General features: G+C 35.5%; 5 protein-coding genes and 1 pseudogene across 5 annotated transcripts in view; 2 read left to right on the top strand and 4 right to left on the bottom strand.

The window, feature by feature from the left end:
• LOC145075610 (uncharacterized) overlaps window positions 1–730 on the bottom strand; it is a 918-nt gene extending 188 nt beyond the window's left edge. The window contains exons 1-2 of the mRNA XM_079021798.1: window positions 454–730; window positions 1–309 (exon numbers count right to left, since the gene is read on the bottom strand). The exon at window positions 1–309 is cut by the window's left edge and continues 188 nt beyond it. Of these exons, the coding sequence (XP_078877924.1) occupies window positions 1–309; window positions 454–730 (586 nt within the window). The remainder of the gene's footprint in view (window positions 310–453) is intronic.
• Window positions 731–18,429: 17,699 nt separating this feature from the next.
• LOC145075609 (glutamine synthetase leaf isozyme, chloroplastic-like) lies at window positions 18,430–18,969 on the bottom strand (the record flags this gene model as incomplete). Its single annotated transcript, XM_079021797.1, has 3 exons — window positions 18,430–18,548; window positions 18,683–18,743; window positions 18,835–18,969. Coding segments are annotated over 3 exons (315 nt in total), but the record flags the coding sequence as incomplete, so codon positions are not given.
• A 2,327-nt stretch (window positions 18,970–21,296) lies between these two features.
• LOC145073642 (heat shock 70 kDa protein 1-like) lies at window positions 21,297–24,324 on the top strand. Its single transcript, XM_079020168.1, has 2 exons — window positions 21,297–21,513; window positions 22,633–24,324. The coding sequence occupies exons 1-2, from the start codon at window positions 21,297–21,299 to the stop codon at window positions 24,207–24,209; spliced, it is 1,794 nt and encodes a 597-aa protein (XP_078876294.1). The 3' UTR covers window positions 24,210–24,324.
• A 4,674-nt stretch (window positions 24,325–28,998) lies between these two features.
• Window positions 28,999–29,657, top strand: LOC145075608 (uncharacterized). The gene is made up of 2 exons (XM_079021796.1): window positions 28,999–29,173; window positions 29,344–29,657. Exons 1-2 carry the CDS (start codon window positions 28,999–29,001, stop codon window positions 29,655–29,657), a joined length of 489 nt encoding a protein of 162 aa, XP_078877922.1.
• Window positions 29,658–35,054: 5,397 nt separating this feature from the next.
• On the bottom strand, window positions 35,055–37,347 carry LOC145075607 (heat shock 70 kDa protein 1-like; annotated as a pseudogene).
• Window positions 37,348–54,141: 16,794 nt separating this feature from the next.
• LOC145076811 (heat shock 70 kDa protein 18-like) lies at window positions 54,142–56,748 on the bottom strand. Its single transcript, XM_079022612.1, has 2 exons — window positions 56,494–56,748; window positions 54,142–56,104 (listed from the first exon to the last, which is right to left on the bottom strand). Exons 1-2 carry the CDS (start codon window positions 56,708–56,710, stop codon window positions 54,414–54,416), a joined length of 1,908 nt encoding a protein of 635 aa, XP_078878738.1. The 5' UTR covers window positions 56,711–56,748; the 3' UTR covers window positions 54,142–54,413.
• Window positions 56,749–72,089: the final 15,341 nt, after the last annotated feature.

The raw sequence follows: 72,089 nt of genomic DNA, 5'->3' as shown, positions 1-72,089 counted from the left end.
CACGTTTGCCCAATGCAATAACCTGTAGCCTTGTTCCATTGCACAATCCGGATTTTTGATCAATATTTCTTAATAACTTAACTGGAACACCGACTTTTAATACCAACTTATGAATTGGCATACCTAAAGGTCTAAGGCCATTTAGAACATCAGTGGAGTATAAAGTTTCATCAATGTTATTATGAACAAAATATGCATATGAAAGACTATCTGAACTTAAATATTCCTGTTGGGCTTCCGGAAATAATTTTAACAAACGCTCGTTAATCTCTTGAATGACTTCATTCTTCAGTGCAAGGATTGCTCTTTCTTGAAAATAAATCGGATTCTTGGCATTTTCAATGATAGAAGGATAGACAAATTCAATTAATGAACCAATAGTATCAGTATAATCAACAATGAGAAGATCATCAGAATATCAATAATTGTCTCTCCATCATTTAAACCACCAACCTTTCCTTCTCCTATATCCAAAATCCATTTTGAAAAAGTTGTCGTTTCTTGAATATTGGATGCGAGAACAATTAACCTCATGTTTTTTTGTCAATGTTAACACTTTGCAATTTGACCAAATGTAAGAGGAACATAAAGAAGCATTAACAATCTCTTGCCTGCTTTCGTTAGGAATAACAGGTAGAATTTGTCTAAAATCTCCTCCAAAAACAATTGTTTTTCCTCCAAACGGCAACTTTGAGTTGGTATGAAGATCACAAGTGAATATATCTTTCATAGAACGATCCAAGGCTTCAAATGATGCTTATGAATCATAGGTGCCCCGTCCCATATAATCAATGATGTTTTTTTTAACAATTCGATCGGCTACATCACTCTCTTTCCCAAAAGAACAAAAAGAATCCTTTGTAAGATTTAGAGGAATTATAAAGCGTGAGTGTGTTGTTCTACCTCCGGTTAGTAACAACGAAGCAATACCACTTGAAGCAACATTTAGGACGATATCACCTTTAGACCTTAAAGATGCAGATAAAGTCTTCCAAAGGAAAGTTTTATCGGTACCTCCATAGCCATAAACAAAAAACACTCATCCTTTTTTCTGTTTAACAGCTGTCATGATTTCATCAAAAATTGAGCATTGTTCAACTGTTTTTATAGAATCGTTATATCAAAATCTAACTCCTCGATAATTAAACGATTGTTTGTAGAAGATAGCGAATCATGATCAGGGTAAGGCATTCCAACAAAATCTCTTAGGCTTGAACTATTTTGGAGTAGAATTTTTTGAATCTCGTATAGCGTCAAGTTTTTAATCTGATTTTTAAGTGATAAACTTGTACAATAGTAAAGTTAATTTAAAAATAATTATATAATTATTCATGTGAAAAATATATAAATAATGTGTCTAATGTAAATAATGGAAAAAATAATAATACCTGGAGTCTTTAATCTTATTCATTTATTGTAGAGAATTCGATCAGATAAGTATTGCCAAGTATTTTCCCAGACATAATATGGTCTAGACAAACTATTAGACTTTAGCATAGTTGAAAATAGAAACCGTAAATAATAACCAGATCTTGAGTGACTTGCTTCCTCGATGGCATCAATATATTCTCTATCATCTTCTAAAAATCCAAGCGCATAACATGCATCTCTAAAAGTAGGACAAACTTGTCCATTAACCTTGCGAATATCTTCAAATGATGTCGGCCCTTTGACTTTATTTAAAAGAATTCTCAAAAAATATGTTTCACCTAGATTAGGCGAGACTATGTGAATTCTTCCAATAGAAAACCCTTGTTTTCTTGGCTCCCAACAACGATGTTCCTGTTTCCATACAAATTTTGTAGGAAACTCAACATAACAAAGTTTCCGTGCATCAGCATTATGTTCATTACAGCTCATCCAAGATAAGAACATCGAAGAAGAAACATATTGTTTGTTGAGGACATCTTTAATAACAACGTCTGCTCCATATACAACATTTTGTTTCCCAGGAAGATGGAATGGAAGCCTTAAAACAGAAGGATATATGTAATGAACATCAAATGCAAATATACACCATGAAGCTTCACATTCAAACAAATACCTACAATCATAGTAGTTTTGTATTTCATCAACGGAAACATCATCATTATCATCTCCGTTGTTTTGTACAACTGCAACAGTAGCCAGATCAGGACCCTTGTTAATATATTTAAACAAATATTTTATGGAAGTCACTTGATTGCACCACTCAACATTAATGTGAGCCTGATATGTTTTCAAAAGGGCTTAGTGATATGGAACGACAAATCTGTTGTCTAACCTAACACCAGACTTTTCAACAAAAGATCCATCATTACGTCTCCTATATATAGGATAACCATCTAAATCGACTGGGGTATTTTCTAAGAATGACTTTGGGAGTTTTTTTGAACACTTGTTGTCACTCATGCATGGGCATTTAGGATTATCAGAACCACATGGACCATGCATCATAAACTCACTAACAAGTGAATACAATTTTGAATCATTTTCTTTGTTTGGAATTTCAGCCGAAATAACTCGATCAATATGTTCAACAGTTGGGAGTTTGTAATCAGAATGCATGAATAAACATATATGTGCATGAGGCAGACTGCACTTTTGCAACTCCACAGTATAAACAACTGTAAATTATTAAAATAAATATAATATTATAATATAATATAATAAAAAACATAATGATAAAAAGTATTATTGTATTATAAGGTACCTGCTTGGACCCGACCCAATAACACGTTTTTCTTTAAGTCTTTAATCAAAGAATTCAACTTGATTTTGAATAATCTGGAAAGGATATCGGGCCTATCTTCGGGATTAAGTGTGGTGTCAGCAAGAAACCTTTTAATTTAAGGCCACTTTGGATTGCATGTTACGGTTATGAGAAAATATGGGTATCCAAACCACTTACAAAGCGACATGACATCTGAATAGTTTTGCATCATGTAGCGTGCACCATCCGTAAATGAAGAAGACAAGATAACACATTTTCCGATGTTGGAAATATCAGTACCACCATCACTTTGTACGTTTCGTAATGTTTCATACTATTCACATCTAAGAACTTTTTGCTGATTACGTATGAAGAAGGCAAGATAACACGTTCTCCGATGTTGGAAATATCAGTACCACCAAAATTTTAAGAATATAAATATTACAAATTAGTATCATGGTAAATACGTACGTCGGATATTCTTGAACTTATCAAGTTGAATAATCATTAGGAAATGACCATGATGCTTTGAAACATATGCAACAATTTCATCTGCATAACGTCCCTATAGAGTAACAAAAACTTCATGTCCTCTGTAAAAAGAAATAAAATTAAAAAACAAAGCATCATTAGAATAATAAAAATATGTATAAAGAATGAAACTCACTCTAAATCCTCCATTTTAGTGTGATTTTCTGCTCCTGTTTGTCTTTTGGAGGTTCCAATGGAAAACATTGGAAAACGTTTCCTATAATATCTATATTATAGAAAACGAAAAGTGTAAAGATGTATTTGTTATGGTGTAAAAAAATTAAATTTAGATAAGTTAATCCATTAGCAAAGGGATTTTAGAGAATACAATAACCAAATGACACATTGGCTTGGATCGAATTAGAATGAAGTTGTTTGAAGTCAATGAAAGCAAAGGAATTCCGGGGCCCACAAAAGTCTTTGCATTTAATAACCTTAGTGCTATACTGGAAATAAAGTTTATGTGGACCATCAACAAACTTTATAGCACCATTATTTAACCCTATTGTGGGTTTTTGAATGTAGTAATCACCATATTTTCCAAAGTTTTTCCTTGTAGGGATGCAAATGGTTTATCTACATTACATTCAATTTTGGCGCCCTATAAATAGATGAAAAAAATATAATAATAAGTTATACTACACATAAAAATAATTATAACTTAACATTTACAAATAAATAATATTAAAAATAATAAACTAAAAAAAATCCAAAATACCCTTTCGTCCATCAATATCATTCCAATCATACGAATCTGTTTCCACAGACGAATGATTCGAACCTTGATCATGTAGTTATCTTTTGCAAGTGCCAAGTCACTGATCATGGTAACATTGATGTTTTCCATTAAGTTGTAAACCAAATGTAGTAACGAAGATTAGTTGTTATATAACAGAAAAGTATTATAAATAAATGACAAAAATAATTTTCAAAAGCATGATGACGAAACATAAATAGTACACATATAAGAGAGTAAATATATGCATTTTCACTCTTTACAAATATATAAATAAGTAAAATGGAAACGATAAATTTAAAAAATTTGTTTGGTTTGTAAGTTGTGCATTTGCTTTTGTAAATTGCATTATTGAACATCATGTGGTAGAAATTGTTTCCAAAAATAGAAATCGTAAACAACCCATGTATTGTTAGACTGGGGAGTTATTGATGATTAATTGACATGGAATTTGGATCTTGAAATATCTTACTGCTCACACCTTTTTTTTGTAACTTGTGCCTTTCCCTGTGTTACAATATGTAATCATTGTAAACAAAGTTATTCAACCTTCAAACTTCCTTTATGTATAGAAATAGAAATCAAGGCATTTAAGGAAATACATGGTGAAATGTCTAAAATACCCTTATGTCCAAAATTACATTTGAATTTCATTGGGGTATTTGTTGGGAGTATCAGTATATCAATATTATCATCTAAATAACTCTAAATAATCATGTTTCGAAATAGATTTGAACTTTTTACATGCAGATAAACTATAAAAAGAAATTAGCAGCATTTAAAGAAAGCCATTATACAGGTTCAGAGATTAGTTAATACACTAACAATACTAAAAAAAATAGAAATTCCTAAATCGTTGTATTCCCATATCCTTGTGTTACAATATGTAATCATTGTAAACAAAGTTATTCAACTTTAAAATTCCTTTATGTACAGAAATATAAATCAGGGGCATTTAAGGAAATACATGGCGAAATGTCCAAAATACCCTTATGTGCAACTACCAGCAATATATGTAAAACCAAACAGAGAAAAAAAAATAATTTGATATATTTTTATGTCAACCAAAGGCATTAAAGATATTTTGTTATTGAAATTCTAATTCTTTGTAATTCAAATTCCTTAAAACCAACCACCTGCTTACTCTATTTTGAAGAATTGTTTATACATTGGTTGTGTTATCCAATGAAATTTAATCCTTTATATGCATGTGATCAATTTTAATTCAAAAGTATTTAAGATATTTTGATATGCAGGAGAAAAGACAATCACAGTCATATATTTAGTCCAAAAGAATGTTGGATTTTTAGAAATCCATCGATGAGAAATAATATGTGTTTTGGGTGTTTGTACATTGAGAAACATAAAAATATAATGCGGTTGAAAAGGCATAAGACACATATATTTCTGTCACCAATTTATTCCAAACCATTATGCACAACCTGTTTAGTACAAGTGCATCACGGGAAACAGTTTGAATGTTGTTTAGCAATATTAAATTTGGAAAGGAAAAATTCCTTTCACTTAAACGGTAGCATATGGTTTTGTTTAACTCAGAGTAAAAGTGCAAAACATGACAATCACAGTTATTGCAGCAGAGTGTGTGACAGGGAAAAAAATGTCTTTGAGGCATTTAATCGAACATCTTATATGCAGTAAAACATGTGTAATTAATTGGTATATAAATTTGTATACAAATCGACCATATCATGGAAAGGAGAAGAGGAAAACATGAAATGTTCAAATAAAAAAGAATCAAATCATTTTGGTGATTCTGTAAAGTAGATGTATCGATCATTACATATGCTAACCTGATGTAGTAGATATTGTTGATAATGGAGTTTGATGATGAACGTGGTGATGTTATAAATCTTCAATCTCTCAATAAAAGGCGACATATGAATAAGATTGTAGCTGTATATATTTTTCAAAATTGAATTTGGAAAGGATATGAAGAATAGATGTGAATGAATTGATTTGATAAGTTTCTGCAAATAAGAGTCAATATGAGTGGTGATTACCGAGAATTTTGTATGTAATTTAGGAAGATATATTCGGAGTAAATGTATTCATTGACAAAAATCGGAAGGATATTGCCGTTTCCTTTATTTGTATAATGCAGTAAATTTTTGACAATTTTTAATTTGAAAAAAAACCCAACAAATTCATAATTTGCCAAGTGGAATAAAATTTAATTGAAAAAAGTATAAAAATGCCATGTGTCATATTGAATGAGGAGGTGACATGTGGCAAAAAACCTTCATTTATTAAGGGAGATATTAATATATCGATTCTTGACAAACAAGATATTATTTCAATTACAAAGGTTTTTATGGTATCAGAGCCATATACCTAGCAGCCGCAAATACCCTTCATCTTGTCCTTTGTCTTTGTCGTTCTCCATGGCCGGCGATTCTTCATCCAGTGACGCATCAGCTACAACCAAACCTATCACTCTTCATCCTGTATACATGCACGGTTGCAAATATCCAAAACAACAAGGTTCGTGTGCTTGATGGTACAAAAGTAACCTATTCAACATGGGTAAAGCTCTTCACGCTTCATGCAAAGGGCTACAAAGTTCTCCATCACATTGATGGAACTGCTACTCCTAAGGAAGACGACTCGGCTTACAGAGACTTGGGTTGAAATCGATTCCATTGTGTTGCAATGGATCTATGGAACTCTTGCAGACAATATTCACACTCGTGTTGTTGAAACAAATGCCACGGCTAGGAATACGTGGATGAAAATTCATGAAATATTTTTGAATAACAAAGGTTTTAGAGCAGCGGCTCTAGAACAACAGTTCAAAAATCCAACTCTCTCATCTTGCTCATCTCTTGATGAGTATTGCAAAAATTAAAGGATCTTGCAAAACAACTCAGTGATGTCGAGCATGAGGTGACCAAGTCACGACTCGTCACCCAACTAGTTAGAGGCTTGCCTCCGGAATATGACATATGACATCACTGCATCGTTGATTAATCAAAAATCACCAGGATGGGACATTTCAAAAACTATGCTTGATCTGGAACCTCAAAGACTTGAGGCTAGGCAACAATCTTCCACAAGCAACAAGTTTCTCACGGCAGCTACTGGTGCAAACTCTCAAAGGACAGCAACAAATGGTTCTCAACCACCTGGAAACCATACTAGCCAGCTGACCTACTACACTCGCCTCGAAGGACAGCAACAATTTTATAGGGGAAGAAGCTGTGGTTGCGGATATCGTGGTCGAAATTCTCGGGAAGACACTTTCAACCTCAGACTCACGGCCCATATCAGCAACCACAATAGACCTGGAATGGTCAACAGTGGATCCCACCCCCATGTCCTTATCCATCACAACCCTCATGGAATCATCAAAACTCTTGGCAGAATCCAAATGATCAATGGAGCACTAAAATTCCCACAACCCAACAAAGATTTACGAGCCCCAATCCCACAACCAACATTGCTTTTCAACTGACCCAAGTTTCAAGCCCACAATGTCCATCCAATGCTAATATTGGGTCTGTTAATGCATTATGTCCATCTGAATTGGGAGAAGCCCTTCAACAGGTTCATCTTACTGTTCCAAATCAGTCATGGTACATAGACTCTGGCGCCTTATCTCATATCACTGCCAACCCTGGTATGATTCACTCTCCCTTATCTTTTTCTCCTTCTAACACTATATTTGTTGGAAATGGTCAATGCTTGCCTATACGCGGGTCTTGTAACGGTTTTCACAAACTTCCCAACAAAACCTACATTCTAAAAGACATTCATTACTCACCTAATATTATCAAAAACTTGTTGTCGGTTCGCAAATTTACCTGTGATAACCTCGTTTCCATGGAATTTGACCCGTTTGTTTTTTCTTTAAAGGACCTCAAGACTGGAAAAACTCTTTCCTGCCACAATAGTTCTGGTGATATTTATAAGTTCAGTTCCCCTCAACAAGTTCACACCGCTTTCGTTTCTGACTCTGTCACTCCACGATGGCATAGCCGTCTTGGACACCCGGGAGCTCAAGTTTTAGATTTTTTTGAGACTTAATTTTATTATTCCATGTAATAAACATCAAACTTTGTCCATTTTTCATTCTTGTCAGAATGCTAATAGCCAGCATTTGCATTTTTATGATTCACCATCTTATACATGTGCACCATTTAATATTATACATTACGACTTATGGACGTATCCGTTACTTAGTAACACCGATTACAAATATTACATGGTGTTAATTGATAATTACTCATAATATGTTTGGGTATATCCGTTAAAATACAAATATGACACTTTTCCTAAATTCGTCAAATTCCATCAGTTAATCTTTACCCAATTTAAACGAAAAATTAAAACATTCCAGCGTGATCTTTCACAATAGTAACTTTCACAATTTTCCCAAAACCCACGGGTTGGTCTTTCGGTTTTCTTGTCCTCACACATCCCCTCAAAATAGCAAAGTTGAGCGTATGATACAACACAATCTCTCCTTTTTCATGATCACCTTCCTCCAAAATATTGGGTCGAAGCTCTTCATACAAGTGCCTATCTTCACAACATCTTACCAGTTAAAAGACTTCAGTTTAAGACACCAACATTTGCTGTATATAATTGCGAACCGACAAATGACCATTTACGAGTTTTTTGTTGTGTTTGTGAAATATCTTACTGCTAACACCTTTTTTGTAACTTGTGCCTTTCCCTGTGTTACAATATGTAATCATTGTAAAAAAAGTTATTCAACCTTCAAACTTCCTTTATGTACAGAAATAGAAATCAGGGGCATTTAAGGAAATACATGGTGAAACGTCCAAAATACCCTTATGTCCAAAATTACATTTGAATTTCATTGGGGTATTTGTTGGGAGTATCAGTATATCAATATTATCATCTAAATAACTCTAAATAATCATATTTCAAAATAGATTTGAACTTTTTACATGTAGATAAACTATAAAAAGAAATTAGTGGCATTTAAAGAAAGCCCCTATACAGGTTCAGAGATTAGTTAATAAACTAACAATACTAAAAAGAATAGAAATTCCTAAACTTTTGGGGACACCGATGCCTTGATCAACGTTCCACTAAGTGTGTTTTCCTTGGCTACCCACCAAACTTTTGGGGACACCGATGTCTTGATCTTGCCACAGGAAAAGTAATTATATCACTATACGTAACCTTTGACGAAGAGGTTTTCCCATTTGAAAGCCCTATACCATCCCACACGTATACATTCTTGGATGATGAAACAATTCTCATACCACATATATATACCCAATCTCCCCCACCATCTACCACTAATACTCCTACCTACAATTCTCATACCACATATATATATACCCAATCGCCCCCACCATCTACCACTAATATTCCTACCTCATCAGCCCCAATATCGCTCATAAGCCCACAACCCTTGGATGATGACACAATACACACGCATGGTCATGAACCTATCCCTATGCAACATCATACCATTCCTACACAACCAATTCCCTCATTGATACAACCTTCACCACCCCTTCCCCCCACGCATCCCATGAACACCCGATCACAATCAGGGATTACTAAACCTGTTACCCGCTTAAATCTCCATGCCACCACTACTGAGCATATATCACCAATACCAACCTCTTACTAGAAAGCATTATCAGATCCCCATTGGCAACATGCTATGAAAAATGAATATAGTGCTTTGCAGGAAAATGATACATGGGAACTTGTTCCGAGACCCATCAACCACCCGGTTATCCAATGTATGTGGTTGTTTCGTCACAAATTCAAATCTGATGGGTAATTGGAGCGCTACAAAGCGCGTTTGGTGGTTAACGGGAAATCACAGACGGTGGGTATAGATTGCATGGAGACTTTTAGCCCCGTGGTCAAACCAGCTACTATACGAACCGTCCTTTCACTCGGCGTATCTCAATGTTGGGAAATTCATCAACTTGATATAAAGAATGCCTTTATTCATGGAGACATTCAGGAGACTGTTTATATGCACCAGCGACTTGGGTTCGTTCACTCAAAATACCCAGATTTTGTGTGCAAATTGAAACGCCCGTTATATGGCTTGAACTAGGCTCCACGTGCATGGTATAATAGATTTTCATAATTTATTATTTCTAAGGGTTTCCGAAGTAGCACTTGTGACAACTCCTTATTTGTCTATAAGCATGGTTCCAATATGGCCTATCTTTTATTATACGTGGATGATATCATCATTACTGCTTCCAGTGATACTTTCTTGCGGTCCATCATTGCGACACTCTCAAGCAATGTCCGACCTTGGCCCTTTACATCATTTCTTGGGGATCTCAGCTTCACGTGATAAACATGAGATTTTCCTAAACCAATCAACTTATGCTCGGGAAATACTTCAGCGCGCATCAATGTCTAATTTCAAACCTTGCACTACTCCAGTTGACATGTCAGCGAAGTTGAGTGCTTCAGATGGTGTTCTTTTGTTTGATAGTACCCTATATCGGAGTTTGACATGGTGCTCTCTAGTATTTGAATTTTACTCATCCAGACATTTCTTATGTAGTTCAGCAGGTTTGCCTATTCATGCATGCCCCATGGGAACCTCATTTTCAATTAATGAAGCAAATTCTTCGCCATGTTAGAACGACTTTATAATATGGTCTATGACTCACAGTCTCCCCTAACTCACCTCTTAAGGCTTACTTTGACGCCAATTGGGGAGGATGTCCTAACTCACGACGGTCAACTTCCGGTTATTGCGTTTATCTTGGTGACAATCTTATTTCATGGTCATCTAAGAGGCAGTCTACTATTTCTCGCTCGAGTGTCGAAGCAGAATATAGGGGCGTTGCTAATTCCATTGCCGAAACAATGTGGCTCCGAAATTTACTCTTAGAACTTCATGTTCCGATCAACCGAGCCACAACGGTGTACTGTGATAATGCATATGTAGTTTATTTAACAGAAAACCTAGTTCAACACCAAAGGACTAAACACGTGGAGATTGATATTCATTTTGTCCGTGAGAAGGTCCAACTCGGCCATGTTCTTGTCCTTCATGTTCCTTCCTCCATGCAGTATGCTGATATTTTTACTAAAGGTCTGTCACGTCCGTTGTTCCAATCTTTTCGCACCAGCTTGAGCATCTGTCAACCGCCCGCTTAAACTGAGGGGGGCTATTAGCGAATATATCTTTTGTTTAAGAGGTTGAGGGTTATATATATATATATATATATATATATATATATATATATATATATATATATATATATATATATATATATAGTTGTACATTGTTTCTTGACAAACAAGATATTATTTCGATAACAAAGGTTTTTAATAACTATTGATTATGTTGATTGATTTATTTAAACTGTATTATATCAAGTTGGTTATCTGAACATAAATGATCAAATAACCTTTAATTAGGATAATTTTGCTGAAATATTTTAAATTGATTGTTGACTTCAAACCATAACTACATGAGTCGGTCTTTTGCATGGCTTTGTTTCCTTGGGAGTTGGGTAATTTTCTTTGCATGGTTTAGTCCCTTTTTAGTGACAAAAGTAGCATGCAAGAGAAGTAGAGAGGCTAGAAAGCAAAGATAAATCGAGATAGGACTCCACAACACTCATACACTGAGAAATTCCTTGATAGTGAGTTTTGATTTACTTTGATAACGAAGACGTTCTTTGATCATATGGATCCAACCTAGTCCAGATGTAAAATGTAAATACAATCTTTTAGCGGTCATGAACATAACTTACTCATATATATTGCTTGACTGACATATCTAGATGCAAACAAATTGGTCGAACAACCTCAAGTGGGAAATTGTTGAGTTGTGGACTGATCTTGTCTTTGAATTATGTACATCACGGCTGGTCCAAACATATATGAGACTTTATACAAAAATAAAAAAGAGGAACCTTTATAATAATAATAATAATAATAATAATAATAATAATAATAATAAATTTATTGTAATTAATAAATAATTTCTCTTGGAAAATAGCATACAAAAGGGAATCAAACCTAGGCGGTTTGGTTAGAGGTAGAAGATATGAGGCATCCTTAAACCAATTGAACTACATGAATATTGTACCAAAATTTGAATGACTTATTATTTATAATTATATAAATTCTATGTATATAATACCGCTAATTAAAACTCAGGCCCTATATCGCATACCCTGCAAGCCAACACTAATAGCAGCTAAGCTGAATAAGCATTGGGTCTCGCTCCCAAAAGAGTATTGTAAACGGATAACTTAGATAACTTAGAAATAGGATTATGAATCAAATGTTTGTTGTAACTATATGATCCTTGTATTCAGGATCTCATTCCTATCTCTGTAATTTTACTGTATATAAATACACTTAGATACCCTATTGGGTTTTCACGGCTAATACCCTTTTTAACTTGGTATCAGAGCTTGATTCTAGGGCTCCGAAACTCTTCTCTTTCTCTGCTATTCCAGCTACTAGTTTCTCTATCCGGTTCTCACTATGTCTACCTCTGCTTCTCAAATCAACTCTGCCAAGATTGCCACTGCAATCTTGTGCAAACTCACTCGCACAAACTTTCTCGTATGGAAATCCCAAGTAGTTCCTATATTGCGAGGAGTTCAATTGTTTGGATACCTTGATGGCACCATACCCAAACCTAATGCCAAAATCGCAACTGGAATAGGTGCAGATGTTAGAGAAATCGATAACCCCCAATATGCTCCCTGGTTTGTTCAAGATCAAGCAATTGTCGGCGCTCTTTTGTCCTCCATGACAGAAGAAGTACTTGCTCAAGTCACAAGGTGTGCAAACATGTCCAATGAACTCTAGACTTCACTGCAGACTATGTTCTCAGCTCAACATCGAGGTAACTCCATCCAAATACGAACTCAACTCTCCACAACCAAGAAGGGAGATATGACTGCATCAGAATTCTATCACAAGATGACCAGCCTTGCCGATACCATGGCCAACATAGGCCATCCAATGACAGATGAAGAAGTTATTAGATACATTCTTGTTGGGCTTGGCCCAGGTCATGGCGATCTGGTCACTCCTATCACAGTAATGAGCAACCAGAATTCGGTAACTCTACCTGATTTTTATTCATATTTAATTGCTCATGAGGCACAAGCTAGTATTATGAATAGTACGCCCGGCTTTACTACCTCTGCCAACACTGTTACTTGTCAAGATCAAAATCCTTCACGTCGTAACAACAACAACAACAATTCCTTCAATAACAGAGGCAATTATCGTGGACGTGGACGTGGACGAGGCAGGGGTAGAGGCAATGGTGGTCTAAGATGTCAAGTATGTGGTATTCCTGGTCATGGTGCCTTAACATGTCGCAACAGGTTCAACCACACCTATCAGAATGAAGAATATCGTGGGGGGAAACAGTGCTACTACTGGAATCTACAACAATGATCCTCACTGGTACATTGATTGTGGAGCAACCGATCACTTGACAAGTGATTTGGATCGTCTCACTGTCCAAGATCATTATCAAGGAAAAGATCAAGTTCAAGTTGCCAATGGCACAGGTTTGAACATCTCTCATATTGGTCATTCAAAAATTTATGGTCTAGGAAAAACTCTTGTCCTTAAAAACATCCTTAGAGTCCCTCAAATTTCAAAGCATCTGCTTTCTGCCCATAAACTTGTTTCGGATAATAATGTTTTTATTGAATTTCACAATCATGCTTTCTTTGTTAAGGACAAGGCAACGAAGAGAATCCTCCTGGCCGGTAAAACCAAAGGAGGCTTGTACCCTGTGCCACTTCGTCATTCATCTATTCGATCACCTCATCAGACGTTTTCAAGTTCTCGAGTGACCAAGTCTCAATGGCATCAACGGTTAGGGCATCCAAGTTCAGCGGTAGTTAGTTCAATTCTGAAGTCAAATAAATTAGGAGTGTCTTTTGATATTAATAAACACTTGATCTGTGACGCTTGTCAACGATCCAAGAGTCATCAATTACCATACAAAAACTCTTTGCATGTTTCTTCTTTTCCACTTGAGCTCGTCCACACGGATGTTTGGGGACCAGCTCAAGTATCTAGTGGTGGTTATAAATATTATGTCAGTTTTGTTGATGATTTCAGTCGTTTTACCTGGATATATCTTATTAAACACAAATCTGATGTTGAACAAATATTTTACAACTTCCAACATCACGCTGAGTGCCTATTGAATACCAAAATTCGTATGATCCAATCTGACTGGGGAGGTGAATATCACAAACTCAACAAATATTTTCAAACAAAAGGCATTTCACACCTTGTTTCTTGTCCACATACCTCACAACAAAATGGTATTGCAGAACGCAAGCACTGCCATATAGTTGAAACAGGGCTAGCTTTACTTGCTCACTCCTCCCTTCCACTCCGATTTTGGGATGAAGCTTTCCTCACCGCTTGTTACCTCATTAATCGCATGCCTAGTTCCACCACATACAATACTGCTCCCATCACTCGATTGCTTCATCTCACACCTGATTACACCTTTCTGAGAACTTTTGGGTGTGCGTGTTGGCCAAGCCTACGAAAATACAACTCTCACAAACTAGATTTTCGGTCCAAAATGTGTTTTTTCATTGGATATAGTTCCATGCACAAAGGGTACAAATGCCTTGATCGAAGCACTGGTAAAATCTATATATCCCGTGATGTTATTTTTGACGAATCCAGATTTCCCTTTGCATCCTTATTCAACTGTCCAATGACGTGCACATCTCCTGATCTGGTCTCTTTTCCTCAACTAGAACCAGAAATTACTAATGATCATCTGAGTAGATACAATCTTTATTTGTTATCTCACAATATTCATGCAGCTGCAGGTACACCTTTCTCGCAGGGGCTCCCAAACGTGAGCATCTCTCCACCATTGTCACCATCTACTATAGAACCTACAGTAGAACCACCATTCATACCTGTCCCAGACGAGTCCATAAGTGAACAGCCCACTCCTTCTCCTCCAGTCATACCTGATCTACCAGTCATACCTGTCCCTACTGCTACGTCTCCCACAGTAAGTGAACAGCCCACTCCTTCTCCTCCGGGAGTCACTACTCGCAGCCAAGCTGGTGTCACACGTCCACGCAAATTCACCGATGGTATTGTTCTTTATGATGTCAACAAATGAGCATTTATGGCTGTTCCTATCATCCATCGCAAAGCTTATGCTGACCCAGCATGGCGCCTTGCTATGGAAGACGAATTCTTGGCACTCCAGCAAAATAAAACGTGGACCCTTGTTCCTCGACCACCAGGTGTTAACATCGTTAGTTGCAAGTGGATTTTTAAAGTTAAAACACACCCAGATGGGTCTCTTGATAAACGAAAAGCTCGTCTCGTCGCTAGGGGTTTTACTCAGCAACATGGAGTGGATTTCCATGACACCTTCAGTCCAGTGGTTAAAGCAGCCACCGTCCGATTAATTCTATCATTGGTTGTCTCTAGGCAATGGCATCTTCGACACGTGGATGTAAGTAATGCCTTTCTCCATGGATTTCTAAATGATGATGTTTATATGCAACAACCGCCAGGGTTTGAGGATTCCACTAACCCCCGTTATGTTTGCAAACTTCATAAATCAATATATGGCCTCAAGCAATCCCCCAGAGCTTGGCTTGCTCGTTTAAGTGATAAGTTATATCAGTTGGGTTTCACTTCTTCTTCTAAGGCAGACACCTCCTTGTTCATCTTTCATCATGGAGGTATTCTCATTTATATGCTCGTCTATGTCGATGACATTGTTATTACTGGTTCCTCCAAGTCTGCCATCGAAAAACTTGTCCAAGCTCTCGCATGTTCCTTTCCTATTAAAGACCTTGGCAGACTTAGTTACTTCCTTGGCCTTGAGGTAATTCACAATTCAGGGGGGATAGCACTTCTACAACACAAATATGCTATCGATTTACTACACCAATGTCAGTAACAGATAAGTTGTCTCTCAATCATGGCAAGCCGCTATCTGAGGAAGATGTGTTCAAATATCGAAGCATGGTTGGAGGACTACAGTACCTCACTCTAACACGCCCTGATATTTCCTTTGCAGTTAACAAAGTATGCCAATTCTTGTCGAAACCCACTGATATTCATTGGGAAGCTGTCAAACGAATTTTAAAATATGTTAAGGGAACGGTGAATACTGGATTACGCTTCACACGCTCCACATCAACACTTTTAAGTGTATTTACTGATGCAGATTGGGCAAGATGTACAGATTATCGACGATCCACAGGTGGTTTTGCAATATTTCTTGGTCCAAACCTAATATCGTGGAGTTCTCGCAAGCAACCAACTGTGGCTCGATCCAGCACTGAAGCTGAGTACAAGGCACTTGCAAACGGTACTGCAGAAGCTACATGAATACAGACCTTATTAAAAGAATTAGGAGTACATCAGCCAAGGCCTCCTGTATTGTGGTGTGATAATCTTGGAGCAACGTATCTAACAGCAAATCCTATATTTCATGCACGAACGAAGCATATAGAGGTGGATTTTCATTTTGTAAGGGAAAAGGTGGCCATGGGAGCACTTGATGTCAGGTTCATCTCTTCTGGTGATCAATTAGCTGATGGACTTACAAAGCCGATGACCAAACAAATGTTACAGCATCTAAGACACAATATTAACCTTGTATCGGTTAAGATTGAGGGGGAATGTAAACGGATAACTTAGATAGCTTAGAGATAGGATTATGAATCAAATGTTTGTTGTAACTATATGATCCTTGTATTCAGGATCTCATTCCTATCTCTGTAATTTTACTGTATATAAATACACTTAGATACCCAATTGGGTTTTCACGGCTAATACCCTTTTTAACTAGTATGTGCGGGTCAAGTGGAGCCGCTTCTTACGGGAGCCCAGGGTAGCTTTTTATGTCAACCTCCTCTAGTCTTATAAATAGTTTCCTCCTTTGATCTCTTAGGTGTACAGGAAAAAAACAACAAGGTAGTTTTAGTGTTTTGTAGGTGTACTAGGTTTTTACGATTAGTTAAATCCTCTCTCCCGTTTCCATGTGGATTAGCGATCATTCTGATTATGTGAACTATATTAAATATTGTGTTCTTGTCTTCTACTTGCATTATTACTCTGTGTGAAATCGTTTAATGTTTTCAAAGTACTTAAAACCCTAACATTATCATATGAGAAAAGCTAGAATTGTAGTAATAGTTGTTACTTGCCACTCTGCAGGGGCTAAATTTCAAGAATGAAGATCCATTCACATCTACAAAACAAAAAATAAAACTTTCTTTTCTGGTAGAGGATCGACTACTATTTCTTCATTTCCTCGTGAAGGTTGGCTTACTTCAATTAGGGCTTTATGAGATTTCTCTTATGAGTTCCGAAATCAATTTGAAATTCGATGAGTTTATTATTTCCCGTATCAAGTTATTGCCCCTTCCAAAAACTTGTGTCTTAATGTATTCTTTCCAACTGAATTATGTCAACTTATACAATGTATACAAATTTTCGGCCAATATTTTTTATTGGCTAATTGTCTGGATGGGTTTATTTGGGTTGCAGTTGATTTAGTTTGAGACCAAATATGTCGATTATAGATGAACTTTATTCATGTTTAAGTAATCAGAGCATTAGCCTTGCTAGATATGTTGAGAAAGTAACAAGAAACAACATTTTAAGATTCTGGGATTAAAAGGTGACAATCTAGCCGGAGAAAACAAAGGTGGTGGAGAGGGGATAAGAGGTAATGACATAAGTGGGGTGGGTGAGATCCATTACTAGAAACATGGGTTTTTGCGATGGATGAATCCGTCACTATTCCATCACTTAAGGTCTTTTGCGACGGATTTGTGACAGAGTTACTCCATAGCCAAATAGAATGTGGCTAATGACTTAGCTAGAGATTTAGGGACGGACAAGTTTTTCCTAGCGATGACTTTAGCAACGGAATATCCATTGCAAATTGGTCCCATAATACCGTTATTTAGGACATCAACAACAAAAATATTATGTCGCTAATCCCTTGCAAACCTCTAAATCTGTCTTTTTATATTCCGTCGCTGATCACTAGCAAATTTCAGATGTGATATTTTTTGTTTCCGTCGCTGATCCCTCGCAAATGTATAATATTAATTTTTTTATTACAAAAATACTATAAACATTAAATAATTATACAATCCCAAACTAAACAATAACAAATTAATTCCAAAGGATCAAATAATTATACAATCCAAAACCAAACACTAATATTAAAATGCCAATATCAAATATCAAAGTTTAACAAAACATCCAAAAACATCAAATATCAATGTTTACCATAATCTCAATTTTGTCTCTGCATTTCCACATACATATTCTCAATTACTTCATATCTTGCATTGCATCCGAAAGAAGGAACATAATTGAATTGGATTCCGATTCCCATGGAATTAAGCGAACTAAATACAGGACAAGAATGGAATTGAATTCCGATTTCGACCAAAAAAATATATAAAAAAACAAGGTATATCTAAGCAGCAAGTGCTTCAGCCTCAAGAGTAGGCTCCCACAGGAGAGTAGTTTCTGCAAGTAATCCAGTCACTATGTATGGATCCATGTTTGATGTTGGTAGCCTGTCTTCCAAATAACCTACACACAACAAACCATGAAAAACATTCATTAAGTAGTTCTCAATTTAGTAAGCTATATATAGATGTGTTTCTTTTTTACTTAATATAAAAAGAACAACTTAATAAAGAAGATTAAGTAAAATTATATTTTACCTTTGCCTGCCTTCTCAGTGTCACACCCCACACAGATTGAGCAACCACGGTTAGCAACACCCTGTAAGATGAATGATATTTAAAAACATGAATTTTTATTGGTTTTATATATTTTGAATTTGGTATAAATTTTTTTTTATGGTTTTAGATACCCATGAAAATGTGTTGATGCTGGCAGTTTCATCTTTTCCTATCAATCTTCTTTCATTTCCTTCACCATAAGCACTGATGTGGTCTGAGTGGCGAAGGGAAAGGTTGAGAATCGTCTTTTTGTTTAATGTGCTGTAAAAATTAAAAGGAAAATGGAAGTGAATTTTAATGTAAGAAAAATGGTAGTGTTTGGTATATGATGGAATCCGGGAAGGAATGGAATGGAATGGAAAGGTCTATTCCATTCCATCTAACCAAAAATAAAATAAAAAAACAAGTACCTGTAGTTAGTGTGGCATCCCGTTCCATTCCAGTCTCCCTGTCAACATAAAAAAAAATGTAAATTACAATATCTGATAAAAAAGTCAATACACAAAAACTCGATTACTGATTACCTCAATTGGCTTAGGGTCAAGTGTCAAAACAACACCAGCTTGTTCAATAATTCTCTGTTTTTTAAAAAAAAAGAATATTCAAAAAACTACTCTCCTGTGAAAGAAGCCTAAAACTTATACTATATTAACAGGGAAACATTAAAAATTTCTGCAAAGGGCATTCCATTATTTTAATTATCATATTTAAAGACAATAATCATCACAGTCAAGCCTATAATTTGACTACTTTATTGTGTCTTTTTTTATTTCTATTCTGCATACTTACTTTTTGTATGTATTGAACAGAAAGTTGATATGGAATGCTAACAAATTACTCCCTTTGAGAATGAGATTTGTATGCATACATGGAACTTTTAGATAGCAGGAGGACTGAAAATGTAAGGATACAAATGAAGAGCTTCAATTTGCATTGAATGATTTTAAAATGTGCCATAGAACAGATAAGGTTAATAAAAGGTACTCCCAAATATACAAGATTATGCACGTGAACTACATATTTGAAATTAAAAGATGAAAGAAAGCTATGCTAATATAGAGCATAACATAATAAATTCAAAAGTCCAATAATCCCAAAATTAAAAGCAGATAACTTTATGAAACTAAAAAATTCAATAATTATTGAAAGAAAACAACCACTCAACATATTGAGCACACTGGAAACCATAATAATCATAAAAATATTTGTATAACTAATTGCATGAAGTTACTGATGATCCTAAGAATACTAAATAGCATTTAGCTTACCTTTCCGAGTATAATTCCAAGAAAATGGAAAAACTGAAGATGTTCATGTATCATTCCTTATCCAGGATTAGGATCTGTAGGTGGTCAATCCTCTCCTAGTTATATCAAAAAAACAAAAAACATCAGACTATTAGTACTAAAGCATAAAGAATCCCAAAAAGGGTAAACTATGAAAAACTAAAAGTTAATGAATACGAATTTTACAATCTTTAATGGAATTACCAGCAATTGCAAAAGTATTGAAACTAATTCCACAATGCCCTTTGGTACTTGGATCCTAAAGAAATAAAATATTAAGTTCCTATAAAACAAATTAACAGAAGAAAATATAAAAAATTATGTACCTTGGGCATGTACAGATCCGTAATTTCACCAAATTTATCAAAATGGCTGGAAAAAAACAAACATTTTGTAAGCAAAAGAAAACCATAGAGTGTATAAAATGATTAAATCTATCTTCTAAATTCATCTTCTGTAATTGAGGGAGGAATTCTAGCAACAAATATCTTGGTGACTTTTTTTTGAAGGTGCTCTCATTTCCTCCAAAAGAAGAAAAAAACAGCAAATTTGATTAAAATTATGAACATTTCAGAAGTAATATATGATAAAGTGTTGGATAAAAAACCTTTGGTGTTGCTATTTTTACTTCAAGTGCTCTATTCCTTGGGAAGTGTTCACTCGCAAATGCAGCCTATAAAAATTATCATCATAAAATGATTTAAATTAACAAGTATGAAGATCTATCAATCTTGTATATAATAAGAAAGTTTAAATAAAGTAATAAACAATAACTTGTCTTGGCATCTTCAACTGTTGCAAAGGTTACATATCCAAAACCATGAGATCGACCACTTGAGCGCTCCTGGAATTATAAAATCCAGTTTAAACATCAAAATTGAATTTGTCCATAGAAATTCAGGATGTTAACTCTTGACATATCACAGAACATGAGCAAATCTCTAACTCAAGAGCAATATCTGTGACCGAAAAGTCAAACATGGATCCTACAAAGAAGATAAGCATAGAGAAAAGAAGAGTACTATGACAATAATAATAATAAAAGCTAAAAATAATTTAAATAACAACAAAAATAGTTATTTTGTGTGTATTAGGGGCAAAATGTGCAACAACATGAAAACCATTAAGACCATCATACTAAAAAAAACTTAAAAAGGGACTAAACCTTCAAACTATCTCATAACACAGGGACGATTGTGTAGTTTACTCAAAAATCAACGTTTTAAGACTTGGAACTTCGTTCTTTAAATATATGTTAGGGTAAAAAGTGAAAAGAAAGAACGACGTTGTTTTGAATTTTGACTGCAATGGACGGAAGAGGAGAAGACGCACAGGCTATCGGCATCGACCTCGGAACAACCTACTCGTGTGTCGCCGTTTGGAAGCATGATCGCGTCAAAATCATTCCCAATGATCGAGGCAACAGAACCACGCCGTCTTGTGTGGCTTTTGTCGATTCAGAACGTTTCATCGGAGATGACGCCAAGTCCCAAGGGGCCATGAAACCTGCTAACACAATATATGGTAAGCATTTGTTTCTTAGTTTTTACTGAACGTAGTTAATTTAATATGATCAAGCTTAAGAAAATTCCATATTTAGCTGAAGGAATCGTAAGAAACAGTTCAGTAGATTCGAATCGTCAAAAACCAGAGTCCCATCGAAGAGTATTGTTCTGAATGAATATTATGCATAATGAATTGCATTTAAATTTACCGAAGTATTTGATCCCTGTTAAACATGAAGCAAGGTTACCCAAAAGCTCCATTTTAGGGTTTTAGAGCTTTTGTGGTTTGGGTGGAAAAACTAGACTAACTGGCATGGCAACAATCTCGATTACATTACATGAGCAGGTGTTGTTTCATTTTTTATCTCAATGGACTTAATGAGCTGATTGAGCTCAACACTTAATACGTACAGCTATAACTAGCTATTTTTTTTACTTAATCTATAAAAATTATCTTAATTGGTTACGTGAGATAGTGTATGGTGTATGGGTTAAGAGTTCAGACATCCATTTTGCAAGATTTTCCACTTTATTTGCTTTCTTCCCAAAGGCCCTAGTTAATTTTTTGCTTCCATCTTCATACACCGGCTATTCTTTATCATCGAACAATTATTAAAATGTTCAAAATTTCTTTAATTTAAAGTGTTATACTGTTATGTGAATTGAAGGTTTTTGGTCTAATTGTCAATAACAATAAATATTGCGAAAATTGTGCTTCATTGATTCAAAGGGTAAAATTGTCATATAGTGTCGTTATATATCCCTCTTAAATTGCAGGAAATCCCTAAATGACAGTTTTGGTCCCTGCAGTTTTTAATTTGCATCATATACATTTTTGGTCTCTGTAGCCTTTTTCATAAAAACAAATTATAAAATGGTCCCAAAGTATGACACACTTATAGACATGGTCGCTGTCTAATTATTTAATGGTCCTTAAGTATAAAAAATTACAGAAATACTCCCTGAGTAAAAATAACTATCTAACGGTCCTCAATTATTATGAAAATTACATAAAAAGTCCCTGAGTAAAAATAATTATGTAACGGTCCTCATATTACTTTGCTTTATCGATTCAAAATGTTTACTAACGTAGTTGTTTTTCACTTGCTTATTGGCTTAATTAACTGTGGATATTCAGATACTAAGAGGTTGATTGGAAGAAGATTCAGCGATTCCAAAGTGCAGGATGCCATGAAGTTGTGGCCTTTCAAGGTCATACAAGGGCCTGCCGACACACCAAAGATTGTTGTCTCCTATAAAGGCAAACAGAAGGAGTTTTTGGCTGAAGAAATTTCATCTATGATTCTTGTCAAGATGAAAGAAACTGCAGAGTCATACCTTGGAAAACCTGTGAAAAATGCTGTGATAACAGTTCCAGCTTACTTTAACGATTCACAACGTCAAGCAACAAAAGATGCTGGAGCCATTGCTGGACTTAATGTCATCCGCATCATCAATGAACCTACAGCAGCTGCAATTGCTTATGGTCTTGACAATAAGTCTGACATTAATGGCAAGATCAACGTGCTTGTCTTTGATCTTGGTGGTGGCACTTTTGATGTCTCTATATTGACCATTACTAAAGGGGATACCTTTCAGGTAAAAGCCGTTGGTGGTGACACTCATTTGGGAGGTGAGGATTTTGATAACCGCATGGTGGAACACTGTGTTTGGGAATTCAACAAAAGATGGAATAAGGACATAACTGGGAACAAAAGAGCATTGGTGAGATTGAGATGTGCTTGTGAGAAAGCCAAAAGGATTCTCTCATGCAATACTCAGACTTCAATCGACTTAGATTGCTTGCATGAGGGGATTGATTTCTGTATGAAGTTCAGTCGAGCTAAATTTGAAGAGCTTAACATGGGTTCCTTCAACAAGTGCATTGAGACTGTGGAGGCATGTTTACGTGATGCAAAGATGAAAAAATCATGTGTGCACGAGGTGATTCTTGTAGGTGGCTCGAGTAGAATACCAAAGATCCAATCTATGTTGCAACAACTTTTTGACATGAAGGTTTTATCGAAGAGCACAAACCCTGATGAGGCTGTTGCATATGGTGCTGCTATTATGGCTGATAAACTCAGTAGCAACAGCAACAAGTCTTTTAAAGATTTGTTGTTATTGGATGTCAATCCTTTATCCCTTGGTGTGGAAATTAAAGGAGAATTGTTTAGTGTTGTGATCCCACGTAACACTCCAATACCTACAAAGAAATCAAAAACTTATGTTACATGTAATGACAACCAATCTGCAGCATGTGTCAAGGTGTATCAAGGTGAAAGAGCCAAATCTACTGATAACCATTTTTTGGGGAAGTTCACAATTTCTGGAATACCACCAGCTCCAAAAGAAGCTATAGAAATCACCGAGTGCTTTGAAATAGATGCCAATGGTATCCTCACAGTGACATCACAGATATTATCGACAGGTAAGACGGAGAAACTGACAGTTGTCAATGAAAATGGAAGACTCTCCAAGGAAGAGATTGAGAAAATGATAGAAGATGCTGACAAGTATAAACAGGAGGATCAAGAATACAAGAAGAAAGCAGATGCGTTTAATGCATTGGAGGATTGCATATACAACATGAAGAAAATGGAGCATGTTATTGCTGATGCCACTAAGTGGATTGAGGACAATCAAAATGCAACTGTTGATGAGATTGAGCGAATGAAGGAACACCTTGAGTCTATGTGCATGCCAAAGTTTTAGTTCTCATATCATGATCGTTAAACGCAAGGTATCTTCTAAGGTCGTTTTTCTTTTCATTTGATGATGTTAAATAGTAAACATACAACTTTTTGAAACCTAACCAATTCAAAACATTTAACCAAAAACTTTATTGTATCACTTTGATCAGATCAAATGATCAATTGATGTGGTTAATTACTATTTAGCTGGCTAATGCAAGGTGTATGATTTTGGTACATTATGGAGTATATGCCATTTTTGATATTTTATATTTGTTTGTTGACAACCTTTTGTTTGTATTTGTGTTTCACAAGTGATTATTTGATATCGAATAACTAAAATAAAATAAAAATCATATGTATTCAAACATGGAGTGACTTTCTATATGATTATGTTGCTCCAAGTTGTATTTATCACGGTCGATGTTGATTGTTTGGCAAATTTCGATTATATATGTAAGTAACAGAAAAAAATAACCAAAAAGAAACAGAGGCAACTTAATAACTTTTTTTTTTCTTTTTTGCAAAGTTTGAAGTTTTATGTCGACTAACATCCTTTATATCCAAATTTTCTTAGGTTTTTGCTTGGTGGGCTTTTTCCCATTTTCTTTGCAAGTTTTAGGGTTATGACTTACTAATGGGGTAATGAGAATACAAAAAAAAAAAAAAAAAAAAAAAAAAAAAAAAAAAAAAAACAAACAAACAAACGTTTAGTGCCATATTGAATATACAAACAAGCATGTTGGGTGTATTCAGATGATTGAAATACCCATGGGTACACAGCCATCGGGTTGGATTACCCCCGGCTCAATCAGTCATCGGACTGGAATGCCTTGGTCCACTTAGTCATCGGACTGGATTACCCCCGATCTATTGGCTCACACACATAGTAGTAGAGCCTCAACTGAAAACCATAATATGTCAACATATACATAACAAATAACTAGTTAACAGGCAAACAAGTAGATCTACAAATCATAACAACATCAAATCCTTATACTAGGATACATAACCTAGTGGACCGGAATTGGTGCCTTTAACCTATAAGTACAGTGAGGAAAATTCACATGAATTGAAGAACTCTGAAACACTGCAATATGATCCCTTTTTTTGCACTGCTTGCGCCAGCGAATCCACTAACACTAGAACCAGATAAAATCTTAATCAATAGCCGAAAACTTCAAATTTGACCCAAGGTCAAACTTAGTTAAAAGTCAACGGTCAATGAAAGTCAAAGTCCAAGATTGCCTGCGTACGCCCAACATATGCAATTCAAGTCCAGTACGCCAAGATTACTCCCAGGAATGCCCAACATACGTTGATTGATCCCAACATTTCATTAAACACTTAATCTCTTAAGACCTTTTGTCTAAAGCTTAGATCTAGACTTAAGTCATAAAGTTTCCACATTTATGACTTTCCATTGCTAGAAAAGGTCCAAAAGCCAAATGCTAACTTATTAATCCATTAAGACATCATAATCTTGCATGGAAGGGATAGAAGGACCAATATCACAATTTTATGATTCCTAATAACTCCATAATGGATAAAGTTTCCAACTTTATCCATTAGAATGATCAAAACAACAAAGATCTAGTCTTTAAGTCTTCCAAGGGACCAAAGTGAATCTTTTTCAACTTCATCTGTTAAGTCCAAGTCTCCAACCTTCATACATGAATTAATATGATGTTTGGATGGATAAAGTACCAACTTTATCCATGACAAGGTCACAAACTTTCAAGATCTAAACTTTATGCACTTAAAGTGACCAAAAAGCTCATAACATCCAAAAGTAGCTAAATCTAACAAATGTCTTCTGAAGATTCAAACTTTATACGTACAAAAAAAAGATCAAGGTGAACAATGAGCTCCTTATTCTCCAAGATGCACCAAGAACACCCCAAAGGAAGCTGAGAATGGAAAGGGTTTGGAAAAGTTAAGGAGCTTAAATAGGGCTTAAAACCCTCAAATTAGGGGTTGGCATCTGATCGTGTATGCCTAACATACCAAATGGTACGCCTAACGTACGCTCTTAAATCCACATCTTGATCGGCTAGTACGCCCAACATACTACTACCTCCAGCACCAGATTCAAACTGCTATAACTTATTCGTTGCAACTCCGTTTTCGACAATATTTAATATACACATAAAGGTGTCGAAGAGCCCAAAATATTATCTAAATATCTTGGACTAAAACTTCTCGAACAAAAATCCATATTTAATGCAAGAACCCGGCCTATGACTTTTCCGTTTCGACCCTTCGGCTCAAAACACAATTCAAATGTTAAATCTCTTAACTATCATTATATCCTTCTACAAAGACTAAACTTTTCTTCATTAAGGCCCAAAGCCTTACACAATCGATTTCCGGCCCATGACCCAGAAATAACAGGAAACCAGGATGTTACAAAATAGGATGTTATTTTCCTAATGTAATTTTATATGGAGTGATACCTTGAAATAGAACCAAGTAATTGTTTTTTGATGTGGTTCTAAATGGAATGATGCCTTACAATTGGTTGGAGTTTATGTAAATATTGAGATTATTGAAATGATACATTATCATCTCTTTGAATTAGCTTGTATGATACTTATAACATATGGAGTGATGACTTAAAATGGACCAAGGAATACTAGTACTCATGAGCTCATTTATGATTACATTGATGTTAATTTTCTCATTGTAGGTTTGGATCTTACTAATTTTCTCATTGCAAGTTTAGATCTTATGCAACCATTGTAATGACACTACATAAGTTCTTATAAATACTCGCACCATTGCACCTCCCGTTCTTCCTCAAGAATGATTGTATCCCTCATCAACTTATTCTTCCTCTAGAATGATTATAGCCATCATCAACTTCTTCATTTGTTTGTTGTGCTATTTCTTGACAAAAACATTCACCATAATTGATGTAACTCTTTTCCAATTGTGTGTGTGGATTGACTTAAAATTAAAGTTCCAATTAAAAGAATGGTTTAGTGTACATACAGTTGGTTTAAAAAATGTTTTGTGTATGTTGGTTTGAAATAGGCTTCCATGTTGTATGATTTTAATATATATGGTTGTCCGATTTAAAATTTCAATGTTATAAAACCAAAATTATTTAAATTTCCAAGTTGAATATTTTAAGTTTAAAAATCCGGTTTGTTAACATTTCAGGTTATTTTACCTGCCCACAGACGTTAAAAAACAAACAATAATCTGTTTGCAGAATGTAGACGTTTGGTCTACTTCTTCTACTATAGATGTTTGCAGATATAATCCGCAGACTGTAAATATTTTGCCTCTAAAAAATAAGCATCACCTTAATTTTTAGTGCCTTACACTTATTACACATTGAAAATATGTAGTCCATAACACTCAAAATTCATTTCGGAATATATAGAACATGTTCACAATGCAATGAACTACTCCAGCATATGAAGAACAAATCCAGAATGTTTCACACAGTGTATTCTGGACGGTTACATTCCAGAAATATTTTGAAATTATTATTATTTATTTATTTATTTATTGTGTAAAATAATAATGTTTTTTATGCTTTTCTTACAATACTTTGCTAACATGCAATTGCTGCAAAAATGATATGATACCGTTTATTTTCAAAAACCATATAAAACCAAAAATAAACAGACAAGAAATGACCAAATGCCACTCTGAAATGTTAATTCGGGATTCCGGAACACATTGTTCTAGATAAAGTGATAATTTTTCAAAAAACATATAAAATTGATTATTTTTGTAAAAAAAATCATTTATATTAGTTAGATTATTCAATTTCCCTTGCATACTTTAAGTCATTAAAAGTTAAAGTACTTTTTTTAGTGAAATAAAAATATAAATCCTTTTTCCACACTTACTCCCCAAAAACGAACAATTGTGATATACAATTAGAAAACTATTATATAACCTATACACCTAGAAGAAGAAACGACACAAAAGGGAAAAAATGCAATTACTTAGCCGTTAACTAAACTAAGTCCCCCATAACCAAAGTTGTTGTACGGTGGTACCAATCCTTGTTTTAGTTGAGCTTTAGACGTAGTATAGGCACCAAAACGTTGTTATGGCTGACGTGGAGGGGCCTTAACGGTGTCATAACGAGATGAACAACCCCCCCCCCCCCCCCTCTTCTCGTTGTAGCTCGTCGCAGGTGCATCTCGTTGTCGTCTTGACCGGAGGAAACGAGCTAATTTCCACCATTTCGACCAATTGAACCGCCGGTCAAATTTAATAAAAAAAATAATTATTTTTTACCTATAAATGCCTAGTATCTATTTACATTTTTTTTTTTCACACAATTCCTCTCTTTCTCTCTACAATTTCAAATATCTTTAAAAAAATATGGATCATTTCGACTCATCCAATGATGACGGTGACGATATATTCTCCGGTATGATATACCATTAATCCACCAATGAGATGCTACAACAAGACCCAACCTTGCCATTAACAAGACGTGCGCTGTTAAATAGAAATCGCGAGGAAGGACACGAACATCTATATCGCGATTACTTTGCGGATAATTATTTATATGGGTCGAAGGACTTCTAAAGAAGACTTCGCCTGAGTAGGAATGTGTTCATACGGATCGCCAACGCCTTTGAAAGCCGATATCATTTCTTTATACTTAAATACAAATGTACTACATGCTTCTTTATTTTTAATACAAATGTAGTATATTTTTAAACCATAGTTAATATATGTTTGGGTATACATTTTTTCAACTGAGACATGATGCTAGAGGTAGGAGAGGATGATTTACAACGTTGCAGAAATGTGTTGTGACCATTTGTTTGATAACTATGGGGGTGTCACCAGACACCATAGACAACTATATGAGAATGTCCGAAAAAGCTACACGAGAAACTTTGTATAGATTGTCAAATGGTGTTGTTGAAACATTTGGGGACGTATATTTGTGGAAACCTTCGTTGCATGATACCAAGAGCTTTATGCAACACATGAAAAAAGACATGGGTTTCCCAGAATGATTTGAAGCATTGATTGCACACATTGAAAATGAAAAAATTGCCCAGTAGCATTGAAAGGGCAGTATACAAGAGGTCATCATGGATCGTCTTCGTTGGTTTTAGTGGTTGTTGCTTCCCAAGATTTATAGATTTGGCATGCATTTTTTGGGGTTGCAGGTTCCAACGATGACAACAATGTTCTTGATCAATCACCAATATTCAATGATCTTTTGAATGGAAAGGCTCCGGATGTTCCTTTTACAGTGAATGTAAACAAATACAAATTTGGGTATTACCTTACAGATGGAATATATTCTTCGTATTCGACATTCGTGAAGGCATTCCAACACTCAATTCAAGAAAGAGATAATTTATTCAAGAGAAGACAAGAAGAAGCATGTAAGGATGTGGAACGTGCTTTCGGAGTGCTAAAGGCGAAACAACACAGAGTTGAACATGTGGCACGGCCATCAGACTTAGAAACTCTATGATATATCATGTATGCATGTATTATAATGCATAACATGGTAGTAGAAGATAAATGACAGAATATTGCACACTCATATGAGGGGTTTGAAATGCCCAAAAGCAACTCTTCCCTTTCTTTCCCCTTTCCCTATCTCTCTATCTCTCAAAAACCCCAATCTGTTCACCACCGTCGTTTCATATCTATCTTTGTAGCACCCGAGAGTAGTTCTGCCCTTATCCGGTGGTGTCGTTAACTCTTCTTCAAGTTCTTCTGCTCATAACACTGAAGGTAAAATTCTAGATATACACTTGTGTTTCGAGTTTTAAATTTTTGATTTATTAGTGCTTAATTTCGAAGCAAGCCCATCAGTTTTGAAGAATGCAATCATGCTTTGAATGCTCTAATTTTTAGTTATGTATGTATCTGATCTCCTCTTTAATGATTTGATTCATCTGTTTTATTTCCCCAATTTGTATGATTTTTTTATGAATACATATCCAAAACTTGTATGCTTTCTAACTGAATTTGTGTGTGCTTTTTTTTCGATTTGCAGGTAGGTATTAACAGATGAACGGTTAATTGATTGCAAATAGGTTTTCTCATACTGGATTTAGATTAATTATGCTGACATCTGATATTTTTAACTTAATTGTGAAGCACTAACAATAATTACCTGTTTGAGTGTTTCAAGATTGGCTTTAGTTTGACTATGCCCATGTCTAACGGGAATGAATTTTTTCAGGATATACAATAACCAAGAAAAAAAAGATTATGAGACAGTCAGTCGACCATCACATACCACCACCTACTCTCTTTCTCTCCTCAAATTTCATGTATTTTTGCAATTGTTGATTAAAAGGTTAAAGGAATTTATAGGTAGACATGGTTGAGATTTAGTGATTATGAAGCTAATTTAGTGTTGCATTAGAGGTGTTCTCTTGTAGGTATGAATCTTGGAGAAGCTTTACAACATGTTGAAGACCCAAACACTAACAAACCATCAATCACAATAACTGATGTTGGGGTTTCTCAGCCAATTGTAAAAGAAATGGTGGTTCTAATGTGTGAAATGGTGTTAGCACCAAAGAGTTGGCTTCGTTTAGGTACATATTTTTGGAGGTTTAGTTTGCTACTTTTGTTTTTTGAGTTTTATTGAGGATGTAAGTATGTCTTTCTATATTATAACAGGTTGTGTGAGTTTAAAAATCTTGAAAAGCGTATTCTTAAACTTGTGGAGAGAGAAACAGAAGGATTTTTAGGAATATTATTCACGATCCAGTTTTTTTACAAGAGTAAATTTGGAAGATGTTGGAAGTAAGAACTTGTGCCATAATTGTGGGCACAAGGGTCTTAATAAGAAAATATATAAAAAAATGTCGATTGCCAAAGCCGAAAACTTGGTTTTATTTTCTATGAATAGCAAAAGTCAAATGTTCAGAATATTGTTTTCCAAAAATATATATTTAAGATTTTAAATGGTCTTTGTTTGATTAGGGATGGTTTTGAAAGGAAGAGGCAATTTGGTCATAACATAAATTTTTTGGAATAATAGTCTTAAAAAATCAGTATTATCTTGATAGTTTGTAGTTGTATGGACAAAGTTTGGATATTTCTTTTATATGTGTGATTATAGCATTCTAATGTATAGCTATTTTTCAAACTTAATCTTTGTATAACCAAGTTTCTTTATAGTAACCTTCATTAGATATAAGAAGCCTTTTAGACTTTCTGCCCAATTGGATGTCATTACACGACTCAAATCCACTAACTAGGAGACTAACTTTGTCATTCTAAAAAAACCTTTTTAGACTTTATATTCCATTTTTTGTTCATTCAAAGTCAATTTAAACATTGGTTTGAGTGCAAGAAGGTAGAGGTTAAGTGTCTTCCTTACAATTATTCATTTTTCAGGCAAAAGGTAGCTTCATAACCATTAGTGGTCAATTGAACATCGAAGTTGAAGCATGTACAAAAGTATGCTCTTATGCCATTGTAATAACCTTTTAGTGTTTTGAAACTTCATCCCTAACCATAAATTACACCATTTTTGTATTTTATAGGAAAGAGGTGGTTAACATATGCCAAATATAACAATCGTGATGTGTAAAATGTATGTATTGTATCTAATGTAATTATTTTTTCCCTTTTCTAATCTCATTTTTTGTCAAATAACACATTGATTTGTACTGATATTAAGATCATCAATCTACATTACTATTTGCTTATAAAATTACTAAAAAATTATTAAAAATGTACGACATGTGAATTTAGCTTCCTCTGACCTACACAATAGTTGTAATGTTTTTTTGATTTTATGCTGACAATATGAATATATAACTGGATTTAAAAACAAAATATAAAATGGAGGATTGAAGTTGTACTTTTTTGAAAATTAATAAGAGATGGAAGGTCCTTATGCTTTATAAAACTTGATAATAATTTGGAAAATTATTTTATATATGTCGAAAAGGTAAACCGTTTGTGGTTAGAAACGAATTTCAATGTATAAAGTTTGTTAATAATACTTAATATGAATGGCTTTCATTTATTTGTATTAACTTTGATTGTATTTAAATTAGATTTTGTGTAATGCAAACAAACACAATAATTTGTTTGTAGAGAGGAAAAAGGATGATGTCGTTTTCTTTGAATGGTTACAAAATTTTGAGACTTTTTACAATTAAAAAACATCATTTTGTAGAGTAAATCATATTTGATATTTACTTAGATACTATAAGTAAAAACATGTGTGAATCAAGAATAATCCACACAATTTGTTTAATTGTACTCATTGCTTCTATTAATAATGAAATTAGGATGACTTATCAAATATATATAGAATATGAAAAATAATATTGACTACTACAAAAATGTATTTTTTAACTCTTAGATAAAAGATAGTCAAATATTTAGTTATCCATGTGAAATGGTGATTAAATGCAAATGACAATTTAAATTTATATCAACTTATGCATATTTATAACAAATGTTAATGATGACAATTGGCAATTATTGGTTTATAATGTCAAATGTAAATAATATAACTATTATTAATTGTAAATTGAAATTCTAGGAAATAATTTGATATTAACTTTAACAATTAAACATAAACAATCTTTTACAATATATTTAATTTCGGTTTTTTGGTTAACCGTCTACAGCCCAGAGGCTATTCGCCATCCATTCAAAAGGAAACAATTCACAAAACCAAATTATATGCTGCCCTCCAAATAGAACATTCAGAAGCTATTAGGCGCAATGAAATTATTCGTCGCTGCCGCTTTGCGCGGATAAACGACTAGTATATATATATATATATATATATATATATATATATATATATATATATATATATATATATATGGGAGGGTTCAATTGAGAAAAAAAAAGGTTGAGAATGGGGGAATCATTCTCAGCCAATCATTTATTTTTGCCGCAAAAGCCTCCAACGTACCAGCGGAAATGGGAAACGAATGCACATGTGTTTTCCAACATAACATATTTCCTTAAACTATGCTAATCATTACCTTAATATATACAAAAACATAGTTTTTTTTTCGTTTTTTTTTTAATTTTTATAAGTTATTTTTATCAAAAAATGATTTTAAATATACCAAAATTCATAATTTTTTATTTTCTACAAATAGACATCCATATTGATATAGTTTTAAGATAAAATAAAAAATTTATTTTTTTTATATTTTCAGCTATCGTTATTCATAAATGAATAACAATGTATCATGTTTTATTACAGTACATTCGTTATTCACTTATGAATAAAAAGTATGATTTTTTTTTAACAATTTAAGTATCATTCATATATGAATATAGCATATAATAAACATAGTATATTCATATTTTAATATTGGACGATGAATTCACTTGTGAATATTAACATAGTATATTCACTTGTGAATATTAGATGATATATTCACTTATGGATATTAAATAATATTTTATATGTGAATATTACATAGTAATACATGGTATATCACATGTGAATATTACAAAGTCTATTCACTTGTGAATATTAGATGATATATTCACTTATGAATATTACACAGTATATTCACATATGAATATTACAAGGTATATTCACTTATGAATATTGAAGGTATTTTGACAAATATATATAATTTTTATATGTTATTCACATATGAATAACATACACACTTGCATATTTGCTTTGTGTTTTTAATAATCATATACTGATTCAGGTGAGAAAAAACATATTCATATGTGAATATAACGTAATAATTTAGTTTATGCATTTCATCAAACAGTTGAAGTGCAAACAAATTAACTATTTTAAAAATGTTAAAAACATTAAGTTATCAATTCCAAATCATCATATACTTCCGATTTCGACTTCAGATGCGACATCCTATCTCTGATCGATTTCTCAATTTGATTTTGATTTCCGAAAATCCGATTGGGAACCTGTGATTACCGATTCTAAGTCCCTCAATGTCGATTGTGACTGCGAGTCCAGAACTCCGATTCCAATTTCATGAACAACGAAGAAATTCCGGTTTAGTTGAAGAAATCTAGATGATTATTGAAGGTTGGAAGAAAAATTTTGATGATGAACGCACAGTTATCGAATTCTCTATAGTTACGTATTTGAGATTGAAGGTTATTACGATATTTACAAGTTTGCCAACGTGTCTTTTATGTTAGATTAAATGAGTGGCTGAAAATGATTCCCCCATTCTCAACCTTTTTTATTTTCTCAATTGAACCGACCTATATATATATATATATATATATATATATATATATATATATATATATATATATATATATATATATATATATATATATGCAAAGTTGTTTAGATAGATTTATAAGACTAAGGGAATGGTGACACAAAAGTTAGGCACCACTTCACCCTTTACCACAAAACTGTGGTAAAATACCACACTCAAAAAGAAGTGTAACACATGGGATATTTTTTTGTTTTGTTTTAATAAATAAAAAGGACCCATTAAGGGACCGACCGTAAGAAAAAGAGACCAATCACATTGCTTAATGGAGTGCACCCTTAGAGTGCGGTAGTGCAATCTCCGCCGCACCTCTACCTCACCCGGGGCAGTGTTTCGTCCTATGTGGCACCCAACTGCAGCCATTGCCGCAGCCCACTCCCTCCGGTTTAATGTACCAAAACCATATATAAAATAGCACCATATATAAAATAGCTTTAAAAATGAAACCAACGATGTGAACTAACCCCATTAAATGATCATGTTCATGTTTTTGTTACAACTAATAAAAATGATAAAAAGTGGATCATGGTTTAACATTTTGGACTGGCTCAGTTTAAAGAAGTTGCAGGTTACTGTTTATCATCATCTTATTAAACAAAAAAGGCTTTAGAAGATGAGTGGGTCCAACAATCATGATTTGAAAGCTGAAACTCTCACATGCATATGGACTCGATATATTCCCTCATGCGCTGAAGCTCATCAGCAGATGCAGCTTGGTTCTGCTGGAGCCACTTGGTTGTGTCAGCAACTACATGCTCCATTTTAAGCAACCTCTCACCATTTTCTATGTTTTTCATCTTATGCTTCATGTTGTATAAGCAGTCCTCTAATGCATTGAATGCAATTGCTTTCTTCTTGTATTCTTGATCATCCTGTTTGTATTTGTCAGCATCTTTTACCATTTTCTCAATTTCATCAGTGGAGAGTCTTCCATTTTGGTTTGTAATTGTGAGTTTCTCAGTCGCACCGGTTGACACTATCTCCGATGTGACTGTGAGGATCCCATTAGCATCCATTTCAAAGCAGTCGTTGATTTGTGGGACACATTTTCGAGCCAGAGGTATTCCAGAAAGTGTGAACATCCCCAACAAATGGTTATCTACAGATCTGGCTCTTTCACCTTGATAGACTTTGATGCAAACCTCAGATTGGTTGTCATAACATGTAGTATGAAATTTGGATTTCTTTGTAGGAATTGGGGTGTTACGTGGGATCAAAACATCAAATACTTCTCCTTTTACTTCTATACCAAGGGACAAAGGAGTTACATCCAATAACAACAGATCTTGAAAACACTTATCCGTGTTACCACTTAGCTTTGCAGCCATAACAGCTGCACCATAAGCAACTGCCTCATCAGGGTTTACGCTCTTACATAGTTCTTTTCTCTCAAAAAATTCCTGCAACATACACTGGACTTTTGGTATTCTTGTTGAGCCGCCTACAAGGATCACCTGATTCACACATGATTTATCCATTTTTGCATCATTCAAACATGCCTCTAATGTCTCAATGCATTTAACGAAAGAACCAATGTTGAGCTCTTCAAATTTAGCTCGACTGAATTTCATAGAAAAATCAATCCCCTCATGCAAGCCGTCTATTTCAATTGAAGTCAAAATATCGCATGAAAGAATCCGTTTTGCTTTCTCACAAGCACATTTCAACCTCCCCAAGGCTCTTTTGTTGCCCGTTAAGTCCTTTTTCCATTTCCTCTTGAATTCCTGAGCACAGTGATCCACCATACGACTATCAAAATCTTCACCTCCCAAATGAGTGTCACCTGCAACGGCTTTCACCTCAAGGGTACCACCACCTTCCGCCATTGTTAATAGAGAGACATCAAAAGTGCCACCACCCAAATCAAACACAAGCACATTGATCTTGGAAGTAATATCCGACTTATTGTCTAAACCATAAGCAATCGCAGCTGCTGTTGGCTCATTGATGATTCGCATGACATTAAGTCCAGCAATAGCTCCAGCATCCTTTGTTGCTTGTCGTTGTGAATCATTAAAGTAAGCTGGGACCGTTATCACAGCCTTTTCCACAATTTTTCCAAGGTATGCCTGGGCAGTGTCTTTCATCTTCCCAAGCTTCAGCCAAAAATTCCTTCTCTTCACCTCTATAGGAGACAACAATCTTCGGTGTGTATGAAGGCCCTTGTATGACCCTAAAGGGCCACAACTTCATGTCGTCCTGCACTTTGGAATCACTGAATCTCCTTCCAATCAACCTTTTAGCATCTAAAAATACACAGTAAAAAATTAAGCCTAAAGCCAAGTAAGTTGGAAAAAAACAGCGTATCAACAATAATTATAATTCTCTACAGGAGCTCTAGAAGTAGATTTCATGACCAACTCTTTCAAGGACCAATAAAGTAATATGGAACCAAATATGCAAATAAACATTAATAACAATATCCCACTCCACGAGCAATGAGAGATATATACCTTGTTAATTGTTTAAATGATGAGTTTTTGTAGCACGGGTTTTATTGCATCCGTATTTTATTATGGTGCATTGTATTGTACTAACCTTTTTCCAGTAGTGGCATTTGAATCTAATTCACATTGCAAATATTTCAAGAACAATTTTCATAATATCATAATACTTTTTTGAAGATTCAAACTGTTCCATAAAATTCATTCAAATAAGTATGGTATTTTTATGTTTAATCATAATAACATCAAGCGAACTAAAAGAAAATAAAAAAAGAAAAAAGCCTACCAAATATGGTGTTAGCAGGATTCATGGCCACTTGGTTCTTGGCGCCATCACCAATGAGACGTTCTCCATTAACGAAAGCAACACAAGAAGGTGTGGTTCTGTTGCCTTGATCATTAGGAATGATTTGGATGTGCCCATGTTTCCAAACAGCAACACATGAGTAGGTTGTTCCAAGGTGATGCCGATCGCTGGTGTGTCGTTTCCTGTTCCGTCCATTATAGTTAAAACTTAAAGTAAAGTAATTGTGTATTTTCGCTATTCAAGGCAACTTATCTTTAAATAATAACGATAGAGCAGATGAACCGATGAAAACTGTGCCTCGTTTCCTCTTCCGTCGCTTGGTTGACGAAATGATGAAAACCGTCGTCATTGAAGTCCAAAGCTTGAGTGTGGCCATACCTTTTTAATTTGAGGCCTCCTTTATTATTTTCTATCTCCGGCTCAAAGTTTTAGGCAATAGATCCAAAAATCCAAAGGCAAATTTTTCCGAAATTTTGGATATTTGAAATTTGGATATCACTTTTTTCGGATGGGGACTGTTATGCGTACCCCTGATTTCATGTACGTACGCCCTTAATCATTACTTTATTGATTGGTGCAGATTGATCTATTATTTACTTTTTTGCAGCTTTTTTATTAATTTAATCAATAAATAAAAATTGTTAGTTTCAGTTTGTATTTCAAGAACCAAAAAGCTGGCCAATAATAATAATAATAATAATAATAATAATAAATTGAATACAGTAATCGCAATTAAAAGTTACGTATCCAAGTTATTTTTTAGAAGTATATTTGTCTTCATGTTATATTTTAACTACTTCCTCCGTCCCAAATTAATAGTTCATTTTTGACTTTTTAAGTCTTTTTTCTTTAACTTTGACCTTAAATATTTTTATTTGTGTTATATATTACTTGATAAAACTTATAACAATGAAAAAACATTTAAAATACAATCCATTCATATATTTTGCATCAAATATTATCTATCAAAAACAAAAATATTTAACGTTAAAGTTGAAGAAAAAAGACTTTAAAATTCAAAAGTGGACTATCAATTTGGCACGGAGGTAGTATTTCTCTTCAGTTTTTTTTGGCCCATGTATGGAAAAATATTTACCTTTTTTGGTTGGTGTATGATGTATCTTTTATAACAATCATATTTTATTTATGAATAATCAAGGCCTAAAAGGACTTTTTTTTATTCGTATACTAGTGTAAGACCGTGCATTATACGAGTTTATTAAAAATAAAAATTTAATATTAATATTTAAACATAAAATATTTTATAAAGTAAAAAACGGACACAATATTCAACTTTTTGCGAACTTAATATAATGGTAACTTGTTATCACCGGTAAAAGGGTAAAACCGAACAAAAAATGTTAGGGTAAAAACGGACACAAAATTCAACTTTGGGCAAAACCGACAAAACTCTGAAAACTTGAGGGTTTTTATGACATTAGCCCACATCAAAAAGATTAAAAAAAATTTAAACCATAGAAACAAAAATAAATTAAATAAATAAATAAAAACCAATAATATATAATAAGATTTAAAAAAAAAGTAATCTATAATAAAATGAAAGAAAAACCATAAATTAATTAAATAAATAAAAACCAATAATATATAATAAGATTTAAAAAAAAGTAATCTATAATAAAATGAAAGAAAAAACCTAGTGATTATAGTTTTAATGTGAATAATAATTAGTTATATGTAATTATGGTATAATGATAATAGTTATTTAAAGAAAATAAATAAATATTAATCTTTAAGGTAATCATTAAGGGTATGGTTAAGTAAGAAGAGGGTAGCGATAAAGAGAACCTTTTCGGATTTGGATAATAAATTGTGATTTTTTTTTTGAATAATTTGGATATCCAAAAATTTGAAATATTTACTTTTTTATATTCATTTTTTTTTTAATGTATTATGATTTAAGTTATTGCATTTTGCCATTTTGTGTTCGCTTGCAACCAATTTAAACACATGATGTTAATTACTTTACGTTTTGGCATGTATATTTCTATTTGTAACACATTGTTCTGAATCGTTTGTAATTCGGGGTTGTGGCCCGAAGATCGGTTATCATAAGGCTTAGGGCATTTGGGATAGAGAGATCTAGACCCATGTCTCGACGTGTAGTTTATCCCAAAACACAGAGACATGTAGTTTACTAAAAAAAATCAATGTTTTAAGCCAATTTCTTCTTCGAATATATATGTTAGGGTAAAAAGTGAAAGGGGAGAACGACTTTGTTTTAAATTTTGATTGCAATGGACGGAAGAGGAAATGATGCACCGGCTATCGGCATCGACCTGGGAACAACCTACTCATGTGTCGCCTTTTGGAAGCATGATCGCGTCAAAATCATTCCCAATGATCGATGCAACAGAACCACACCGTCTTGTGTTGCCTTTGTCGATTCAAAACGTTTCATTGACGATGGCGCCAAGACCCAAGGGGCCATGAAACCTGCTAAATCATATATGGCAAGCATTTTTTCTTAGTTTTTAGTGAATGTAGTTAATTTTTTATGATTAAGCATAAGAAAATTCCATATTGAGTTGAAGGAACCGTAAGAAACAGTCCAGTAGATTCTAATCGTCAAAAACTAGAGTCCCATTTTCGAATATTGTTTTGAATGAATTTTATCATAATGAATTGCATTTATATTTACTGAATTATTTGATACCTGTTAAACATGAAGCAATGTTACCCAATTGCTCCACTTTAGGGGTTTAAGGGTTTAGAGCTTTTGTTGCTTATGTGGAGAAACTAGACTATCCGGCCACAATCTAGATTACATTGTATGAGCAGGTGTTGTTTCATTTTTGACCCAGTGGACTTAATGAGCTCAACATTTAATACGTACATCTATAAATAGTTGTTTTTTACTTAATCTATAAAACTATCTTCATGGGTTAAGTGAGATAGTGTATGGTTTATAGGTTAAGAGTTAAGACATCCACTTTGCAAGATTATCCTCTTTATTTGCCTTCTTTCCAAAGGCCCTAGTTAATTTTTTGCTTCCATCTTCATACACAGGCTACTCTTTTATCATCGGATAATTATTAAAATGTTCAAATTTTCTTTAATTTAATGTGGACAAAACTTCAAAAATGGTCCTTGTTGTTTCCGAAAATCTGAAGTTTGGTCCCTAATTTACAAAAACCTCACGAATTGTCCTTGTGGTTTCAAAGCTTTTAACATTTGGTCCATCCGGCTCACTCCGTTAGCATTTCACCGTTAACTCATTTTTCAATATTATATTGCAGGGGTAATGTGGTCATTTTAGTTGTAACCTTCTCTCTTTAATATGAAATGATTACATATTGTTTGCACATCAACTCACTACCCGTCCCTCTCCCAAGAAGATAACCAGTTAAATTTGTAATCATTGGGTTTATTCCCATCGTAAAAGCAAGAACAGAAATTGGGATTTAGGGTTTAAGATGAAGGAATTACAATGGTGCTATAAATATGGTGTTTTCGAGAAAAATTTGCAACCGTGCAGGACTTAGGAAAATGATACGGTACGATACCACAACAAAACTTGTTTTTTCTTGGTCGATTGTGTTTAGGTAGAGAAATCATTGACTTTACTCTTTCTTTTTTTGTGTTTGCAGAAGGATATGACAACTATTTCACGTTGAAGATACACTATAGTGGTGTCTTCACCAAAGCACCTGGAAGGAAATGTGTTGATGTTGTTGTAACATATGTAGATGATGTTGACACTGATTTATTTTCAGTTCATGAGCTTGATGACATGGTCCGAGAACTAGGGTACAAAAGTGAGCAAACCCTCTAATACCATTTTTGTATCCCTGAATACCCTTTAGACTATGGCTTAATGCCTTTAGGCAATGACCAAGATGTACTTAAAATGGTATCATATGTCCCTAAACACAGACTTATAAGGGTGTATATTGAAACTGGTCAGACAAGGGTAGCTAGTTATTACAAGTCTCCTTTTAGAGTTGTTATTGAAGAGTTGGAGCATGATAGTGTGTCACCTTAAATGAATAGAAAGAAACCTTGTAGGAGAGAAGCAGGATCATGTAGTAGAAAGTTGGATCTAAACAAGTCTATGAACCCTGATTATGAGCAGTCACAAGTATTAGATGTTGATGAAGGGCATGATTACTCAAAGAGTATTCTGCCATTTATAAGGTCACAAGCTAGCAAAGAAAGTCATGTCACTCAAGAGGAAGTGGTCAATCATGAAATTGAAATCTCAAGAAGAAGTAATCACTAGTGCAATTGAAACTAAAGAGCCAGTGGGAACTTACCATGTATAGGAACCAAGCTGCCAAGCTGATGATGTAGCTAATACTGCAATAGTTGATGACTTTGAACCATTTGTAGAAGATTATTCACTTTATGTTGATTATGATGTTGCGTTTAATGTTCAAACTTCGTGTGAAAAAAAACCAGAAGTGGATTGTCTAGAGGGTATGGTGAGTGATGATAGTGTAGAGGCTTTATATTTTGAGAGTGGCCATGGTTCTGAGGGTAGTGGAGATGATTCTGATGACAGTTGTCACAGCTAGGAATTTTGTGTCTTGTAATCACTACACTCAAGTAAAATGTAGAATCAAAAACTTAAGAGGATGTATGATGCTTACTCTATGACAACAAAATTTCAATCCAATACACCATACAAGTACTACAAATAGTCAACAAGCAATTGGAAACCCTAGAAGTTCTTGTTTAGGTCCATTTTGGACTAGGACTTCCTTATTGGACTCAATGGACCAATAAGCTTCCAATTTGACTATCATGGGCTTAGAACCTTTAAATGTGCTCTAATTGGACCCACTTTCATTTATTTCAAAATTTTGGGCCATATTGGGCCTAGAATGACATAAATTAAATATTATGAACCATAATTAACCTAAACTAGCCCAACAAAGTATAAAAATCACACTTATATTTTATAGGGCCAACAATCATTCAACTTAACTCTAGTATGGGCTTAGGGGCAATAAAGCCCAAAAATCTTTTTCTTCTCTTCAAATTTCGGCCCAAGCCCATGAAAAAGGAAGAGTTGACTTTCATAGCCACCTCATTTTTGCATGTTGGTTCTCTATGCAACCTATCTCATACTTCCATGCACATGTCACCTCAAAGATCTACTTCTTTCTCTCCCTCTTGCTCTCGGCCGAACACAACACACACACACTCACAAAAATTCACTCCATTCTCTCTAAGTCTTGAAGAACATCCCCTCACTCTTTCTTCAAAAATTTCGAGATCTAAGGAGCTTTCAAGAAAATATCTCCACAAATTCTCCACTTAAGGTAAGATCAAGTTAAGATCTATGATTTTGGTACTTTGTTTTATCAAAATCTTCTTCTAATCCATGTAAAAATATTGATCACTCTCCTAGAAACTCTCTAAATTCGAGATCTTCCAAGGAAAGGTTGCTTAGGCCGAAAGTCATCTCATTTTCTTCCATCTCTTCTCCAAAACCGAAACCACACCCCAAGGTGAGCTTCATACCCCCTATTTTTCGGTTTTTATAAGTTTTGTGGGGGGGGGGGATACAAGCAAATGTGTAGATCTATGAGTATATGTATGCTTTGTATGATTTCTATGTTTATTTACATGTTCTTATGTGATTATGGTGTTGAAACTAGTCAAAAAGTCCTCAAAATCGAGATTTGCATTAGGATGTATGAATCAAGTATTAAACATATTATTACATACAAATCATTTCTAGAAAAATAACCAAGTTGGTTAATATGAACTCCTTGGGCTAAAAATCCCATTTTTGGACTCAAAATGTTAAAAATATAAGGTTAAAGGGCCCAAAATGACAAAATACAAATTCTTATGGATGAAATGAGTCAAAACAGTTTCAACAATGTATTTTTCTGGAAATATTCTCTTTGAAGGATTAAATGTGAAAATTTTAAGCATAATGGGCCAAAAATGATTTTTTCGGCCCAATAAAGCCCAATTTGCGAGAATTTCAAATTAGAGGGGCTGAAACTGTATTTTTCTGTAAAACAGGGGACTACTAGTGCTCCAAGTCCATTTCAAGGGTTAAAAATGCTTTTCATATTTAAAAGGGACCAAAGATGCAAAAATTTTATACTTTGGGCCAAAAGTGTAAAAATTGTGAAAATAAAGGTTTCAGCCGAGAAAAATTTCATTTGAGGGACTAAAACTGTTTTTCAAATAACTTTGAGCTTAAAAATACCTTTTCTACAAGTTTTGATGCTAAAGTGTCAAGAAAAATGGTTTAAGGACTAAAATAGAAATTCTTTTATACAAAGGGCCAAAAGTGTAAATTATCCAAAAGAAAGGGGCTGCAAAAAATGAAATATTCTAATGTTTTAAACAATAAATCCGACATGATGAAATACTAGCACCTCGACTATCGGCGAATTATAATACACCTTCAACACCAAAAATCGTTATCAAACGAATTGATTCGGTCTCGAATCAATAATGAATCCGAAATTACTAACACGACGAAACTTCAATACACACGCAGAAATTTCGGGAAGTCAATACACACGTGGGAATACACCAAACGTCGATACACCGTCTTTGGGCCCGAAAGTTTCAAATTGTGTTTGTTGGGCCTAGCTAGCCCAATGACATGATCTTTAGGCCCGAAGGAAACTCGCTCACATGTAGTTGGGTCTTATATGACCTAATTTCGTGTAAAAGGACTTTTACAGGCTTTGTGCTGTTAGACCCCAAGGGCCCTCTAGTGCTGCTAGTAAAGTCGAGAATTCACCAAATGCGAGTCGGGCTAAGGACCCTTCGCATTCACGATAGCCTTGAACGACTTACGGAAAATATCGGGGCTTCGCACCCTCTTTTCCTCCTCGGTTGTGGGGCTATGTGAAGTTCGGGTGAGTGGATTAAGTGAATAGTGCGAGCGACGCCTAAGGGATCGTTTGTATAGTTGTAAACTAGTCATTTTCATTAATGTGTGTTTATAACAATTCACAATCCATAATTAATCCAACGTCACCGGGACTCAACGAATACACCCGTCGTAACGAAATAACAAGATATAAATCATTTGATGCAAAGTATTAGGAAAACATCGGGTTTTCCTAGGGTTTTCAATTAATACACCTACGAGTTACATACCGAGTTTTACAAATCGTACTTTTACATTTATAGAAACAAACAAGCATACTTACGGATCTTCACACTTTTTATACTATGCTCTTTTCAGAAAATATCGAATTTTCTGGTGATTTTCAAAACAATACAAACCACTATATTTCAAACATTACTTATGAACTCACCAACATTTCATATGTTGACGTTTTTCAAAATACTTGTATTCTCAGGTAACAGGTAAATCGAAAAGGAAAAATGTATTCAGTAACGTCTTGCTGTTGTTTTAAATAGTATCGAACAATGTACTTTTGGGTATGTAATATTATGGACCAATGTATTGAATGTAAACGCTACCAGTTGTAACATTTCAATGCTTGGTAATGTATGATGTTATGTTTCATGTATATTCATTGTGATGGTATTCAATTGAGTCACAATAGCCCTCGGACGTTCCCGCCGTCTGGTTCGGGGGTGTGACAACAGTGAATACAATGTGGATGAGTCTAACATCCAATTTGATGTATATGTACACATGAGTGAATTCCATAATGTTGTTGATGTAGAAGAACATGGAATCTTAAACACTCATTCAAAAGATGAAAGGAATGACATGGTTGATGATGAGTTGGCAATTATTGCGACTGATGATTATCAATTTACGGGATTTCATGAAGATGATAGGAAGAGACTGGTAAAAGAGCTGAGTAACTCAAGTACATGCTCACATGGAGAGGTTCATGTAAAACCATTTCAGATTGGCCAGGTCTTCAAAACCATGTGTGATGTTAAAAACTACATGAAATCACATGTTGTAGCAACAAGGAGGTCTTTATACCTAGCAAAAAATGACAAAATCCAGATTAGGGTGAAATGTAAAAGTTTGTAAGTAAACCATCTAAAGCAGTTGATGGTAGTGGGCCCTCAACTAGAAGTAGGGAAAAGTGCAAGGGTAAAGATGTAATTGCCAATAAGGGTACATGTCCATGGGCAGTCCAAATATCGAGGACTAATGAAAATCAAGATTTGTTGGTGAAAACAGTACAAGATGAACATAAATGTTTGCAAACAAGGGCGTTTAAAGCTTTCACTTCTAGATATGTAGAAAACTTAATTGTTCAACAAATCCAATGTAACCCTAGAATTCAAGTGAAAGCTTTACACGAAGAGTTGTGCAAGAAACTAGAGCTAGGAATGTCAGTGCAAAAAGGTTGCTACGGCAAAGACATTAGTTGAACGTATCATTAATGGGGACTACGAAGTACAATATTGATTTTTGAGGGATTATGTCTTGGAGATACTAAACGCTAATCCTGGTATAACAGTTCGGATTGATGTGTATCCAGAAACCTTCCTGTCTATTACCACAAATTTTTTTAAAAGAATGTATGTCTGTCTGGGTGCATTGAAGTTGGGATTCAAAGCTGGGTTAAGAGATTTTCTAGGCCTGTATGGTACTTTCATGAAGGGCCCTTACCCTGGGCAAGTGTTAACTGTTGTAGGGTTGGACTCAAACAATGACATATACCCTGTACCATATGTTGTGGTATAGACAGAATCAACAAGTAGTTGGACCTGGTTCTTGGAACTGTTAGGAGAAGATTTGGATCTGGGAGCAAATTCAAACTTTACATTCATTTCTAATAGAAAAAAAATATGTATCACCTAACTTTTTTTCTTAGTACTATTTCTAGATAAATTTGGGTAACTGATGTTTGATACATTGACTTTTGTTTAGGGAATAATACCAGCAATTGAGAAGGTATCCCCTAGTGCAGAACATAGGTTCTCTTTGAGGCATATCTGTAACGCCTGTTTAGGGAATAAAAAGTGAAATTTACGTTAGAGCGATATTTAGGCTTAGTGATCTAAACGAATGTCGTAGAGTTCGTTAAACCGAGAGCGTGCATAAAGAGAATGCCTAAATCTGACTTCTTATGAGGAAGTTATGATTTTCTGAAGTTTCGACTTAGCAGTATGCAACCTGAATACTCGATTCGAGATCGAGTGATTGTTGGTCTAAAAAATCTAAACGAGAATTGAAGATCTCGTTGATAGTAGTGCATTGGTGAAAAGAAAGACGAAAACGGACGTCGGATGAAGAAGTTATGAATTTATAACGGAGTTTTCTTGTCCTGGCCTTCTAAAAATAAATAATAAAAATAAATTCAAAATTAGTCGACGGAGTCTAAACAAAAGTTGTAGAGCGTAGTCTCACCTACGCGTGGATATAAAGAACGTCAAAAACGAAGTTCGTATGAGGAAGATATGAATTTTTGAAGTTTATTAAATAATTAAAATATAAATTTAATTATTAAATCTGATATTATCCGAAGGGGAGTCACCGGACTTATCCGGGTTACGCCCAGCGTAGGGTTGTACACCTTGCATACAGCGAAGCATGACGCGCCTCGCACTCGAGTTCTTCGGATACGTAACCAGTGACGATTTGGGAGGAGTACGCCCCACGTAGAGCATTACGCCCAGCGTATGTAATGCGAGGCCTCAACCTCCTATAAAAGGGCATGCGAGGGCAGCCTTATTCTTTTGCCAAATTATTCCTTTCTCTCTAATTTTTGCCTCGATTTGCATGCCATTTATACCCCGAAGCCCCGGTATTATTCCCGAGCCCCGAAGCAAGTCTCGAAGCCCCGAAGATCTCGAGAAGTAAGATTCCCGAGCCGAAGCTCTGCCCGCGAGAAGCCAATTTTTGTGAAGATCTTCCAGATCTACCGAAGAATACTACTTCTGCAAGTCGTAGTGCTGTCCGATCATCTTCTGATCAAGTGAGTGTGTAGTTACTTTCTTCTAACGCATAACTATGAAGTATTTTATACGAAATACGTGTTATGTGTATATTTTGTTGTTATATGTGTGAATGTATATTCACTTTCTTGTATCTCATAGGTATGATTTATTCTCTATGAAATACGTGTTATGTGTGTGTGTGCCTCATCTGTTATGTGGAATATGTATAGAATGAGAATGCTATACAGGTTTTAAACTATGTATAAAATATATATTTTTATCTACTAATATGTTGGGTAGAACATGGGTAGATAGTGATGTGTGATAAACAGATGAGAGGCCTCGATGTTGTTGTTGTTGATCTAGTTATTCAGCGGAGTATGGATAACGACCACAGACTCTTTCTAGACAGTCATGTGGAACGCTAGCAGGTTCATAACATGTAGGTGTTGTGAACGATGTGTTCACCGGTGTACTCTATCCCTCTCATGTTTGCCTTTAGGATATCTATTGTTGAGGAAACCCCTTAGCAGTAATGTCCGTCCCGATGAAAATCCTAGATTAGGTCCCTTGAGATAGATGTTGTTTTAGGGACATAAAGTGAGGATAACGGGAATGGGTAATCGGGTTATTGTTGGTTGGTGAAATTAAATATAATTATTTATTGTGGGTTGAAAACTCTATATGCTCACCAAGCTCCCAAGCCTGACCCACTCAGTTATTTCGTATTACAGGTAGTGACGCGAGGGCATAAGATGGATGAATGATCAAGTTGTTTTGTTTACAAGTCTGTATATGTATATATTTGTTGAATGACTTGTAATGTTATCGTTTATGCTTTATGGTCTGTATCGGAACATGACATCCCGAGTTTTGATTATAATGAAAAGGCATCTCTTGATGAAATGCTTTGATAAATATTATTTTATCATATTTTGTTTTGGGAAAAAAATTCCGCAACTCTTTTAAATCAAAAGGATTTACTCTGAAATTATTTTAAAAAGCATAAATGAAATCGGTCTTTTCTGGCCGTGATTTTGGGGATGTCACAATATCCACGAAAACATGAAAAAACAATGGAAATGAAAAGACTTAAGTGACCATCTTTGGGAGTGTCGAAGAGCAACAACAGTCAATCATTTTAACAAAGCAATGGATGAGTTGAAGAAGATCAATGAAGAGGCTCATGCTTGGGTGTGTAAGATCCCGAAAAACACTTGGGCTAAATCTCACTTTAGTGGTACGTTTGTAGAAATTTATTGATAAATATTAATCTTCCTTGTTGTATGTTTACTATATGTGTAATTGTCTTCTCTTAATATCTATTATTTTGGAAGGGCACACACTTATTGATTGTTAAATAACCTTTGTGAGGTATTCAATTCTAAGCTAGATGAAGGTAGGGATAAACCTATTATCACTTGCTTAGAGTATATTAGAGAGTATCTCATGAAGAGTTTATGTGTGGTACAAAAGGAAAAAGATAAGTGTGAACGACTTCTAACCCCTACTGCAACTATAGTGTTTGAAAAGATTAAGACTGATGCAGCTAAGTATGTGGCTAAATACAATGGGGCAGGAAAGTACCAAGTGGCAAGGACATGGCAAGATCAGTATACGGTAAACTTGAATGACCAAAGTTGCAGTTGTAGGTTTTAGGAGATTACAGGTTTCCCATGTAGACATGTTGTTTGTGATATATAGGACAAAATTGAAAATGGTGAAAATGCCCTACATGTTGATGAATGAGTCCATCCTTACTATAGGTTATCAACATGGAAAGCCATGTATTTCAAAAAAAAAATGATCCATTGAATGGACGTTCAATGTGGCCTAAAAGTGACTGCCCATTCACTTTACTTCCACAAAACATAAAACATTGGTTTGTATTTCAAGTAGACCAAATATATAGTATACATGTGAACATGGAATGAATTCAATTTTAACTATAGTATATCGATATGTGTAGGTTGGGATGCCTAAGAAGAAGAGAAGGATGGGTGTTGATGAGCCAAACAGCCAAGCTGGTAAATTGAGCAGGAAATATCTGGTAGTCACTTGTTCAAAGTGTCATAATAAAGGGCACAATTCAAGAACATGTAAAGGGCAGGGAAGCAGTGGTGTCGGAGGGGGCTGAAAACTATTTTTAGTAATTATTAGGATGCTTGTGTTGTAGGTCTTTTGAAACTTAAGTCATGTGTACTTGTTTAAAGATGTGTTAAGAACTTGAAAACTTTGCATGTAATGCATGTGTTGTAGGTCTTTTGAAACTTAAGTCATACTTGTGTTGTAGGTCTTTATTTGTTTTGAAACTTAGCATGATGGTTGTGTTAAGAACTTTAAAACTTTGCATGTAATGGTGTGTATGCACATTTTGGTAATGAATTAATCTATTTTGTGTACTACCCTTCACAGATCAATTAATAACATTATACATTCCAATTGCAAATGAAAACCATCTTAAAGATGCATTTACAATACACTTAACAATCGCATTTCAAAAACATTCAAGAAATTGAACAATCAACTATAACAAACTACATTCCATTACCATTACCATTACCACCTCATTACACATTAAACCGATACATAAACCAAATACAACAACACCAATTCCAAAACCCCCTACATAAACTGAAAGCAAGAAAAACCCTATTCGATTAAAATAAAAATAAAAACCCTGCAACCGTTACAAACCAAAAACCAAAACTCCATTACCATCCAAACTTTCACAAGATACTTAGAGATTAAAATAAAACCAAAAAAAGAACACCCATGAATAAAACAACATCAACCGGTAGTTACACAATTCTTCACTCATAATGGCAACCATCTCTTCCAATCGGTTCATTGATCTTATCAAACCTGTAATCACCACCAATGCCCTAGAGCACATAGGAGGATTAGACCGTCGAAGGAACCTACATCTTGTACAGTTCCAAAATTGTCTTCCAGGGTTATGATCCATCCATGAAGTGATCTTCATTTCTTGATTCCCACATCTGCAAGTCACCATCTTTGAATCAGAAGCGATTGAGTGTCGTAAAGGGTGCAACGGTCGAGTAATAGTGGAAGGGAGAATAGAGGTGAAGATTGTAGATAAAGGTAAAGGGTTTGCCCAAAAATCATACATGCAATTTCTTTTAAAGAGAAAGGGTTACAACTGAAATGACGAAATTACCCCTGCAATATAATATTGAAAAACAAGTTAACGGTGAAATGCTAAAGGAGTGAGCCGGAATGACCAAATGTTAACAGTTTTGAAACCACAGGGACGACCCGTGAGGTTTTTTTAAATTAGGGACCAAACTTCAGATTTTTGGAAACTACAGGACCATTTTTGAAGTTTTGTCTTTAAAGTGTTATATTGTTATGTGAGTTGAAGGTTTTGGTCTAATTGTTAGTAACAGTAAATATTTTGAAAATTATGTTGCAGTCAAAGGGTAAAATTGCCATGTAGTCTCATCATATATCCCTCTTAAATTGCAGGAAATGCCTAATTGACAGTTTTGGTCCCTGCAGTTTTTAATTTGCATGACATACATTTTTGGTCCGGAATGGTCCATATGTAAAAACAAATTATACAATGGTCCTAAATTATGACACACTTATAGAAATGGTCCATGTCTAATTATTTAATGGACCTTAAGTATAAAAAATTACAGAAATACTCCCTGAGTAAAAATAATTATGTAAAGGTCCTTAATAATTATGAAAATTACATAAAAAGTCCCTTTTTATGAAAATTTTAGAAATGGTCCATGTCTACATATAAAAAGCCCTACACCGACCTAAATAAGAAAATGACCAAACTACTCCACTAACACTCCAGTACATACGAATAAATCTAAAACTTATGTTACATGTAATGACAACCAATCTGCAACATGTATCAAGGTGAAAGAGCCAGATCTACTGATAACCATTTTTTGGGGAATTTCACAATATCTGGAATACCACCAGCTCCAAAAGGAGCTATAAAATTAAATGAGTGGTTGAAATTGATGTGAATGACATCTTCACAATGACATCAAATATATTATCAATAGGTAAGACGGAGAAACTGACAGTTGTCAATGAAAATGAAAGACTCTCCAAGGAAGAGATTGAGAAAATGATAGAAGATGCTGACAAGTATAAACAGGAGGATCAAGAATACAAGAAGAAAGCAGATATGTTTAATGCATTAGAGGATTGCATATACAACATGAAGAAAATGGAGCATGTTATTGTTGATGCTACGACGTGGATTGAGGACAATCAAGATGCAATAGTTGATGAGATTGAACGAATGAAGGAACAACTTGAATCTATGTGCATGCCAAAGTTTTAGTTCTCATATCATGATCGTTAAACACAAGTTATCTTCTTTGGGCGTTGTCTTTTCATTTGATGATGTTAAATAGTATCACTTTGATAAGATCAAATGATCAATTGATGTGGTTAATTACTATTTCAGCTGGCTAATGCAAGGTATATGATTTTGGTACATTATGGAATATATATGCCATTTTTGATATTTTATATTTGTTCGTTGACAACCCTTTGTTTGTATTTGTGTTTCAAAAGTGATTATTTGATATCGAATAACTCAAAAAAATCATTTGTATTCAAATATGAAACGACTTTCTATATGATTAATCAAGCTTGATGTTGATTGTTTGGCAATTTTTGATTATATATGTAAGTAACAGATAAAATAACCAAAAAAACATAAAGACAAATGAATAACTTTTTTTTTTTTGCAAAGTTTGAGATTGTATGTCGACTAACATACTTTATATTCAAAGTTTATTAGCTAATAAGTTATAAGATAATCCAAACACTTTTTTATCTTATAAACTCATAAGTTCTTAAGCTCTTAAGTTCATAAGCTTAAGCCCAAAAAAATAAGCTTACATAAACACCCCCTTAAAAGATAAGTGACAAAGAATATCTATTCAAGATCATTTAGAGTAGACATTTGGATATTGTGGTGTATATCCAAATATTCACGATGGAATCCACATTTTTCCCTTCTGGGTCAACTGGTGTGGGTTTTGGATTATCGGATGATGCATCGATATGATCGGTTACATCATAACCATTTCAGTGAGTTGAGAAAAGCTCCTTCCGGGAGTCGTAGTTTAATCTTTCAAGGTTAGAATAGTTGGATAAGAGCCCTGATGTTTGTAATCCCAAACGTTTTGGAAGGAAAAATTACACTTATAGATAGGGAAGAAAGTTGCCATGAGAAGGAGATTAAAATTGGAATAGAATGGAGAGATTTTAGGGATATCACTTTGATATTCTATTAACGTTGAATGATTATCACTTTCGATTCTTTCCAAAGCATATAATGATATAATACAAGTATATATACAAAATATAAAGTCTATTTTGGGAATTTTTTTGATAAAGTATTAATTTTTTTAACAAAAAAGTCTTATTATTTTGGGAAAATTACATAATCTGTCATTTCCTATTAAAATATAAAAAATAAATTTTTTGTTAACTTGGACAAATTGTTAAATAATTGGGATTTCTCTGTAAAAAAAACTTATAACTTTATCAAAAAAAAATTTCCCAAAATAATGGAATTTTTCTGCATAAAACTCATATAAAGTTCATAGGTTTAAATATGATATACGCTACATCTTGGGCTAAACATACATCCTCCTTAATAACTGAAGGTTTTTTTGCCACATGTCAATTTCTCATTAATTTTGACACTTGTCATTTTGTGGTATTTTTGAAATAAATATTATCCACTTGTCAATTTTTGGTTTGTTCTAATTTTTAAAATTAAAGTCATATACTTATATATGTAAAGTATTAAATATGATATATATGATATATTAAATTGCAATAAATATGTATCTTCCTTAATTTAAAGATATACATTAAAAAATATTTTTCGTTTACACTTTAATGTTTAATTTTTTTTTTAAATCAACCCGTGTAATACACGGGTTTCACACCTAGTATATAATACATTCCGTCATTGGTTTAATGATAGTCTCCATTAAATACCATGTCTCCAACCACCCATAATGATACATTTTCATTTGTAAAAGCTTGAAGTCTGAATGTAACCTTATGTTTCACGAATCCTAAAAGTTTGAAGTTTTAAAGGCACCTGCCTCTATGAAACAACTTTGACAACCTAAAATACAACCATTGGATTGTAACCAACATCTAAATAAAATGCTATGGGGTTATACATGCATCACAATGAAGAAATCCATTTGAAGCACTATTAATGTAAATATTCTATCGCTTTTGCAGTAGCGATAACTATTTCTAGCTTTTCCCATTCATTTTTTTTTCAAAATGCAACCATTTCTTACATACATCTTTTCCATATTTTTCCATTCAATGTTGTACCCCTATGTTGATAGGATATACAATTTTTTGAAATGTATAAAATTACATAAAATGGCACAAGTCTAAAAGTTAAATATGAAACATAATAAATACAAATGACTCACTAAAGTCTTAACTATAATTTTCAAATTATAAATTTTGCATAATTAGGTTCGTTACAAAAATCAAAAGTCATATTACAACATAAAAATCATTGATAAAATCATCTCAAAAATTCCATATTATTTTTTAATCATACACATACACAATTAAATTTATCAACCAATCTTTACTTTTATCCATATACACAATAAATACTATCAATCAATCTCTACTTTTTGATTGTTTATCAAACAAAAAAATACAATATTCTATTTGAAAGTTTCAATAGATACAAAAATATATTAATATTATAGTTTATTTGTATGAAATTAAAAATTATGAATTTTGATGTATTTTTTTTTATAATTTTTAATAACTATGTAAACAATCTACACATCGGGAAAATAGGTTGGCAGAGGACTCATTTCTTCAACCGGTTGTCGTGCTGTTATTTTTGCTTTTACATTTAACTGAATTGTACCAAAATTACATTCGACCGGTTCGGACATATGATCACCCAATAAACATGGTCTAAAATGGACCAGGCCGTATAAAACCAAGCTTCCTAGGCATACATAGTCTTATTAGTGACATATATGTATTTGTATTTTATATGTACTAATGTATAATCATCATATCGGCCTTATTCTTGTTCTTGCATGTATTATACATTGCTTCTCAATACATGGAATGATTTAAGGGAAATATTGTGATAAAATAATATAAATTAAACAACCAACCAACATATATAGATGGTGCTCAAAATTGTCTAAAAACAAAACTAACCAGCTAAAATAGCATTCCAAAATTCATGTTTAATTTGGTTTACAACTTATGAGACCAAATATGAAATGGTTCTTGGTTTAAGAAGTTGCACCTTATTGTTAAACATCATCTAATGAAAATAAAAAAGGGGCTTAAGAAGAATACCTGAGAGTCTCACTAGGGTCATCGCCATGATTTCGTTCCTGAAACGCTTCCATGCATATGGTTGCCTACGGGCTAATTTTTTGGCTTGGTAGAAACTTTTTGAAAAAATTCCTGGTATAGTGTAATTTTTTCCATGTGCTACCCATGTCATTGTGTTTTGATAAAGACTCCAAATGTTTCTTCATGCGCTGAATCTCATCAATAGATACAGCTTGTTTCTGCTCCAACAACTTGGTTATATCAGTAATGGCGTTTTCCATTTCCCTCAAGCTCTTTCCATGCGCCATATTTTTTATCTTTTTCTTCATGTTGTATACGCAATCCTCTAATGCATTCAATGCATCGGCTTTCTTCTTGAATTCTTGATCCTCCTGTTTGTACTTCTCAGCATCTTTTACCATCTCCTCGATCTGTTCCTCTGTGAGACTTCCAATTTTGGTGGGAATTGTGAGTTTCTGTATCTCACCAGTTGAAATTATCTCCGATGTGACTGTGAGGATGCCATTCACATCTATTTCAAAGTAGTCCCTGAATCGGGTAACTCCTCTTGGAGCCTGTGGTAGAGAGATCGTGTACTTCCCCATCAAATGGTTATCAGTAGCTCTTGCTCTTTCACCTTGATACACCTTGATAATAGTCGAAGATTGATTGTCCTTGGTTGTAATATAGATTTGGGATTTCTTCGTAGGTATTGGAGTGTTTCGTGGAATCACAACACTAAATACTCCTTCTTTAATTTCTTGACCAACTGACAAAGGAGCGACGTCCATTAACAACAAATTTTGACAGCTCTCATGACTGTTACCACTTAACTTTCCCGCCAAAACAGCTGCACCATATGCAACTGCCTCATCAGGGTTTACGCTCTTGTGTAGCTTCTTCTTATCGAAAAAATCTTGCAACATACACTGGACCTTTGGTATTCTAGTTGAGCCACCCACAAGAATCACCTCGTTAACACACGATTTTGGCATCTTTGCATCACTTAAACATGCCTCAAGAGTCTCGATGCACTTATTGAAGAAAAGCATGTTCAACTCTTCAAATTTAGCTCTAGTGAATTTCATAGAGAAATCAATTCCCTCATGCAAGCAATCTACGTCGATTGAAGTCTGAGTATTGCATGAAAGAATCCTTTTTGCTTTCTCACAAGCACATCTCAGTCTCCCTAATGCTTTTTTGTTCCCTGTTAAGTCTTTATTCCATCTCCTTTTGAATTCTTGAGCACAATGATCCACCATGCGGTTATCAAAATCCTCACCTCCCAAATGAGTGTCACCAGCAACAGCTTTCACTTCAATGGTTCCCCCTTCAGTAATTGTCAATATAGAGACATCAAAAGTGCCACCACCCAAATCAAAGACTAGCACATTGATCTTGCGAGTGATATCAGACTTATTGGTAAGACCATAAGCAATTGCTGCTGCTGTAGGCTCGTTGATCATGCGAATGACATTAAGTCCAGCAATAGTACCAGCATCTTTTGTTGCTTGACGTTGTAAATCATTAAAATAAGCGGGGACAGTTACGACAGCATTTTTAACGGGTTTTCCGAGGTATGATTCAGCTGTTTCTTTCATCTTCCCAAGAATCATAGATGAAATTTCTTCCGCCAAAAATTCCTTCTCTTCACCTCTATAGGAGACAACAATCTTCGGTGTATCGGCTGACCCTTGTATGACCTTAAAAGGCCACAACTTGATGTCATCCTGCACTTTGGAATCACTGAATCTCCTCCCAATCAACCTCTTAGCATCTGATATCCAAAATTAATTAGATCAATAACCAAGTGAAAACCAACTATGTCGGCAAAGATTGTGATTTCCCCTAGGAGTGGATTTTTTCATTTCTTGGTTGTTATTTAAAAAAAGTAATATGAAGCCGGATACATAATGAAGGGCGTAACTAGGATGAGAGATTTTTCATCAGTCTCCTGATCAAGACCTACACTAATTACTTCAAAAGTTTGGTTTATAACTAGGATGAGAGAGATTTCATGGATTTAAATACGTTGCAAAAAAATTCATTTAACTAGGAACGATTTTCTCAAATCTAATGGGTCGTCTTAACATTGTTAAATCATTAACCATAACAAGATTAACAACATTCTATAAACAATTAATAGAAAAAAAAAACAGAAGTTACCAAATATGGTGTTAGCAGGGTTCATCGCCACTTGATTCTTGGCGCCATCGCCGATGAGACGTTCTCCATCAACAAAAGCAACACATGACGGTGTGATTCGGTTGCCTTGTTCATTGGGAATGATTTCGATGTGATCATGCTTCCAAACGGCGACACATGAGTAAGTGGTTCCGAGGTCGATGCCGATCGCCGGTGTGTTGTTTCCTTTGACGTCCATTACAGTCACCTGGATTTCACAATGGAAGATTATGTATATCCCACCAGCTGCCCCTATTCTAAAGTGATATAGGGTCTTTAAAGATACAAAATTCCAAACCACTATCCGAAAATCTGGTTCAAAGGATATTCAGAATTTCAGATTATCCAAATTTGAATTTTAATATATTTTTTTTTTAATTATTTTTAAATTAACATATTTTAAATATTTAGACAATTATGTGCATTCGTTATGTAGTTTCTTTACTTTTTTAATGCTAGCCCTTGTTGTTGATCAATTTTATTATTTTTAGTATATATTTATGAACTGCTTAAATGTAAAGAAAATATATATTGCTGTCAGTTTCAAGGACATAACATGCCCTCAATTCCCCTGAAACCTTAGCTTATTAAGCGAACCTCTATAATACCCACATACACTATAGTACCATTCTATTAGATTATTTAAAATAACATTTAGTTATAAAACCGATCACAGGAAAGGAATCCAGCTTGTGAGATATTACAATAAAAGCTACATATATGACTAATTAAAACAGTGTATAGTAAAATTTAAATGTAAATTAAACGCGGTTGCGAATTTTGGTCACTGAGTATGAAAGAAGTAATAGTTAACCGTATTTTGAAAGAATATTTCTATTGGAATTTTCCCTCCATGATGGAGTGACCGGTGGAGGAGTGAAATTTCACATAAGCAGTCCAAAGTTCAAATCCTGGTACACCTAAAATATTGTTAATGTTCCGCAATTGACTTCCTACGTGCGTCTTAAAGCGGGTTGACGTGGGTCGCTCAAATGGTGGGATTTGCCTTTTTTTTTTTAATTACAATATGTTTCGATTTAAACGATTTTCCACTATACTAAAGGGATTTTGGCTTAGCGGGAGTTAACGAATAGCTGTGAATGAGCTAGAAGTTAAAGATTCAAGTTTCGTAGTGGACGAAAGATGTAGATTTAAGCAGTGGCAGAACTAGTTGGTTGGAAGGGGTAACACGTGCTACTAGGGGTGGGAAAAACCAAACAAATAGTTACCAAACAAACATTCACAAGTAATTATTAACACATCTACCTACCTAACAAATCATTACAACATATCAACATCTTAACATAAAGATGACCCATACTACAGTACAAAATATAGTGAGAAAATTCACTTGATAGAAAATGTCTGAAAAATCTCCACCTGGAGTATGAAGTAGGCTCACTTTGATTAACCTGCATAGGGTCCTACTAATCAATACTTGGTTCATAAACTTAAATTTTAGTTGTGTAAGGTTTATGCAACTCTTTTGGTTTAAATGACATTAAACCGAATTATTTTGTCTATCACAACTTGGCTAAAAAATTTGGTAATTCAACTAATAATGTAATATAATTTATTTTTTGATATAATGAAAGAATGGCCAAGTCCTTTATTCACAAAACTTTCCATAATCCATAATTCATATAGTGGCAACATCGGAGGGGATCCGAGTATACTTGGGAGCCGTAGTCTGAGATGCGCGAGCAGTATCCAGAGTTGTTTCTGGGGCCAGACTTCGAGGGCGAAGTTTGATTCTAGTGGGGGAGAATTGTAACGTCCCGAATCCTAGGTATTTCTTTTATTTATTTATTTATTTGGGGTTTCATGAGTGACTCGACGAGTTATGAGCCCAACTGATCGAGTAGAATCTGATTTGGTCACGTGGGTTTAATGACCGACTCGACGAGTCAGAGAGTTGACTCGCCGAGTAGGCGCTGTGAGGTGAAACCCTAAATCCCTGGGGTTGGGGCCTATTTAAGAGAACTTATGTCCTCATTTCTGCCTCACCAGATGCCCAACACCCCTGAGTGAAACCCTAAACATGTGTAGTGAGCTAAGAAAGTTATAGAGCTAATCTTTGAGTATTCGAGTGCATCTTTTGAGAAGAAAAGGAGATTATCCAGCAAGGAACGAGGAGGAACTGTTGGATCTAGTGCTATATCGACCAAGAGCTTCTGTGGAAGGTAAAAAGCGTACACCTTTCTCATCTTATGGGTTAGATCTCGTGATTATCGAAGATTAGGCTTTTACCACCTTTTGTAGGGACATTGAGTGCATTGAGTCTAACAGGAGGTCTAGACTTCAGATCTGGACCTTGTGAGGTCCATAGAGTCCAAAGGTCCCAGCTTTATGCAGCCATATAAGAGTATTTGTACTTAAACACCCTTGTTAGAGTTGTATTGGCATTGTGGAGCACAATATGCCATGCATGAACGTAAAGATCGAAGCTTTACGTGACATTCGATCCTTCGGAGCCTAGATCTAGAGTGTGGAGTAGTAGATCTGCCTTGAAACATTTGAATGAGAATTCACACTAAAGGGACTCGGCGAGTCAATGAGCTGACTCGATGATTTGGCTAGGGTTTTCCCCAATGAGTCTGGTCATGGGTAACTCGGCGAGTTGACGGGATAACTCGACGAGTTGAGTTGGGTTTTCGCGAGGTTCTGATGTAACAAGGGGGACTCGGAGAGTCACATAGATGCACTTGGCGATTTGGGTCAACATGGACAGTTGACTCGAGTGTTGACTTTTATTGACTTTAGGGTTTGGTCAAGGCAGGGAGTATAGGGACCGTGGAGGGGTAAAATGGTCTTTTACCCATTCCATGAGTTTGAGAAAGAGATTTACCTAGTTTATTTCGAGTCATGATTTAAGTGTTGATTAGAGATTATCATCTTATGTGTTAGGTGGAGGCTAGTTCTAGATTCGTGTACGAGATTATTACTTACTTGATTACGAGGTGAGTCTTCTCACTATACTAACCATGAGTGGTATCTATGTGTGACCGGAGGGTCTTATGTGTTACATTGAGTATTTTGATATATCCTGCATTATGTCTTTGTAATTTATGATGAGTATTATTGTTATGAGCTTGTTGAGTTAGGACCGGAGGGTCCACCCGAGTTGTGGGACCGGAGGGTCTCCACTGGGACACATTAACTGAAGGGTCGTATTGAATTAGTCTTGAGTGGCTAATGTGATGTGTGTGGTATTTTAGGGAACTGAATAAGCTTCGTGCTTACCGTATTATGTGTTATGTGTTTCAAGTACCTCTCAGGATCACAGGAAGGCACCGACTTCATTGTACACACACTTAAGTTGGAGATATGTTTTTAGAGGATCCTGGATTCGTGTTATAAACAGTTTTGGAACATGTGTTTTGATGACTTGATGTTTGTGGAATTTGTGGTTTTGAAATGAGATAATTGGGTTTCTAAATGAAAAGTTTTGTTTGAAAATTTACGGTGTTACAAGTTGGTATCAGAGCCTTGGTTTGAGACATCCGGGTGTGTTTGGACTCAAACTGAGGATTTGAGAATTTTTTTCTAAAGAAATGATTTTTTTTTCTAAAACGATAAAGAGTTTTAAGAATAAACGAGTTGGAGCGGTGTATACAATCAGCCAGAGCCCGAACGGTGATTTCCCAAAATACCCTTACTTATTTGTGTTATGAGATATTAGAAATACATGTTAGAGAATAGGCTAGTTATTTCATATTTTAGGGCTAGAGTTTCCTAATTTATGATGCCTTAGCCTAGGTGATGCTATTGATCACTGTTTTCTGTTATTTGCCATGAGTATGTGCTGAGTTCTGATTTGAGAGCTAATCTAGGAGAGATAATTAGATGAGCATGCACGTAGCCTACTAAGAGAGTAGTCTGATATTTATGACAGATAGAGTACTTGTGAATTAGAATCCTAAGAGGAGGACTTAGGGTGACTACATGTTAGGTGTGGAAGGTAGTATTTAGCCCTTACTACTGAAAGCACCATATCGGTATGCAACCCAAGTAAGAATCCTTAGGATGCTAAGGAACAAGTAGGGATGAGTGGTCGAGTGTGAGTATGCTCGAGCGAGTCTCTGATGATTTTTGTGTTGTGTATCAGAGTCATCATGGTGGGTACATGCCACAACCCCGAGAGCAGTGGGACTAGCGATGATGAAATTCGTAGGATGATTCATGATGAGGTAGCCGCAATAATTCAAGAGGAGATTCGTGCGATGTTTGGGTCTATTAAAACCAACCTGATCGAGACATTTGATGAGAGATATGCTGCTGTTACTGAGGCGGCTACTGCTGCAGCCACCGCAGTTGTCGCTGCTGCCAGGCCACAGGGAGGTGACTCGTTGCTGTATCGGGACTTCAGCAACATGAAGCCACCAGAGTTTGATGGGGCAGAGGATCCGATTGCTGCTATGAGGTGGATCTCTGATATTGAGGGATGTTTTTACACATGTTCTTGACCAGAGCATTTGAGGGTTCAGTTCACGTTGAACCAGCTTCACTTGGGAGTGAAGGACTAGTGGAAGTGTGTGACAGCCAGTTTTACTCCTACAGAGCATACTGTAGTGACTTGGGAGAGGTTTACTTTGATGTTTTCGAGATGAGTATGTTCCCCCAGTGGAGAGGGAACGGTTGGCCTATGAGTAGGCATGCATGAGCCGATATTTGAGCATTTTGAGGAGGGATATTCAAGAGTTCGTGGAGAACTCGTCTTATTATACATTTGTTGAGCTTCGGGCAAATACCAGGAGGAGGGAGATCGAGCTGGAGACTCAGGCCATAGAGGAGGCGGAGTCTCAGGAGAGAGATCGGAGGCCAAAACAGTCACAGCCGACAGCGAAGCGGGCTAAGCCCGCTGATGCGAGGACTCGGTCCAGAACGGTCGCACTTGTGGAAAGTTCAGCAAGAGTCACGAGGGGTCGTACCGAGCGGGGATTTGCTACAAATGTGGAAAAAGGGGCATATGGCAAAGGATTTCCCCAAGGGGTTTGTAGCTTGCTTCCATTGCAACCAGACCGGCTATCGGAAGGCCGAGTGCCCCCAACTTCTTCAGCGATCAGCACAAGGATCTGCACCTTCTGCTTTGCATTCTACTGATAGTCGGCCGGTGAAGTCGAGGTTCCGAGGGCTCGTGGGAAAGCTTTTCAGGTGACAACGGTGGAGGTCCGTGCAACATCCGATGTCGTGGCTGGTACGTATTTCCTTATTTATTTATTTTGAAATTTATTGTACTTATTATGTGTTGTATTTAGGTACATTTCTTGGCAGTTCTGTACCTGCTTTGGTGTTATTTGACTCGGGTGTGAGTCGATCCTTTGTATCTTTAGCTTTTAGTCATCACATCAATATCCAACGTGAGGCGTTGAGTGGAACTCTGAGGGTTTCTATAGCTAACGAGCACACGGTGTTTGCTACTGATGTATTTTGAGGATGTGTGCTGGAGATTTTTGGTGTCCAGTTATTGATTGATCTGGTACTGTTTGTGATGGGTGATGTTTGTGATGGGTTTTGATCATTCTAACACTCCTATGGTGTAAATGCAACCCTAGAAACCTTGGATCTATGTTTGACTAAGATACATGCAAATAATTATTTTTCCAAGGTTCTTATCCTATCTATCATGGCATGGGGAACTTTAATCAAATAAAGCTAGTAGAATTACTTACCTTGTAGTTGTAAGTGATTGCTTGGAGTTTTAGAGCCTAGCACCAATAGTGTGGATGCCTCAAATGGAAATCATAAATCACCACAAACTTTGGAACTTTGAGAGAATAGTAACAACCTTCTTGAAATCGGCCCTCTTAGTATACTCACTACAACTAGTGTGATTTCAAGAACCAAAGCCTCCTTTATATAGTGTGGTGGATTAGGGTTACATCCATGTAAACCCTAATACCCATGTCTTTGTTGGATTACTGTCTAAGTCCATCAGTATAATTGGTATGTATTTGACCCGACTCGGCATGATCCATTTTGGTTGCATGACATCGGAACATTTGGATAGACCATTTGTGAGAAGAGGACATTTGTGACATATTAATATATTATAAGTTCTAATATATTAATATGAAATCGTGTTATTTAATTAGTATTGATCAAGAATTAATTTGGACTTAATTTAGTGATCAAAAGAGACTAATTAAATATATGGGGATTGATTGTGAAAATCGTTAATTCTTATATATGTGGGCTTATGATCCAAGATTCCTTATGTTGGGTTTAACCCATGTGGTGACCCATGGATACTCCGTGGAGGTTAAAACCCATGGATCATAAGGAATGGGTAAAGTCGTGAGTTACATGGTGTAACCCTAATAGCCACACTATATAAAGACCCATTTAGCTCAAGAAATTGGCACTAGTGATACTTATATGAGGGCTAGCCAATTTGAACATGAAGTGTCCTCTATTCATGGCTATTCCAAGTGTTGATGATGTTGTATGAACCATTTGAGGTGTCACACTTGGGGCACTAGGCTCTCGAGCTTCATGGAGTTAAGCTACATCAACAAGGTATGTATTTCTATCTAGTTTATTATTCAAGTATCAAAAGATTATATGCTAGTTAGGGTAATACCTTGGAATATTCATATTTGCATGTATAATAGATAAAACATAGATCCAAGGTATTTAGGGTTGTATGTATACTTAGGAGTGTTAGAATTCTCAAAGCCCAACAGTCTTTTCATTTCCATGAGATCCATGGGTTAAAGCTCCATGGAGTATCCATGGACTTTCCATGCAAGCCTAGCCCATTCCAAATAAGCATTAGCCCACACTATATAAATAAAAGAGCCCATATTTAATTAGTCATACTTTTGATCTCTAAATTAATTCTAGATCAATACTAATTAAATAATATGATCTTATATTAATATCTTAGAACTTATAATATATTAATAAATCATAACTTATACTATTCTCAAAAGATTATCCATAAATTTTTTGGGTGAACTGCAACCCAAATGGACCATGCCGAGTCGGATCAAGTACATACCAAATATAGTTATGGACTTAGACACTATATCCAACAGTCTCCCACTTGGATAAGTCTAATAACTATAGTTTCAAGTATGACTTCAGGAACCGATCAACAATCGTAGCTCTTTAAACTCTGTTGAACTAGGAAGTGCCATTTTAGATAAGTGATAATATAATCCTATGTTCTAGATATCAGCCGGACAAATACATGGAACATGGTCTTGCTTATTGTCCAACATTTGTTTCCCGATTTTCGATTTGTTTGACATAGAACTTAACTGAACACATCAATTTAGTTCTGACCGGGCCCGGTACATAGGTCAAAACAAAATCATCGAGGGGCCCAGATGTCGCTTCTAATCCTGGAAGGAACAGATAAACTTCGACTCATATGTTTGCTCTACTACTTGTTTAATTACACACAAAGGCACGGTTTATAACATCGAGTTACCAATGCATTTTCGTGCAATCAATGCATAACCAACTCATAGGCAACAAATCATATCTCTAGGTTTGAAGAATTATATGATATTACCGTCTCACGATCACTCGAGATAAATTCCATGAAGTGATACAAGTGAGCGTGGGTTGAATCCAATACTTAGAACTTATGAGCACTCGTGAGTGTTGTAGCCCCACTTTGTCTAACATCTTAGACCTCTACAAGCCAACCCATGACAATCTTGATTCATATTTACTTCCAACATATGACCGACTGTGGAGAGTTTGAATAATATGATATAAACCATAACATAATTATTCTGGAAGTCAAAACATGCAAAAAGAAATAATAGTAAACGATTGACAAGAGATAGTAACACTTTACTCATAAATAACAACTTTTATTTATCATCAAATGTCAATTGCATTTTACAAATTTCAAGATTATCTAACTACTAAAACTAATATCATCCTTCAGCCCTATGCTCCGAGCATGCTGTTGATGCTTAACCAGAGTTAGTACCTTCGTTAAGGGATCTGCTAGGTTCTCATCTGATGATACCCTCTTTGCCACGAAGATTCCTTCTTCTATTCGATGTCTGATGAAGTGATATTTTATGTCAATGTGTCTGGATCTCCCATGATCTCTCGGCTCCTTGGCTAAGGAAACCACACTATTGCTGTCACATAAAATCTCCATTGGCTCCTTTATAGCTGGTACAACTCAAGGTCTCTGATGAAGTTCTTTAGCCATATAGCCTCCTTTGCTGCCTCGCTTGCTGCTATATACTCTGATTCACAAGTGGAATCAACCACTGTCTCCTGCTTGGAACTTTTCCAAGTAATTGCTCCTCCGTTTAGGGTAAAGACCCAGCCCGACTGAGAGTGGAAATTATCCCTATCAGTCTGAAAGCTAGCATCAGTATACCCTACAACTCTCAATTCATCACTCCCACCAAGGGTAAGGACCCAGTCCTTAGTCCTTTGTAGGTACTTAAGAATATTCTTTATCGCTGTCCAGTAAGCCTTGCAAGGATCCCCGGATATCTGCTGACCACACTTAAAGCAAAGGAAACATCAGGGCGAGTACAAGTCATAGCATACATGATCGAGCCTACAGCAGAAGCGTATGGTACTTGACTCATCTCAACTATCTCAGCCTCTGTACTCGGACTCTGATCTTTACTCAGTCTGGCATTACACTGGATAGGTAACTCACCTTTCTTGGAGTTATGCATGTTGAATCTTTTCAAAACTTTGTCTACATAGGTGCTTTGACTAAGTCCAATTAGTCTTTTACTCCTGTATCTCAAAATCCTTATCCCTAGGATATAGGCAGCTTCTCTAAGGTCCTTCATAGCGAAACACTTCCCAAGCCAGGACTTTACTTCCTGCAGGGTTGGGATGTCATTTCCTATGAGTAGTATGTCATCCATATACAGTACCAAAAAGTTGACTATACTCCCACTAGCCTTGATATAGACACAAGATTCATCTTCACTCCTTGAAAATCCAAATTCTTTGACTTTATCATCGAAGCATAGATTCCATCTATGAGGTGCCTGTTTCAATCCATAAATGGATTTCTCGAGCTTACACACTCTATTGGGGTACTCTGTACTGACAAAACCCTCTGGCTGAACCATGTAAACATCTTCAGCCAACTTTCCATTAAGGAAAGCGGTTTTGACATCCATTTGCCATATTTCATAATCATGAAATGCAGCAATGGCTAACAGAACCCTAATAGACTTAATCTTGGCCACTGGTGAAAAGGTCTCATCATAATCAACTCCCAGATTTTGGGAATAACCCTTTGCAACCAGTCGTGCCTTATAAGTGTGTACATTACCATCCATGTCGGTCTTCTTCTTGAAGATCCATTTGCACCCAACTATCTTACGATCAGGTACATTGTCAACCAAGTTCCAAACTTGATTGTCATACATGGACTGTATCTCGCTGTCCATAGCCTCTTTCCATTTAGCAGCCTCAGGGCCTGCCATGGCTTCTGTGTAGCTGTTAGGTTCATCCAGATTTAACAGTGTGTTATCACTGATAAGTGTTTCACCTTCTGTAGTAATATAGAAACCATAATAATGCTCAGGTGCATTCCTAACTCTGGTGGAACGCCTCAGAGGTGTAGATTTTTCAATCGGCTCAATAGGAGTTTCCTCCTCAGGTTGAGGGCTAGGGTTTAAGGTTCCTTCACCACTTGACTCTTGAATTTCTCAAGGTCAATTTTCCTCCCACTGTCTCCTTGGCTTATGAATTCTCTCTCTCTTGAAAGAATCCTCTTCTTGCTACAAAGACCACATTATCACTGGGTCTGCAGAAGATGTAGCCAAAGGATTTTTGTGGGTAGTCGATGAAAATACACCTTTCGCTTCGGGGTTCGAGCTTATCGTGAGTCTCGCGTCTCACGAAAGCCTCGCAACCCCAAATCTTGATGTGGTCTAGATTGGGAACTTTTCCAGTCCACACCTCGTGAGGTGTTTTGGCAACCTTCTTTGTAGGGACTAGATTAAAGATATGGGCGATAGTCTCTAAGGCGTACCCCCAAAATGAGATTGGTAGCGAAGCTCCACTCATCATGGAACAAACCATGTCCAACAAGGTACGATTGCGCCTCTCAGCTACACCATTCAACTGTGGTGTCCTATGAGGTGTCAATTGTGAGACAATCCCACATTCCTTAAGATAGTCAAGGAACTCAGTACTAAGATACTCACCACTACGATTGGATCGAAGCATCTTAATGTTCCTGCCCAACTGATTCTCCACTTCTTGCTTAAACTCTTTGAATTTCTCAAAGGTTTCTGACTTATGCTTGATTAAGTAGACATATCCATAACTACTAAAATCATCAGTAAAAGTCACATAGAAGCGATTATCATCTCTTGTGGCAGTTCTAAAGGGTCCACACACATATGTGTGTATGAGGTCCAACAAACCTTCACCCCTAGCACAAGTGCCAGTAAAAGGTGACTTTGTCATTTTACCAAGCAAACAAGATTCACAACTATAATATGACTTTAGGTCAAATGACTCCAAGTCTCCATCCTTTTGGAGTTGGCCTATACGTTTCTTGCTTATATGTCCAAGACGACAATGACATAAAGATGCTTTATCTAAGCTAGTGGAAGAGTCAATACACAATACATTATTTCCTAGATTATCTACAACATATACAGTTTCATACACACCATCACAAGGTAATACTTTAAAATAAAGAACATTATTAAAGAAAGCAGCAATACTACCATTATTATTATCAAAATAAAAGGTAGAACCTTGTTTATACAATGCATTAAAGGAAATAACATTTATTGCCATTTCTGGCGAATAATAACATTTATTCAAATCTAATGTAAACCCACTATTTAGCACTAAGGAATAAACTCCTATCTTGGTGACAGGTTAAGCTTTCCTGTTTCCCATGATCAAGTTTATCTTTCCCTGCTCCACATTCTCACTTCTTCTTAGTCCCTGCAAATCACAACATATGTGAATACCACAATCTGTATCAAGGACCCAAGACTTAGAATGAGGTGAGTTATTAGACAATATAGTGTATATACCTACATGGTTGGGTTTTACTTTCCCGACCTTCAAAACTTGCTGGTACTTTGGACAGTTTCGCTTTCAGTGCGACTTTTCATGGCAATAGCAGCATTCAGCCTCATTAGGGTTAGTAGAAGGAGTAACAAAACCTTTCTTGGTTTTTCTCGAAGAAGAGCCTTCAAGGGTATTACTCTTGGTACCCTTAGAAGGTTTCTTTCTCTTTTTCCCTTTGCCATGCCCGATTGCCAAGACATTGGCTGCAGTTGGAGTAGGAGTAGGAGTAGTAACAACCGACTTACCCTTTAGACCACTTTCGGCGGTCTTCAAGAGTCCTTGAAGTTTGCTGAGTGTGACTTCTTCCTTGTTCATGTGATATGTCATGCGGAATTGATCATAACACGATGGAAAGGAGTGCAAAATGATGTCTATTTCTAACTCCTCGGGGAAGTTCACATTCAACTTTAGTAAACGGTCCACATACCTTTGCATTTTCTACATGTGGCCTGTGATGGGTTCACTATCCTTCATTCGGGTTGTTATCATGGAGGAGATTATTTAATATCGCTCTTGACGAGCACTTTGATGGTAGCGTTCCATCAAGTCCTGGTGCATCTCAAAAGGATAATAGTCCTCATAGGACTTTTGGAGCTCAACTGTCATGGTGGCCATCATGATGCATGCCACTTTTGTAGCATCTCTTTCATGTACCTCATATTCAGCAAGCGCTTCAGGAGTAGCAGTTTGCTCGGGTACCTTCAGCTCCTTGTCGAGAACATATTCTTTGTACTCATACCGAGTGACCATTTGATCCAATCTGTAAAGTTAAACCCATCAAAGATGACTCTCCCACAAAGATTCATGAGAGAGAAGGAGCTAGTAGGGTTTGAGCCAGAAGCATTGTTATTGGAAGACATCTGAAAAGAAGAGGGAATATATTAGATTAGATATAGAGATAGTCCTTAATAAAACACCCAAATGTAATATTAAGGCTAGGACCCAACACAATATTTTATAACTTAGAAGAGGGATGCCGTAATCTAAGTTATAAGATATTTGAAGGTAGGTGAATGACGATTCACCAATTTCCACCATAAAAAACAAAATATTTAATTAGGTTTTAATTGGTTTAGAAACTCCTAGATTCTTTGAGATTCATTGAACTTTCTTCAATGGCATGTTTCAATCTCGAGTGTGCCCTTCAAGTTTTGTAACTAGGATGCCGAGGATCACAAAACAAGGTGTGAAGTAACCATGCAAATTACTTGGTACCCTTAATGTATTACCCCTCAATTGATGTGCCGGTTAACCACACACGCTCCATCGATACTATGATAAACATTAAGTCACCCTTTACCTACCTTGTTAAGTTCAAGTTAGTGTGTCGGTTAACCACACATGCTCCACTAACGACTTAAACAAAGTGTAAAGTGTAATTTCATGGATTAGCAACTTATTCACATTTTCGTAAAGTAACTAATATTGGGAATTTAATAAAAGCATTTAGTTACTTTATAATTATCATTATACTTTTAATGAGAATTTATAAGTCCTTGTCCTACCCGTTCGGCTAACGACCCTCCACCGATCAAGGAAGCGGTGGGTGAGAGTGGACACCCATTAAGTTGCCCTTTTATAGGAAAGAACCATATACCCCCCTTATAGACCGGCTTCGTGAATGAGGGGTACTAGCGGTATGATGACTTGATCTTATACATATATATATATATATATATATATATATATATATATATATATTATTAACTTATAATATTATAAAGTATAAGGGTTGAATTTTAACTTTTAAAATTCTAAGTGTTGGAACTAAAGTTTTAATCATGACTTTACTTGTTCCAAAACTTGAGGGCAAGTATTGTAAACTTTCAAAACTTTTCATTTCTTATAACTTATGAATTTAATTAAGTATTAAAAATGAAGACTCTTCATTTTTATAACCCTTGTGTTCTTTTAATGGTTTTTATTAAAGTGTGACCTTTGGATTTCCATAACTTGAGGACAACTTATGGACTCCATTAAAACACAAAATGATCAAGAATTAAACTACCAAGTAGGTTACAAACAATTCCTATGATCATCTAATCTTCATAAGTTCAAGAACATGAATATGAACATTTCACGAATCATAAATTACTCATAAAACTTGTAATTTCGATAATAGCCATTGAAAATGGATTAGTATAAACATTACACCATCTAAAAAAAGTTTTATAACACCAAAACGGTTTAGGGTAATGTTTTTAGTCCATTTCCAGCAACAAAACATGAGAAACTGCATTCTGCAAGTTAAACTCGTCGAGTTCATGTGTAAACTCATCAACTCGGCGAGTTTTTGGCCAGAACTCGTCAAGTTTTGCAGTCTGTACAGTTTTAGGTTTTGAAAAATCAAGTTTTGCATCAAGTATCATACAAACAAGCCTTGTCTCTAATACCACTGATGGGTTTTGAGCATCCTAACACTCCTATGGTGTACATGCAACCCTATAAACCTTGGATCTATGTTTGACTAAGATACATGCAAATAATTATTTTTCCAAGGTTCTTTCCCTATCTAGCATGGCATGGGGAACTTTAATCAAATAAAGCTAGTAGAATTACTTACCTTGTAGTTGTAGTTGATCGCTTGGAGTTTTAGAGCCTATCACCAATAGTGTGGATGACTCAAATGGAAATCACAAATCACCACAAACTTTGTAACTTTTAGAGAATAGTAACAACCTTCTTGAAATCGGACCTCTTAGTATACTCACTACAACTAGTGTGATTTCAAGAACCAAAGCCTCCTTTACATAGTGTGGTGGATTAGGGTTACATCCATGTAAACCCTAATACCCATGTCTTTTCATTTCCATGAGATCCATGGGTTAAAGCTCCATGGAGTATCCATGGACTTTCCATGCAAGCCTAGCTCATTCCAAATAAGCATTAGCCCACACTATATAAATAAAAGAGTCCATATTTAATTAGTCATACTTTTGATCTCTAAATTAATTCTAGATTAATTATAGATCAATACTAATTAAATAATATGATCTTATATTAATATATTAGAACTTATAATATATTAATAAATCATAACTTATACTATTCTCAAAAGATTATCCACAAATTGTTTGGATGAAGTGCAACCCAAATGGACCATGTCGGGTCGGGTCAAGTACATACCAAATATAGTTATGGACTTAGACACTATATCCAACAGTCTGTGTCATCGTGGGCATGGATTGGTTGAGCTATTTTGGAGCAGTGATCGACTGCGAGCGTTAGTTGGTGAATATATGAGACCCCAGTGGGGGTGCTTATAGTGTATGGCGAGGGTACCAGATCTGGGTCAGCCTTCTGCTCTGCTGCCAGGGCGAGGCAGAGTTTACAACAGGGTTGTATGGGCTTCTTGGCGTACGTGATGGATACACAGGTTGTTTCAGAGAGGCCGAGTTCTATCTCTGAGGTCCCGATAGTCTGCGAGTTCCTGGATGTATTCCTTGAGGAGTTACCAGGTGTGCCTCCCGAAAGGCATGTGGTGTTCCGAATTGATTTAGTTCCGGGCGCGATGCCTATTGCCAAGGTACCTTATCACCTTGCACCACCAGAGATGTAGGAGTTATCCTCACAGCTCCAAGAGCTGTTGCGGAAGAGATTTATCAGACCGATAGCATATGCATCAAGGCAGCTGAAGCATAACGAGACGAGGTATCCCACCCATGATTTGGAGTTGGAGGACTTCGTGATCTATTGCGATGCGTCTATTCCAGGGATGGGTGCAGTGTTGATGTTGAGGGGTCATGTGATAGCATATGCATCGAGGCAGTTGAAGCATCACGAGACGCGGTATCCCACCTATGATTTGGAGTTGGGGGCAGTGATGTTCGCCCTCAATATTTGGTGCCACTATCTTTATGGCGTCTGGTGTACCATTTACACGGATCATAAGAGCTTGAAGTACCTGATGGATCAACCCAACCTGAATATGAGACAAAAGATATGGTTGGATGTAGTGAAGGACTATGACTGTGAGATCTTATATCACCCAAGCAAGGCTAATGTGGTAGCCGATGCCTTCAGTCGCAGAGCTGAGAGCGCTCAGATCCAGGATGTGTGTATGAGGATGACAGTGATGACTCTAGTCTTAGATACCATATGAGAGGCTCAGGTGGAGGTTGTGAGACCGGAGAACCGCAAGAGAGATAGAGTTTGATTGGGCAGGTTTCCAAGTTTGTGATGGACATTTGTGGGCTTATGACTTTCCATAGGTGGATTTAGGTGCCCTATACAAGTGGAGCTCGCCGTGTATGGTTGTAGGAGGCACATAGATCGAGATTCTCGATCCACCCAGGGGCCACTAAGATGTTTTTGGACCTGAAGAGATATTATTGGTGGCCCTGTATGAAGAGGGATGTGGCATGGGTTGTATAGAGGTGCTTGACCTATCGTTGGGTTAAGGCGGAGCACCATCATCCACATGGTCCTTTTCTGTGACATCCCCAAAATCTCGGCCAGAAAAGACCGATTTTATTTATGCTTTTTAAAACATTTTCAGAGTAAATCCGTTTGATTTTTAAAAGAGATGCGGA

This window comes from Lactuca serriola, chromosome 9, assembly GCF_051521515.1.
Source record: "Lactuca serriola cultivar US96UC23 chromosome 9, Lser_US96UC23_V15, whole genome shotgun sequence".
Lineage (NCBI taxonomy): Eukaryota > Viridiplantae > Streptophyta > Magnoliopsida > Asterales > Asteraceae > Lactuca > Lactuca serriola.
Note: the sequence above shows the minus strand (reverse complement) of the source record. Positions and strands in the feature narration are given on the sequence as shown.

What these genes read in the sequence shown, in the direction of transcription:
- LOC145073642 (XM_079020168.1), top strand. Translation starts at nt 21,297, where the DNA reads ATGGACGGAAGAGGAGAAGACGCACAGGCTATCGGCATCGACCTCGGA. An exon ending in ACCTGCTAACACAATATATG is followed by an intron (nt 21,514 to 22,632) that starts GTAAGCATTTGT and finishes GTGGATATTCAG; the next exon opens with ATACTAAGAGGTTGATTGGA.
- LOC145075608 (XM_079021796.1), top strand. Translation starts at nt 28,999, where the DNA reads ATGGGGGTGTCACCAGACACCATAGACAACTATATGAGAATGTCCGAA. An exon ending in ACACATGAAAAAAGACATGG is followed by an intron (nt 29,174 to 29,343) that starts GTTTCCCAGAAT and finishes TTGGGGTTGCAG; the next exon opens with GTTCCAACGATGACAACAAT.
- LOC145076811 (XM_079022612.1), bottom strand. Translation starts at nt 56,710, where the DNA reads ATGGACGTCAAAGGAAACAACACACCGGCGATCGGCATCGACCTCGGA. An exon ending in CCCTGCTAACACCATATTTG is followed by an intron (nt 56,105 to 56,493) that starts GTAACTTCTGTT and finishes TTTGGATATCAG; the next exon opens with ATGCTAAGAGGTTGATTGGG.